We start from the raw sequence: 72,089 nt of genomic DNA on the forward strand, positions 1-72,089 counted from the left end.
AGTGCATAAATTTATAAAAATATAATGGCCTTATATGTCAAACGCATGCCACATCACCAGAAATAGTTCGACTTTCAAACAGATATAGCCTTGGTCTGTCGGTTAAGGCATCTGACTGGAAATCAGATTCTCTATCAGCATAGGTTCGAAACCTACCTATTGCAAACGATCATTGTTTTGCTTGAAATATAATTTTCGTAAATAGCAGCTTATCCCAGAAAATTTTGTCAATTACGGGGATTGAGTGCATAAATCTATAACAATGTAATGCCCTTATATTTCATATGGCACATCACCAGAAATAGTTCTACTTTCAAACAGATTTAGGCCTGGTCTGTCGGTTGAGGCGTCTGACTAGAAATCAGATTCTCCATGGTAGCGTAGTTTCGAAACCTACCTGCTGCAAACGACCATTGTTTTGCTTGAAATATAATTTTTGTATTTCGTAGCTCAGCCAAGAAAATTTTGTCAATTATGGGGATTGAGTGCATACATTTATAACAATATAATGGTCTTATATTTCAAATGGCACATCACCAGAAATAGTTCGACTTTCAAACAGATTTAGCCTTTGTCTGTCGGTTAAGGCGTCTGTCTAGAAATCAGATTCTCTATGGCAGCGTAGGTTCGAAACCTACCTACTGCAAACGACCATTGTTTTGCTTGAAATATAATGTTTGTACAAACAGACTTAGCCTTAATCTGTCGGTTAAGGCGTCTGCCTAGAAATCAGATTCTCTATGGCAGCGCAGGTTCGAAACCTACCTATTGCAAATGGCCATTGTTTTGCTTGAAATATATATTTTTTAATTAACAGCTCAGCCCAGAAACTTTTCTCAAATATGGGGATTGACTACATAAATTTTAAAAAATGTAATGGCCTTATATTTCAACGCATGGCACATCACAAGAAATAGTTCGACTTTCAAACAGATTTAGCCCTGGTCTGTAGGTTAAGGCGTCTGACTAGAAATCAGATTCTCTATCAGTATAGTTTCGCTTCTTTAAACGACCATTGTTTTGCTTGAAATATAATTTTCGTAAATAGCAGCTTATCCCAGAAAATTTTGCCAATTATGGGGATTGAGTTCATAAATTTAAAACAATATAATGCCCTTATTTTTCAAATGGCGCATCACCAGAAATAGTTCGACTTTCAAACAGATTTAGCCCTGGTCTCTCGGTTAAGGCGTCTGACTAGAAATTAGATTCTCTATGGCAGCGTAGGTTCGAAACCTACCTACTGCAAATGGCCATTGTTTTGCATGAAATATATATTTTTTAATTAACAGCTCAGCCCAGAAACTTTTCTCAAATATGGTGATTGACTACATAAATTTTAAAAAATATAATGGCCTTATATTCCAACGCATGGCACATCACCAGAAATAGTTCGACTTTCAAACAGATTTAGCCTTGGTCTGTCGGTTAAGGCGTCTGACTAGAAATTAGATTCTCTATGGCAGCGTAGGTTCGAAACCTACCTACTGCAAACGGCCATTGTTTTGCTTGAAATATATATTTTTTAATTAACAGCTCAGCTCAGAAATTCTTCTCAAATATGGGGATTGAGTGCATAAATTTATAAAAATATAATGGTCTTATATTTCAAACGCATGCCACATCGCCAGAAATTATGGGGATTGAGTGCACAAATTTATAACAATATAATGCCCTTATTTTTCAAATGGCGCATCACCAGAAATAGTTCGACTTTCAAACAGATTTAGCCCTGGTCTCTCGGTTAAGGCGTCTGACTAGAAATTAGATTCTCTATGGCAGCGTAGGTTCGAAACCTACCTACTGCAAACGGCCATTGTTTTGCTTGAAATATATATTTTTTAATTAACAGCTCAGCTCAGAAATTCTTCTCAAATATGGGGATTGAGTGCATAAATATATAAAAATATAATGGTCTTATATTTCAAACGCATGCCACATCGCCAGAAATTATGGGGATTGAGTGCACAAATTTATAACAATATAATGCCCTTATTTTTCAAATGGCGCATCACCAGAAATAGATCTACTTTCAAACAGATTTAGCCCTGGTCTGTCAGTTAAGGCGTCTGACTAGAAATCAGATTCTCTATGGCAGCGTAGGTTCGAAACCTACCTACTGCAAACGACCATTGTTTTGCTTGAAATATATATTTTTTAATTAACAGCTCAGCTCAGAAATTCTTCTCAAATATGGGGATTGAGTGCATAAATTTATAAAAATATAATGGCCTTATATGTCAAACGCATGCCACATCACCAGAAATAGTTCGACTTTCAAACAGATATAGCCTTGGTCTGTCGGTTAAGGCATCTGACTATAAATCAGATTCTCTATCAGCATAGGTTCGAAACCTACCTATTGCAAACGATCATTGTTGAAATATAATTTTCGTAAATAGCAGCTTATCCCAGAAAATCTTGTCAATTACGGGGATTGAGTGCATAAATCTATAACAATGTATTGCCCTTATATTTCATATGACACATCACCAGAAATAGTTCTACTTTCAAACAGATTTAGGCCTGGTCTGTCGGTTGAGGCGTCTGACTAGAAATCAGATTCTCCATGGCAGCGTAGTTTCGAAACCTACCTGCTACAAACGACCATTGTTTTGCTTGAAATATAATTTTTGTATTTCGCAGCTCAGCCAAGAAAATTTTGTCAATTATGGGGATTGAGTGCATACATTTATAACAATATAATGGTCTTATATTTCAAATGGCACATCACCAGAAATAGTTCGACTTTCAAACAGATTTAGCCTTTGTCTGTCGGTTAAGGCGTCTGTCTAGAAATCAGATTCTCTATGGCAGCGTAGGTTCGAAACCTACCTACTGCAAACGACCATTGTTTTGCTTGAAATATAATTTTTGTAATTAGCAGCTCAGCCCAAAAGATTTGGTCAATTATGGGGATTGAGTGCATAAATTTACAACAATATAATGCCCCTATTTTTCAAATGGCACATCAAAAGAAATAGTTCTACTTTCAAACAGATTTAGCCCTGGTCTGTCGGTTAAGGCGTCTGACTAAAAATCAGATTCTCTATGGCAGCGTAGGTTCGAAACCTACCTACTGCGGCCATTGTTTTGCTTGAAATATATATTTTTTAATTAACAGCTCAGCTCAGAAATTCTTCTCAAATATGGGGATTGAGTGCATAAATTTATAAAAATATAATGGCCTTATATGTCAAACGCATGCCACATCACCAGAAATAGTTCGACTTTCAAACAGATATAGCCTTGGTCTGTCGGTTAAGGCATCTGACTATAAATCAGATTCTCTATCAGCATAGGTTCGAAACCTACCTATTGCAAACGATCATTGTTGAAATATAATTTTCGTAAATAGCAGCTTATCCCAGAAAATCTTGTCAATTACGGGGATTGAGTGCATAAATCTATAACAATGTATTGCCCTTATATTTCATATGACACATCACCAGAAATAGTTCTACTTTCAAACAGATTTAGGCCTGGTCTGTCGGTTGAGGCGTCTGACTAGAAATCAGATTCTCCATGGCAGCGTAGTTTCGAAACCTACCTGCTACAAACGACCATTGTTTTGCTTGAAATATAATTTTTGTATTTCGCAGCTCAGCCAAGAAAATTTTGTCAATTATGGGGATTGAGTGCATACATTTATAACAATATAATGGTCTTATATTTCAAATGGCACATCACCAGAAATAGTTCGACTTTCAAACAGATTTAGCCTTTGTCTGTCGGTTAAGGCGTCTGTCTAGAAATCAGATTCTCTATGGCAGCGTAGGTTCGAAACCTACCTACTGCAAACGACCATTGTTTTGCTTGAAATATAATGTTTGTACAAACAGACTTAGCCTTAATCTGTCGGTTAAGGCGTCTGCCTAGAAATCAGATTCTCTATGGCAGCATAGGTTCGAAACTGCAAACGACCATTGTTTTGCTTGAAATATAATGTTTGTATAAACAGACTTAGCCTTGGTCTGTCGGTTAAGGCGTCTGACTAGAAATGAGATTCTCCATTGCAGCGTAGGTTCGAAACCTACCTACTGCAAACGACCATTGTTTTGATTGAAATTTAATTTTTGTAATTAGCAGGTCAGCCAAGAAAATTTTGTCAATTATGGGGATTGAGTGCATAAATTTATAACAATATAATGCCCTTATATTTCAAATGGCATATCACCAGAAATAGTTCTACTTGCAAACAGATTTAGTCCTGGTCTGTCGGTTGAGGCGTCTGACTAGAAATCAGATTCTCCATGGCAGCGTAGGTTCGAAACCTACCTACTGCAAACGGCCATTGTTTTGCTTGAAATATAATTTTTGTAATTAGCAGCTCAGCCCAAAAAAATTTGGTCAATTGTGGGGATTGAGTGCATAAATTCATAAAAATATAATGGCCTTATATTTCAAACGCATGGCTCATCACCAAAATAGTTCGACTTTCAAACAGATTTAGCCCTGGTCTGTCGGTTAAAGCGTCTGACTAGAAATTAGATTCTTTATGGCAGCGTAGGTTCGAAACCTACCTACTGCAAACGACCATTCTTTTGTTTGAAATATAATGTTTGTACAAACAGAATTAGCCTTGGTCTGTCGGCTAAGGCGTCTGACTAGAAATTAGATTCTCTATGGCAGCGTAGGTTCGAAACCTACCTATTGCAAACGACCATTGTTTTGTTTGAAATATAATGTTTGTACAAACAGACTTTGCCCTGGTCTGTCGGCTAAGGCGTCTGACTAGAAATCAGATTCTCTATGGCAGCGTAGGTTCGAAACCTACCTACTGCAAATGACCTTTGTTTTATTTGAAATATAATGTTTGTAATTAGCAGCTCAGCCCAAAAAATTTGGTCAACTATGGGGATTGAGTGCATAAATTTATAAAAATATAATGGCCTTATATTTCAAACGCATGCCACATCGCCAGAAATTATGGGGATTGAGTGCACAAATTTATAACAATATAATGCCCTTATTTTTCAAATGGCGCATCACCAGAAATAGATCTACTTTCAAACAGATTTAGCCCTGGTCTGTCAGTTAAGGCGTCTGACTAGAAATCAGATTCTCTATGGCAGCGTAGGTTCGAAACCTACCTACTGCAAACGACCATTGTTTTGCTTGAAATATATATTTTTTAATTAACAGCTCAGCTCAGAAATTCTTCTCAAATATGGGGATTGAGTGCATAAATTTATAAAAATATAATGGCCTTATATGTCAAACGCATGCCACATCACCAGAAATAGTTCGACTTTCAAACAGATATAGCCTTGGTCTGTCGGTTAAGGCATCTGACTATAAATCAGATTCTCTATCAGCATAGGTTCGAAACCTACCTATTGCAAACGATCATTGTTGAAATATAATTTTCGTAAATAGCAGCTTATCCCAGAAAATCTTGTCAATTACGGGGATTGAGTGCATAAATCTATAACAATGTATTGCCCTTATATTTCATATGACACATCACCAGAAATAGTTCTACTTTCAAACAGATTTAGGCCTGGTCTGTCGGTTGAGGCGTCTGACTAGAAATCAGATTCTCCATGGCAGCGTAGTTTCGAAACCTACCTGCTACAAACGACCATTGTTTTGCTTGAAATATAATTTTTGTATTTCGCAGCTCAGCCAAGAAAATTTTGTCAATTATGGGGATTGAGTGCATACATTTATAACAATATAATGGTCTTATATTTCAAATGGCACATCACCAGAAATAGTTCGACTTTCAAACAGATTTAGCCTTTGTCTGTCGGTTAAGGCGTCTGTCTAGAAATCAGATTCTCTATGGCAGCGTAGGTTCGAAACCTACCTACTGCAAACGACCATTGTTTTGCTTGAAATATAATTTTTGTAATTAGCAGCTCAGCCCAAAAGATTTGGTCAATTATGGGGATTGAGTGCATAAATTTACAACAATATAATGCCCCTATTTTTCAAATGGCACATCAAAAGAAATAGTTCTACTTTCAAACAGATTTAGCCCTGGTCTGTCGGTTAAGGCGTCTGACTAAAAATCAGATTCTCTATGGCAGCGTAGGTTCGAAACCTACCTACTGCGGCCATTGTTTTGCTTGAAATATATATTTTTTAATTAACAGCTCAGCTCAGAAATTCTTCTCAAATATGGGGATTGAGTGCATAAATTTATAAAAATATAATGGCCTTATATGTCAAACGCATGCCACATCACCAGAAATAGTTCGACTTTCAAACAGATATAGCCTTGGTCTGTCGGTTAAGGCATCTGACTATAAATCAGATTCTCTATCAGCATAGGTTCGAAACCTACCTATTGCAAACGATCATTGTTGAAATATAATTTTCGTAAATAGCAGCTTATCCCAGAAAATCTTGTCAATTACGGGGATTGAGTGCATAAATCTATAACAATGTATTGCCCTTATATTTCATATGACACATCACCAGAAATAGTTCTACTTTCAAACAGATTTAGGCCTGGTCTGTCGGTTGAGGCGTCTGACTAGAAATCAGATTCTCCATGGCAGCGTAGTTTCGAAACCTACCTGCTACAAACGACCATTGTTTTGCTTGAAATATAATTTTTGTATTTCGCAGCTCAGCCAAGAAAATTTTGTCAATTATGGGGATTGAGTGCATAAATTTATAACAATATAATGCCCTTATATTTCAAATGGCATATCACCAGAAATAGTTCTACTTGCAAACAGATTTAGTCCTGGTCTGTCGGTTGAGGCGTCTGACTAGAAATCAGATTCTCCATGGCAGCGTAGGTTCGAAACCTACCTACTGCAAACGGCCATTGTTTTGCTTGAAATATAATTTTTGTAATTAGCAGCTCAGCCCAAAAAAATTTGGTCAATTGTGGGGATTGAGTGCATAAATTCATAAAAATATAATGGCCTTATATTTCAAACGCATGGCTCATCACCAAAATAGTTCGACTTTCAAACAGATTTAGCCCTGGTCTGTCGGTTAAAGCGTCTGACTAGAAATTAGATTCTTTATGGCAGCGTAGGTTCGAAACCTACCTACTGCAAACGACCATTCTTTTGTTTGAAATATAATGTTTGTACAAACAGAATTAGCCTTGGTCTGTCGGCTAAGGCGTCTGACTAGAAATTAGATTCTCTATGGCAGCGTAGGTTCGAAACCTACCTATTGCAAACGACCATTGTTTTGTTTGAAATATAATGTTTGTACAAACAGACTTTGCCCTGGTCTGTCGGCTAAGGCGTCTGACTAGAAATCAGATTCTCTATGGCAGTAGATGTATAGTGCCGATATAAGCAACAGAAACCGTACATAACCTCAATTTCCTAACCCCCCCGCAGCGGGGGCCCCCCGCGCGTGGCGTCCTAGTGTCCCCCCTGTCTCCCAGAGTGCGCTCCGCCCCCCACCCAGCTTGTGTAGCGTCCTGTTTTGCCCCGGTTCCGCCCGTCGCTGCTAGATGTCGCGCGCTTGTGTAGCGTCCTGTTTTGCCCCGGTTCCGCCCGTCGCTGCTAGATGTCGCGCGCTCCGACCGTCGTAGGCCCCCCCGGTAGAGGGCGGTGACGGTGCGGCGCGGTGACGCGGTGGATCGGGAGGATAATTAAATAAACTTGAATTTTAATACATTTTATTTTATTTTATTTATAAAATTGGTCTGGCGAGGAGTTTCTTCTTCTTTTTATGTCGATTCAGTCGACCATCCCATTGTTCCTGTTCCTTGCGTTGTTCTTCTTCCCGTTCCCGGAGGAAATCTAAATACGAAGTGCACTCCTCGCCGTCCCACTCCGTCGACCACCCACCCGGGTACTCCTGCTGCTCCTTTGTTTCTTTTGATCCACCGGGTTGCTCCTGCTGCTGGTGATGTTCCCTTGTCGTTTCATGTCGTACCGGGAATTCTAACCCCCGGTACTCTTTGTGTGATTTGAATATGTGACGCCCTAAGCGATGCGCCAACATAATATGCGACTTGTCATACGGACAAACCGCGATTTTTTCTAGAACAAAACAAAGTATGATATGTAGCGTTTCCTATAAAACACACATTTTTTTTTTAAACAAAACTTCCAAAAAGGGGGGTTATCAAATAATTTTAAAAATTGTTTTTTAAGTTATACGCGCATACCAAAATTCACGTTTCAATTCACTGTCATTTAAATGTAAGTGTATTATTGTCAAAAGGGCAAACTGCAATTTTTTAGTACAAAAAATAAACAAAAATATGTATATATTTCGCGTTTTCCCCATAAAACGCACATTTTTGAAACAAAACTTTCAGTAATTTTAAAAATTGTTTATTTTTTAAAAGCCAAAATTCCCTATTCACTGTCATTTAAAAGATATTAAAAACGCTCAATTTAATTCGATTATTATTGTCAAAAAGGCAAACTGCAATTTTTTAGTACAAAAAATAAAACATTTTTGAAACAAATTTAAAAATTGTTTATTTTTTAAAAGCCAAAATTCCCTTTTCCATTCACTGTCATTTAAAAGCTATTAAAAACACTCAATTTAAATCGGTTATTATGCAACGTAAAAAAGATGAGTATCATATTTTAAAACAGGTAGAAACTAACCAAAAAAGTGATAACCCAAACTGAAACCCACAAGAAAAGACGCGCACTGTATAAAGGTAATTAAAATATAAAACTTACCAGTTGTAGGGTCGTAGGGAAATGGACATCGCACTTCTCTATTCATTGCACTGAATATAGTATATAATACACATGCAACGTATTTATACACATGCACTCCCTTCCATGGTTGAATTAAAAGTCGAAAGGTCTTCTACCCACAAGCACCAACGCCGATTTGAATAGACGCGATGTTGTCGCCAGACAACCGTGCAGGTAGGAGTCTCAGGGTCAACACGCTTTCACACGGGAACGCAACCGTTTCGGACGTTGGACGAACGTATGTTGCCGCAAAAGATCAAGGCCAACTTGCTTTCATTTTTTACAATCTCCGTATGGGATGTGGAATTTCAAAACGCGCCGAGTCTAAATGTCAAGTTGTTTTGCTTGTTGAGAATAATAATTAATTGCCCCCTTTATATTTGCTCCGTGGGATTAACGTAATGGGAAAAATTTGTTGCAACGCATGTGGAGGTGTCTTCGTTTGTTAACTTTTAGAAAGTATTCTCGCACCGTATAAATACATCTCATTTTTCTCTGTTTTGTCAGTAGTTGTTTTTGGTATTATTCGTGCAACGTGGAAGCTAACTTAGTGGTTTGGTGTTCGTACAAAAAAGCAGTAAGTACCTTTTTTATTGTCTTATTTTAATTCTTTAACATTTGTTATTATTTTATAAAGTTCCTAAAGATCATCTTAGTACTCTCAACCCGTAACCGCAAATAGAATAGCAGCAATCTTAAGCGTAAGTTTTTTTTATTTTTTTAATTTTGAGATAAAATAATTAATAATAATTTATAGATGGACTTAAGTCAACTGAATCAAACCTGTCTTGCAGAAGGTGATTTTGAGCAGCCGATTGTCAAACTGCATGAATTGCCGATAGGCGTTCCGTTTAAAATTACTAGAGCCAAAATTGTTAATACAAAATTTGGCAATTCCGTGTTGCTGCAATTAGAAAATTCCGTAGTATTTCTTCCTACTCGCGTGACAGAAGCTTTCCGTCCGAGACTAGAACACTTTGCGTCGGGGCAGTACAAACTGGTCTACGAGGGATCCAAAGATATTGGAAAGCCCAACTCTTTAAAGAAATTCAAAATAATTCAAAATTAATCAACATATTATACAGGGTAAGTCTTATTTACTGTTATATATTTAATAAACCACGATGCGCGTAAAGCAGATCATTCATAGAGCGCAAATCTTAATTTTAACCTTACAAAAATTAAAAAAGCATATTTCCGACAAGTTCACTCTTAGAGATAGTGATGTGTGGCTTAGGAGACTAAATAAAAATATTGAATCTTGCAACCAAATCGTTTCTAACGAAAAGGATTTCTCTATTGGGTTAAAAAGAAAATTACAAACTACAATTCAACATCTGAAAGCTATTAGAAAAATTATTCTTAATTATCAACATAAGCATTTTGGATTGGGATTACAAAGTAGTAGCCGCGAGACAAACACAAATGAAATGGTTGTATGGGAATCGGTAGCGTCGTGTTTCCAGGGAAGAGTTCAGACCGGTGTCATAATTAATTTACTTCATAAAGATTTAATTCAATTTTTAAACGATTCTCGTCCAATATTTCAACAAAAAATTAGTCAAATTTTAAAGAAATTTTTATTGCTGAAAGTAAATACCACATTTTGCGGTGAATTTATTAAGGCAAAAAATGATGTCCAAGGCGAAGTTGATGTTAAATATCTGAGTACCGGAAATGCTGTAGTTGATTTAGGAACAGAATTGAATGATTGGTTTGTTGAAAATGTGCAAGATAAAATTTTAAATCAAATGTCAGAGTTTCAGGAACGTGATTCCGGGTGGGCTTTAAATAATATTATTTATTTAGAGATTAACATTAATAAATTTGAAATGGGTAACGGGTCATCCTTCGTTGAGTTGCCTAAAGAAATTGCGAATAAAAGGGCTTGTATTAACATTAGAAATGACGATCAAGCGTGTTTTTATTGGTCAGTTGTATGCGGACTCTTTCCAGCACGTTTTCGTCAGTATTTACCCTCTTCATATCCATACTACAAAAGTGTTTTGAAAACTGAAAATTTACAAACACCTATGGAAATGAATAAAATAAGCAAATTTGAAAAAGACAATGATATTTCCATCAATGTTTATATCTTAGAGCTTAATAAAAATGAAAAAACTAGTTTTTATTCCGTGTTACCTGCACGATTAACAAAAGAAAAACGCGAAAAACATTCAAATTTGTTGTTAATACAAAATAAATATTATCCAAAAGTTAATGATTTTGATCCTGATCCGCAAGATAATGATTATGAAGAAATAAAATATCACTATTGTTACATTAAAAATTTGTCTCGATTAGTTTCCTCACAGCTCAGTAAATATAATCACAAGAAATACATTTGCGATAGGTGTTTGAATTATTTCAATAACGAAACTCGTCTACATGACCACGAAACAATATGTTCCAGTTTCAATGAGTATAAAGTGTCTTTTCCCAAATATGATTACGTTGAATTTCGAAACCATATATATAAACAAAGGACTCCGTTTGTAATTTACGCCGATTTTGAGAGTCAATTGAGAAAAGTAAATTTGAAAATTTCAGATAAAACCTCGAAATACCAAAAGCACGAAGCTTACAGTGCTGCATATTACTTTAAATGTTCTTATGATGATTCAATATCATTTTTCAAAAGTTATCGTGGTCTAGATTGTATTGATTGGTTCGTGGAGGAAATATCTAATTTATCAAAATTTGTTCGTTCAAAATTTAAGGATATTATACCAATGGATAGTGAAATTAGTCTAGATCAAAGGTCGAGTCATTGTCATATTTGTGAAAAACCTTTTTTAAAAGAAGATGTTATTGTTCGTGACCATGATCATTTTACTGGTAAATTTAGAGGTTTTGCCCATCAGGCTTGTAATTTAAATTTTAAAAAAATATTTGTAGTGCCCGTAGTATTCCAGAACCTTTCTGGATACGATAGCCACTTCCTGCTTCCGGTTTTAGCAAAAAAAAGCTATGTATCCATAGTTCCGGTTAATAAGGAAAAATACATCTCTTTTACATATTTCGAACCTGATTATAACATAAAATTTAGATTTATAGATTCGTTTAGATTTTTGGGAGCATCTCTGGATAATTTAGTTTCCAGTATGGATAAAAATGAACTATATATTTTAAGAAAAGAATTTTCCGATCTCGACGAATCAAAATTAAATTTACTGTCGCAAAAAGGTATTTTTTGTTACGATTACATCGACCATATAGACAAATTAAATGAAACAACTTTACCCCCGATTGAAGAATTCTATAATAAATTAAGTGAAAGCAATATTAGTGAAGAAAAATATTCCCACGCACAAAGTGTTTGGCAGTCGTTTGAAATAAAAAATTTAGGCGAGTATTCAGATTTGTATTTAAAAACCGACGTTATTCTTCTGGCAGATATATTCGAAAATTTTCGAAAAACTTGTATGGCAACACACGTTTTGGATCCGGCGTGGTATTTCAGTATGCCCGGGTATACATGGGATTGCATGCTTAGATTCACAAAATGTCGTTTAGAACTTTTGCGCGACATTGACCAAATTATGTTTATCGAGCGGGCTATACGAGGTGGAATTTCGGTGTGTGTTGGTAGATATGCGGAGGCCAACAATAAATATATGCCCAACTACGATTCATCCAGGGATGATTCCTATATCATGTACTTTGACGTCAATAACCTCTATGGCAAGGCCATGTGCGAGCCTCTTCCTTACGGAGGATTCGACTGGATGTCTCATCAAGAGATTGATTCATTTAATGTCATGAACATTCCAGATGAATCTTCCCAAGGATATATCCTAGAGGTAGACCTGGAATACCCGCAGAAATTACATGACACACATAGAGATTTTCCATTTTGTGCCGAACATCGAGTGCCCCCCAATTCAAAGTTACCAAAACTAATGACTACTTTGTATAATAAAGAAAAATACGTCATACACTATCGCAATTTAAAACAGGCTCTCAAAAACGGTCTCGTACTAAAGAAAATTCACAAAATATTAAAATTTAACCAATCTCGTTGGTTGAAATGTTATATCGATCATAATAATAAATTAAGAACCCAAGCAAAGACAAAATTTGGTATAAATTTATACAAATTGTTTAATAATGCCGCTTACGGTAAAACAATGGAAAACATTCGCAAGCATCGTATTGTTAAATTTGTTAAAGCGTGGGATGGTCGCTACGGTGCGAAAAATTTAATTTCTAGTCCTAGATTTCACAGTAGAACCATACTTGATAACAATTTGTTGCTTATAGAATTAAAAAAATCGGAACTTTGCTTTAATAAGCCACTTTATATTGGAATGTCCATATTGGATTTGTCGAAAACGACCATGTACGAGTTTCATTATAATTACATGCTTCCAAATTTGGGTCCCGAAAAATGTAAAATTCAATACATGGATACGGACAGTTTCATTTATAATATCAAATGTTATGACGCATATGAAAGCGTTATTAAGGCCGATTTAACAAAATTTGACACGTCTGATTATCCTAATGACAATCCCTATAATATACCGCAAATCAACAAAAAGGTTTTGGGGTTGATGAAGGATGAGACTAATGGCACCATCATTAGTCATTATGCTGGGTTAAGGTCGAAAATGTATACTTTCAAAATTTTAACGGGTTCGGTAGTTAAAAAGTCAAAGGGTATTCAGTACAATATTGTAAAAAATAAAATTTCATTTGATGACTACGTAGAATGCTTAACAAATTTTAGGGAAAAGTACGCCACTCAACGAACCATTCGTTCATACACTCACAATGTATTTAGCATCGAACAAACAAAAGTTGCCTTGAGTCCTTTAGACGATAAACGTTATCTTTTGCCGAATTCATATGAAACGCTTCCGTGGGGACATTATAAAGTGCCGTAATTATTTTTTAATATATTTTTGTTACAGATTATGGTCAAGCAACTTACATTAGAAAGCCTTTGTATTATAACAATTTGCGAAAATATTAGGTGTAGTGCTGATTTTTTGCTTGAGTCACCTTTGCCTTGGAAACTAACGATACTAATATTTAAATATTATTCGAAATATAGATGGAGGTACCTTAAACAACTAGCGCTCCAGTCTGATGGCAATTCTTTATTAAATTTAGAATTCATTCTGTTGAATAAGAGATTTGGATCGTCTTACAGAAATAGCATTTTGGCAACTCCAACCATTGATTTTGACGGAGAATCCGCTTACTGTTTATGGGTCAGTTATTACAGGATAAAATATTCGGAAATTTTAGTTTGTAAATCTTGTCACTTTATATTTCAAGTAGTTAAAAAATTTAAAAAGAAAAATTTTAGACTTTTATTGGATCACTATCATTTACAGCTGGATATAAATAATTTGAATGATGTATATCACGATAAACAATTTTGGTGTCAAAGCTGCTTTGAAGAAGTTTTGTTCACTGTAGAAACTGAAGATGAATGTAATTTAATGCTTCACGATGAGAGAAAATATGGAAAAAAGTTACGCTTTTCTGATAGCACATTGAACTATTAATACTGTGGTTTTATTATAACATATGTAACTGTAGATAAGGCTTTTATGTATTGATTGTATGCCATTGTATTGCAACAAGAATAAACATGTATATATTTAGACGCTATTTTCTTTTTTACCACCACCACAACACCGCATAATAATTACACAGAAGTTTGTAATTGTATAATTTATTTATTATATACATTATTACTATTTTACAATTTCGTTAAATGCTAAATTATTAAATTGTTCTAGTTTTCTTTTGCACTCTTGAGCTTGCATCCGCGCCACTTGCAAGTCTGTATTAAAAAGCGCAATTTGTGTTTCAATTTCGTTGATATTGCACTCTAATCCCGACAACTGAGACGCCAAGTTTCTTTTTAAATTGAATGCCTCACAAATGACACTTTTTTCTCTACCGTCCGTGAACACTTCGAGCCAATCAGCGGATGACGTTGGAGCTGCAAACGCTTCACTTGTGGTAGTTTTCTTCTTCTTCTTGCGGGATACGACCGACGCACTTTGTTTTCGTTTGGTCGCAGATTTTTTGGTTTGTTGCTCTACAGGAACGAAGCTGGACGGGAGCACTTCTGATGAAGGAAATTGCAACTCGAAATTTTCCAATAAATTATACAATTCGTTGGATGTCACAATTTTCTCTTGAGCCATCATATACACGTATTTATGTCAGAACTTCTAAATCGAGACTAAATTTATTTCAAAACGTCTACGTTGTCTACCCACGAATCGTGCGACTTATCCAATCCCAACCAGCGCACGAGAACCATATTGCCTCGTCTGCGCAACACCTTTTCGACGAGATATAAGTCCGGGTTAACTGTCTTCTGCAATTCTTCTTCATAAAATCCGCCCATTATGGGTTTACCCTGCATATCTTGAAGCAAATACGTTACGGGGTTAGTAACCCGTACTTTAACAATTTTAAACAATTCCGTGGTCCAATTCGGTGTATAACCTTTGTTGAAAACGTGCTTGACTTTGCTGATTCTAACGATGTCGCCGACTTTAAGTTTACGAGGACCGAATATTTTTATGCTACTATACGCGGTTTTCAAAATTCTCTTTTCGTTGCTCTTACTCACATCGATGGGTTTCGTACCCGTCGTTCTATGTTTTGTGTTATTGTATTCATCAACGATAGAGGCGAGCACATCGATCCATTTGTACGTCCCGCGTAAAGAAAAATGTCGAAACAATTTCTCTTTGAGGGTACGTATCACCCGTTCGACAATTGAGGCCTTTTTTATGCTATACGTACTATAGTGGTTAATTTTATGCTTATCCACAAGTTTCAGAAACGTGTCGTTGTAAAATTCTTTACCGAGATCCGTTTGCAAGTTTTGAGGGTGCCGTCCGTCCTTGAGAATTTTGGAAAACGCCTTGGCGACTTCGACCCCGGTTTTGGTTTTCAACGGGCGACACCATACATATTTTGAGAAACAGTCTATCACAACCAGCACGAATTTAAAATTTCTGTTTTGTTTGCTGTAGCGATCTAATTGGGCCAGATCCGCTTGCCACAGGTCATCCATCCCTCGTATTATAGTCCGGCGGCGAGCATAATTTCTGCGTGCCGGCTTGTGCAGTTCTCGAACCAGTTGTACCTTCTCTTTATTCATAATGTGTGTTCGGTTGCGATGGAGGATTTAAAACCCTTTGTTTCAATACCTTCATTATATTCTCATTTTCGTTCGTAAGTCGCTCCATTTTGGTTACAATATCATGAAATTGCTGTGACAAAACGGCGACTTTTGTCATGTGCTTTTCCAAATCTTTCTTTGCGCTCATTTCGCTTAGCTTTTGGTGGAAAACTTCGCGAAACTGCATAATTTCATTTTCGAGTGTAGTGCTACTCATTTTCAGTTGTTCTTCAAGACGCGAGAATTTAGTTTTGTCTTCAATTTGTAATCTTTTCGTGTACGCTTCGAGTTTCTGTCCAATAATCTTTCTCAATGCAATTTTTAATAAATTACTTGTCTCATCCACATATTTTTTGTTAGCCACGTCACCGTCATCGCTAGGCGTTTGGACATTGCAAATTTTTAAATTGTTCATATTGACGTTTCCGTCTGGCATATAGTCGAGGGCGCTTCTAATCACAGTATTAGTGAAGGGTCGTTTAGAGCGCAGCGCGCTAGAACGTCCAAACTTGTCCAGACTCATCGTTAAACTAACGTATAAAACCTGATTCTTTTAGCTCTTCAACGATTGAAACTATTTCGTTATCATGAGACGTGTTGCCTGCGTGTTTCGACGCGATTAGTAATTTCAGACGCTCTACGAGTTCATTGACGTCGTCCCAGTATACATATTCAGTAGGAGCGTCATTATAACGCATATTATAACCTTGACCGCTGTACGAGTACGAACGCGACTGAGATTTTATTAAGGGTCGGATGACCTTGGTATATTTTGGTACAGTCGATGCGCCTTTCAGACGTCCGATCGCGTCCCTGTGCACCTGGGTAGCCTCCATTATTTTTTTATATTGTGCCAAATCGTCTTTTGTGTATGCTATGGGATCTTTTAAAAACACCAAATTATACAAGCCGCGGGTACCGGAATATCTCTCGCCGTCTACAATAATATCGCCAGATCCTTGATGAAAATCCAGCGATTTATTGCCGAGAAACCATTTGGATGATATTTTGTCGTAAACGGGTCCGTAAACAATATCGGTGTCGGGCGATTTTACCCATAAATTTTGAATATATGAATGGGAAATTTCTGGATATTGTTCCAGGTATGATTGAAGGGATGCGTTGGCCACGCTCGATGTGTCAAACACATCATCTTCCTCCTCATCGATATTTTGCATCTCAACGCTCTTATTGGGATCCGGCGTTTCCTGAATTTCTTCCATAGGCAAAAATGATACGTTAACCTTATTTTTTGTTTCTTCGTTCGGTTCCTTTTTGTGTTCCCGCTTGACACCTCGACGTTCAGTTTTTATTTCTGCCGGTGACGGTGATAGCTTTATTTTTGCTATACGTTCTAGCGGCTCGCTGACGGGTTTGAAAAGCTTCCGAATTGACGCATCCTCTTCGCTCTTACCCAATTTTAATGTTAAATACTTCTTTCGAATAGATCTAGACAACTCGTTTACTTTTTTTTTTAGCGCCGCGTCGGCGATGTCGGCGGACGTCGCCTTCATGACTGTTTCTATCGACAATTAAATATCGACTTTTATATATTTGTCGAAACCCTTGCGGTAGCGTCCGTTTTTTACGTCGAAATCTTTGACAATTATCAAACAGCCGTACTTTTCTTTCCAGCACTCGGAACAAATTTGTTTAAACGTGTCGTATGAAACGTCGGGTGAGACATGTTCATCATAAACGTGACGTAAATTCATGTCATCCTGTTTAAACAACGCGACAATATTGCAATTGTCACGTATCAATTGCTTGGGTACCTTGGAGTATGTCTGACAGAGATAAATAGCGTCGATGGCCTTGTGTCGGCACATCGAAAAATACTCGCGAATTTTATCTTGCTTGTCGCACGCCACGTCGTCGAAAATAAACAGAGAATTCTCTTTCGCGTCGCTGGGGTCGATTATCGAGTCTCTTTCACTGTAGGGATAATATCCAACTCCTTTGACATTGCTCAATACGCGAGATAACAGTTGATATTTTGGTTGATACAACGACTTTGAGTAGACGTAAACATTTTCGAAACTTGCCCCGTTGGGGTTAAAGAGTAGCGCTAACATGGTGTTGGTTTTGCCGCAACCGCTAGGTCCGCAAAACACCGCCCTAAATGAATTGGGTAGCAGTTGACCGTGTTTGCTTTTGTTAAAGAAACCATCTCCGCAAACCAAATCTAAATTATCGATGGGGAGCTTGAGTTTCTGCTGCACCACCCGCATGACTACAATGTTTATTCGAGACACCTCGTATATATATACGACACAAGCAATTTCCTTTAATTAGTATGTTATGCTTCGCGTCCGGAAGTGGTCTCGTTAACACGCTTATTAACAAGTTACCTTTTGAAGTACACATTCCGGGTTACCAGTTTTGCGGTCCCGGTACAAAATTGGAAAAACGCTTGAACCGAGGCGATAGCGGGGTGAATCCTTTGGACGCTGCGTGTAAGGTACACGACATTGCCTATTCGCAAAATAAATCGTTAGACGAACGTCATAAAGCGGATAAAGAATTGGAAACGCGTGCGTGGCAGCGAGTAAAATCTAAAGACGCAAAGTTTGGTGAAAAAGCTGCCGCATTCTTTGTCACCGCGACTATGAAAACTAAACGTAAGCTCGGTATGGGTCAACAACGGCGTCCCTCTGTTTCGTTTCGACAGGGTGTCGTGAAAAAGGTTCGCAATGCATTAAAGAAGAAACAATTGTTTCATATCGATAACCCTAAAATGCTTAGAAGATCGGCACTGGAAGCGCTTCGAGCTGGCAGAGCCGCTGTAAGAAAAGCGGGAGGACGTAAAAAAATTAGGCTACCTAGAATTATACCGTTCGAATCAAAATCGGGCGGTATTTTACCACTTTTACCGTTATTAGGAGCGCTAGGGGCTTTAGGTTCGCTCTCGGGCGGAGCCGCTGCTATCGCTAAAACTGTCATCGATGCGAAAAACGCACGAAAGAAACTCGAAGAGGACAACCGCCATAACCGAGCTATGGAAGAGATTGGAAAAAAGGGATCGGGTCTATTCTTGAAAAAGAGTCCGCGCGGCGGATTCGGTCTTTATCTGAAGAAACAAAAAAACTCCCAATAAAGCTACCCAGAAGGGCTCTATACGACGTCGATTTAATATCTCTGGCGCGCAAATTAAAAATTCCTCACTTCAGGGGTGTTTTTATGCGAGATAGTTTACCCCGTCGAATCAGATCGCAAGAATGCGGAATCGTAAATTTGGATGTTCGTCGAAATAGAGGAACCCACTGGGTAGCATACAAAAAGAGGAAGGGAAACGATGTTGAGTATTTTGACAGTTTCGGTAACCTTAAACCACCCGCAGAACTTGTTAAATATTTCGGCAACAGCGCCAATATCTACTATAATCACGATAGATATCAAAAGTTTACGCAATACAATTGCGGTCATTTGTGTTTGCAATTTCTCTATAAAAAGGACTGAAATCGCGGACCTATAAGCAGTCAACATGTCGATCATATTTACGTTAAAAGGGAACACGTCGACATTATCCATCGACTTTGTCAATCCGCTGCAGTTGGATGAAGATGTAGAGTACGGTTTAGCGCTGATTGGATTCCACTCTTACAACAACATTCCCAACATAGATAAGGGTTCGAATAAATTTTACTACTTCGATGGTAACAATAAAGAAAACGTAATTGAAATTCCGACCGGGTCCTATGAAATTAGCGACATTGAAACCTACATTAACGAACATCTGCCAAAAAATAAGGAAGAGAAGAATACGATCCCAAAGTTAATAGAGGAGATATCAATCAAACCCAACAATAATACGATAAAGTGTGAAATCTACAGCCCCGTATACGGGGTAAACTTTAAACAACACTCGGACAGTATCGGAAAATTATTGGGGTTTTCACAGAAAATTTTGGAGCCCAATATTATGCATTCCTCAGATTTACCCGTGGATATAATAAAAGTGCGAACGATACATGTAGATAGTAACATAACGTCTGGAGCGTTCTACAACGACAGACCTTCGCACACAATTTACGAGTTTGCCTTGTCCGTCGATCCGGGGTACGCCATCGACGAAACTCCTAAATATCTAACGTACTTGCCAGTAAACAAACGACAAATCTACAACATTACCCTACAGGTTCTGGATCAAAACTTTGAGTTGGTTAATTTCCGAGGTGAAGAAATCATCATTAGATTGGAACTTAAAAAATTAACGTAATGTTGATTTTCAACTCAATCGGAGACGCTGGTGAATATAAAAAAGCGAACATCCAAACGGTAGGGTTAGTAACAAAACCGAGGCGTATCCGTAAAGGTCGTCTTACATTGAGCAACAAACAATTTCTCCGATCACTGGGCTACGATGTTATCGAATCAAATATTCGACATACACAGAAAGCCAAAATTTGATGAATCTATCCAGCGCGTGGAGACCCGCACCTATCATCCCTTTGTGAAATCTTTTTTGAACAACGACACCATTGAGATCACGATCAATCAAGGAGATGCCTGGCTGCTTATGTACGACGCTGCTATTTGCATTAAGGGATCGCTGAAACGTCTCACGGGAACCGACCAAGTGCAATTTGTAAACAATGCAGGAGCATTTTTTTTTGAAACTATATCGTACGAGCTGAATGGGAAAGAAGTGGATAGCGTGCGTGATCCGGGTATAGTTAGTACGATTAGAGGTTATCTATGTTACTCGAAAGATGACTCATCGCATCTAGATATTTCCGGCTGGAATTTCCCTGAAAATGCGATTCACGATACAGAAAATGGACATTTTAGCATGCGAATCCCGTTACGACACTTTTTAAACATATTTAATGATTATAATATGATAACTTGTGGAAAACAAACCATAAGATTGGTAAGAGCCAGACATGACAAAAATTGTATGATAATTAAACCAATGGGCGGTGTTGCGGCCAGTGCAATTAAAACAACGGCGGAATTAAAAATTGATAGTGTCGATCTTAGGGTCAAGCACATATTTCCAAACGACGAAATCAAATTGGCTCTGCTGAAATCGATTAGATTAGATCAACCCATATTGATACCCTATAGACGATGGGAACTTCATGAATATCCTGCCCTAACCGCGGGCTCTACCAAAGAAATTTGGTCTGTCAAGACGTGCGCGGCTATCGAAAGCCCCCGATACGTAATAGTCGCTTTTCAAACAAATCGCAAAGACAACGAAGCGAAAAATGCGACGCTTTTCGATCACGTCGACGTAACGGATATAAGATTAACACTAAACGGAGAATATTACCCTCACGAACGTTTACGATTAGATTTTGAAAAGAATGACTTCGTGGAAGCGCATCACAATTACACGGATTTCTACCCCAGTTATAAGGGATGTGAGGAAAAAACTGCGTTGCTTGACTATATGGCTTTCAAAAACTGCGCGATTTTCGTCATTGACTGTTCTCGAAGAAACGACAGTGTAAAATCCAACACTGTCGACGTAAAGTTAGACATCGAAGCAAAAAAGGGATTTCCCGCGAATACACGTGCCTATTGCATCATCATTCACGATTGTATCGTGGAACAACTACCGCTCAGCGAGATTGTTCGAAATCTAACATAAATACCGCCGGAGGAACCTAATCTTAACCAGTCATATTAAAAATGCGCATCGTTGCGGTAGATATTCAAGGCTTCCAGTTAGAAGATGGATTTGTCGTTAAAGAAATGGCTGTCTACAATGGATGTCAAATTAGTCATTACGTTTTGAAACCGCCGCGTGAATATTGCACGTTGACCGGTGCAGAAAAAAGAACGGTACGCTGGCTCGAACAATATCATCACGGTCTCAAATACAGTTCTGGTTTTGTTCAATATTCCGACATTGATACGTTGATCGGACTACTGATAGAAAATGCTGACTTGATATACGTGAGAGGAAGATCAAAAATGGAATTTTTAATGTCGAAAATGGATCAGGAGGATGTCGCATGCAGAGTCATTAACGTGGAGAAATTCGATGATGATAATTGGTTGAATCCGCCGAAATTTCAACCGGATCACGCCCATTGCATGTTTCACTCCGGAGGAAGACTGCGCATGTGCGCGTTGAGAAATTCTGCCCTTTTATATAATTGGTTGTATTCAAGGATCCCTGTATGAAATAAAACTTTCTTTATTTAAATAAGACTTTTTATTTCAATCCAAAAAAATTAATAATACATTTACACGTAAAAATAAAGCACGCTAATGCTATGATATGAATACAAACTGCGAAACTGTAATCTATTGAAGTATAATTCTTTTTTCGTTCCATTTCTCGAGTAATATTCTGCGTCATCTCACGCAAAATAGCGACTAAAAGCGTTTGGTTCATCACTTCTCTTTGTTATTTTACCTATAAAAGATTAGCTAGGAACCGAATACATTTTAGTATTTTACTGACCTTGAACGAGATGAGAGTCTTGTTGCTATGCTACGCTGTCTTTACTACCTGTTCGGACGTGTCGACGATAGTCGCCGCGCTGCCCGAGGAAGGTGTGATTGAATATTTACAAAAATTCGGATTCCTTTCACCTAACGACAACGAATCTTTAACGCAGATCAATGCGTCGAGTTTGCAACGTGCCCTAATGGATTTTCAGGATTTCTATAATTTACCGGTGGATGGTACTCTTAATAACGAAACCGTCGAACTAATAAATAAACCCCGATGTGGTGTAATAGAAAATGCCTTCACGACTGTTTCGCGATGGCAGAAAACGGATTTAAATTGGTATATTCAAGTACCGCCCAGTCACTATCAAGAGTTAAAAGTGCTGGCAACCGAGGTTTTTAAAATATGGAGTGATGAATCAAATTTAAATTTTTTCTTAAATTACTCAGAGCCGGATATAATGATTTTGATGTCTGACAAATATACTACCCACAGACAAAGCATAAGATGTAAAGGGAACGAATCCTGTCCTTTTGCTTTTGACGGAAGGGGTAACATATTAGGACATGCATTTTTTCCAAATCAACAACAAGAGTGCGTGGAAGTTCATTTGGATAAATCCGAAGATTGGTACTACGGTTTAGAAGTGCCTGCGCCCGGAGGAAAAACGAGCTTGTTTACTGTGTTGTTCCACGAAATTGGACATACGTTGGGTTTGGCGCACAGTAACGATCGCAATGCCATTATGTACCCTTGGTATAGCTTAAATTCTAAGACATTGTCATACGACGATGTTGCAGGTCTTCAACGTTTATATGGTAAAAAAACCACAACCACCGCCCGCGTAACAACTCCGACCACAACAACATCAACTACCACTACTACCACAACTACGAAACCTCCGATAGGGAAAAACGAAACAAAAGTACCAGATTTGTGTCACGTAAATCCATCCATATTTTTGGTTACGTCTAACCATCATATGTATCTATTTTACGACAAATGGGTTTGGATAATAAGATTAGGTGATAAAGTCTACATGGAACCTAAAATGATATCAGATTATGTCCCTATTTACGCTCCTATTTCGCATATCTACCAGAGACCCAACGGACAACTTTTGGTAGTCACCGGTGATTCGTTTTATTTACTTCACTTCCCGAGTTTCACGGTAGTGGGCGACCGACAAAGCGTCCAGCGACTGGGTGTGCCTGCGGGTAAAACAGTGAACGCTATTTTTAATACGTATGGCGGTCGAACGTATATATTTTACGGTAAACGCTACTATGCAGAAATAGACGAGTGTTCTTTGAGTGCGAGTGAACACGGTTTTACTACGGAACTGTTTCCGGGTCTGCCCGACGATTTGTCGGGCGCGTTTCGATACACCAACGGACATTTGTATTTTTTCAAAGAGAAAACGTATTACGAATACAACGAATTTTTGAATAAATTAACGAGAGTCGGTGAAATAGACTTGAGTCTTGTCGCAATTAATTGTCCCACAGAGAGTGTCTTTAAACAAATTAGGGATTTGTTAAGAAAGTTATCGATCTTTCACAACAATGAATAAGAAGTTAGTTTTCTTCGACGATTTTAGAAGCTTGGATACCGATCAACTTGAATTGATTCCTGTGCAACATTTCTTGGAGCATGTGAGACCGCACGATTTGTTAAATATGTGGCATAAGTTACCAGTACGACATCGCAACAATTTTGAATTGCAAACTCATTTGCCCTGCTTTGTTCACTATAACAGACCGGACAGCAAAATGCATATCGACGGCCCGGCACCTCCCCAGAATAAATGTCATTATTGTTTGAGTGTTATAAAAGCAGTTACCGAGATCTAGGATAGATTCATTCGGGCTAGAAACATGGTTTTGTTAAGTGCTCACTTTGTTTTGTTGTCGGCTGTGGTACAAAACGTTTTCTATATACATAAACCTAAGGATGTGATTGAAGCGTTCGTTTGTTTCAAAAATCATAATAATCGGTGCATTTGGCCCGATACGTGGACGCGTATGCAACTCGCTCAGGTCAACGGAATCGACAAGCTACAAACTTTTAGCGTGACATTGTCGAATAACACTACCGCAGATAAGCCGTATTTAAATTACAAGGTACGTTTCGTTTTCGCGAACCGGAGCTACGAAGACCACGGCGAATGGCAAACGATCGCTATCAAGAATTCCAATAACACCAGCGGCGGCGTTAACGACAATTGCGGTAACGAATACAACATCTCGGCAGATCGAAAAACTATTTTAATCCCGCTATATGTAACTACGTGCGCTTGTTTGCTTCTTTTGGCAAAATGCTTATTCAAATTGACTAAATGTAAATATCTCTCTTAATTACACCGATAGTGGGGGGTTGTTGATATATAAGTACATTTGAATTTGATACCGAAGTCAGTCTGTTTGTCACAATGTGTAACAAAGTGGTCACTATCGATGAAAACACGATTTTCGAAATAAAGAATTCAGGTGTCCGTTTCATCTTCAAGAACAAGCACATAGATTTTCAAGTCCAGGATTTTTGGGATTTTTTGTTCTTTCTGGAGGACGAGGTGGGAGAAATCATGTTCTGGAACGACATAACAGTCTACATCGGGAGCAGTATCGAGGTGACCTATTCGAACGAAGAAGAGAGCTGTGAGTTGATACTGAAACGGGATCATGGCGACGAAATTATCCTCGACCGCGATGAAGTAGAAAATCTCATGGACCAGAAACACCGCTTGTACGAAGCATTACGTTGTCTACATATGAGCTAATAAATATTTACTATTGTATCTATAGTTTTTCTTTTATTAAACCGTGATTATTGAGACACTCTGTATAAGTCACTCGACTTGTTTACCGACGACCCGATCACCCGCGTCACCGCGCGACACCGTCGCCGTGCCGCACCGTCACCGCCCTCTACCGGGGGGGCCTACGACGGTCGGAGCGCGCGACATCTAGCAGCGACGGGCGGAACCGGGGCAAAACAGGACGCTACACAAGCGCGCGACATCTAGCAGCGACGGGCGGAACCGGGGCAAAACAGGACGCTACACAAGCTGGGTGGGGGGCGGAGCGCACTCTGGTAGACAGGGGGGACACTAGGACGCCACGCGCGGGGGGCCCCCGCTGCGGGGGGGTTAGGAAATTGAGGTTATGTACGGTTTCTGTTGCTTATATCGGCACTATACATCTACTTATGGCAGCGTAGGTTCGAAACCTACCTACTGCAAATGACCTTTGTTTTATTTGAAATATAATGTTTGTAATTAGCAGCTCAGCCCAAAAAATTTGGTCAACTATGGGGATTGAGTGCATAAATTTATAAAAATATAATGGCCTTATATTTCAAACGCATGGCTCATCACCAAAATAGTTCGACTTTCAAACAGATTTAGCCCTGGTCGGTCGGTTAAGGCGTCTGACTAGAAATTAGATTCTCTATGGCAGCGTAGGTTCGAAACCTACCTACTGCAAACGACCATTGTTTTGTTTGAAATATAATGTTTGTACAAACAGAATTAGCCTTGGTCTGTCGGCTAAGGCGTCTGACTAGAAATTAGATTCTCTATGGCAGCGTAGGTTCGAAACCTGCGTACTGCAAACGACCATGGTTTTGCTTGAAATATAATTTTTGTAATTAGCAGCTCAGCCCAAAAAATTTGGTCAATTATGGGGATTGAGTGCATAAATTTATAAAAATATAATGGCCTTATATTTCAAAAGCATGGTTCATCACCAAAATAGTTCGACTTTCAAACAGATTTAGCCTTGTTCTGTCGGTTAAGGCGTCTCACTAGAAATCAGATTCTCTATCAGCATAGTTTCCCTACTGCAAACGACCATTGTTTTGCTTGAAATATAATTTTCGTAAATAGCAGTTTATCCCAGAAAATTTTGCAAATTATGGGGATTGAGTTCATAAATTTAAAACAATATATGCCCTTATATTTCAAATGGCACATCACCGGTAATAGTTCTACTTTCAAACATATTTAGCCCTGGTCTGTCGGTTAAGGCGTCTGACTAGAAATCAGATTCTCTATGGCAGGGTAGGTTCGAAACCTACGTGCTGCAAACGACCATTGTTTTGCTTGAAATATATATTTTTTAATTAATAGCTCAGCCCAGAAACTTTTCTCAAAAATGGGGATTGACTACATCAATTTTAAAAAATATAATATCCTTATATTTCAACGCATGGCACATTTAGCTTTGGTCTGTCGGTTAAGGTGTCTGACTAGAAATCAGATTCTCTATCAGCATAGTTTCGCTTCTGCAAACGACCATTTTTTTGCTTGAAATATAATTTTCGTAAATAGCAGTTTATCCCAGAAAATTTTGCCAATTATGGGGATTGAGTTCATAAATTTAAAACAATGTATGCCCTTATATTTCAAATGGCACATCACCGGAAATAGTTCTATATTCAAACATGTTTAGCCCTGGTCTGTCGGTTAAGGCGTCTGACTAGAAATCAGATTCTCTATGGCAGCGTAGGTTCGAAACCTACCTGCTGCAAACGACCATTGTTTTGCTTGAAATATAATTTTTGTAATTAGCAGCTCAGCCAAGAAAATTTCGTCAATTATGGGGATTGAGAGCTTAAATTTATAACAATGTAATGCCCTTATATTTCAAATGACACATCACCAGAAATGGTTCTACTTTCAAAGAGATAGTTCTACTTTCAAACAGATTTAGCCCTGGTCTGTCGGTTAAGGCGTCTGACTAGAAATCAGATTCTCCATGGCATCGTAGGTTCGAAACCTACCTACAGCAAACGGCCATTGTTTTGCTTGAAATATATATTTTTTAATTAACAGCTCTACCCAGAAATTTTTCTCAGATATGGGGATTGAGTAAATAAATTTATAAAAATATAATGGCCTTATATTTCAATGCATGGCACATCACCAGAAATAGTTCGACTTTCAAACAAATTTAGCCTTGGTCTGTCGATTAAGGCGTCTGACTAGAAATCAGATTCTCCATGGCAGCGTAGATTCGAAACCTAAATACTGCAAACGAAAATTTGTTTTATTTGAAATATAATTTTTGTAATTAGCAGCTCAGCCCAAAAAGTGTGGTCAATTATGGGGATTGAGTGCATTAATTTATATCAATATAATAAATAGTTCTACTTTCAAACAAATTTAGCATTGGTCTGTCGGTTAAGGCGTCTGACTAGAAATCAGATTCTCCATGGCATCGTAGGTTCGAAACCTACCTACAGCAAACGGCCATTGTTTTGCTTGAAATATATATTTTTTAATTAACAGCTCAGCCCAGAAATTTTTCTCAAATATGAGGATTGAGTAAATAAATTTATAAAAATATAATGGCCTTATATTTCAATGCATGGCACATCACCAGAAATAGTTCGACTTTCAAACAAATTTAGCCTTGGTCTGTCGATTAAGGCGTCTGACTGGAAATCAGATTCTCCATGGCAGCGTAGATTCGAAACCTAAATACTGCAAACGAAAATTTGTTTTGCTTGAAATATAATTTTTGTAATTAGCAGCTCAGCCCAAAAAATGTGGTCAATTATGGGGATTGAGTGCATTAATTTATAACAATATAATAAATAGTTCTACTTTCAAACAAATTTAGCCTTGGTCTGTCGATTAAGGCGTCTGACTAGAAATCAGATTCTCCACAGCAGCGTAGATTCGAAACTTAAATAATGCAAACGAAAATTTGTTTTGCTTGAAATATAATTTTTGTAATTAGCAGCTCAGCCCAAAAAATGTGGTCAATTATGGGGATTGAGTGCATTAATTTATAACAATATAATAAATAGTTCTACTTTCAAACAGATTTGGCCCTGGTCTGTCGGTTAAGGCGTCTGACTAGAAATTAGATTCTCTATGGCAGCGTAGGTTCGAAACCTACCTACTGCAAATGGCCATTGTTTTGCTTGAAATATATATTTTTTAATTAACAGCTCGGCCCAGAAACTTTTCTCAAATATGGGGATCGACTACATAAATTTTAAAAAATGTAATGGCCTTATATTTCAACGCATGGCACATCACAAGAAATAGTTCGACTGTCAAACAGATTTAGCCTTGGTCTGTCGGTTAAGGCGTCTGACTAGAAATCAGATTCTCTATCAGCATAGTTTCGCTACTGCAAACGACCATTGTTTTGCTTGAAATATAATTTTCGTAAATAGCAGCTTATCCCAGAAAATTTTGTCAACTATGGGGATTGAGTTCATAAATTTAAAACAATATAATGCCCTTATATTTCAAATGGCACATCACCGGTAATAGTTCTACTTTCAAACATATTTAGCCCTGGTCTGTCGGTTAAGGCCTCTGACTAGAAATCAGATCTCTATGGCACGGTAGGTTTGAAACCTACCTGCTGCACACGACCATTGTTTTGCTTGAAATATATATTTTTTAATTAATAACTCAGCCCAGAAACTTTTCTCAAATATGGGGATTGACTACATAAATTTTAAAAAATATAATGGCCTTATATTTCAACGCATGGCACATCACCAGAAATAGTTCGACTTTCAAACAGATTTAGCCCTGGTCTGTCGGTTAAGGCGTCTGACTAGAAATCAGATTCTCCATGGCATCGTAGGTTCGAAACCTACCTACAGCAAACGGCCATTGTTTTGCTTGAAATATATATTTTTTAATTAACAGCTCAACCCAGAAATTTTTCTCAAATATGGGGATTGAGTAAATAAATTTATAAAAATATAATGGCCTTATATTTCAATGCATGGCACATCACCAGAAATAGTTCGACTTTCAAACAAATTTAGCCTTGGTCTGTCGATTAAGGCGTCTGACTAGAAATTAGATTCTCCATGGCAGCGTAGATTCGAAACCTAAATACTGCAAACGAAAATTTGTTTTATTTGAAATATAATTTTTGTAATTAGCAGCTCAGCCCAAAAAATGTGGTCAATTATGGGGATTGAGTGCATTAATTTATAACAATATAATAAATAGTTCTACTTTCAAACAAATTTAGCCTTGGTCTGTCGGTTAAGGCGTCTGACTAGAAATCAGATTCTCCATGGCATCGTAGGTTCGAAACCTACCTACAGCAAACGGCCATTGTTTTGCTTGAAATATATATTTTTTAATTAACAGCTCAGCCCAGAAATTTTTCTCAAATATGAGGATTGAGTAAATAAATTTATAAAAATATAATGGCCTTATATTTCAATGCATGGCACATCACCAGAAATAGTTCGACTTTCAAACAAATTTAGCCTTGGTCTGTCGATTAAGGCGTCTGACTGGAAATCAGATTCTCCATGGCAGCGTAGATTCGAAACCTAAATACTGCAAACAAAAATTTGTTTTGCTTGAAATATAATTTTTGTAATTAGCAGCTCAGCCCAAAAAATGTGGTCAATTATGGGGATTGAGTGCATTAATTTATAACAATATAATAAATAGTTCTACTTTCAAACAAATTTAGCCTTGGTCTGTCGATTAAGGCGTCTGACTAGAAATCAGATTCTCCACAGCAGCGTAGATTCGAAACTTAAATACTGCAAACGAAAATTTGTTTTGCTTGAAATATAATTTTTGTAATTAGCAGCTCAGCCCAAAAAATGTGGTCAATTATGGGGATTGAGTGCATTAATTTATAACAATATAATAAATAGTTCTACTTTCAAACAGATTTGGCCCTGGTCTGTCGGTTAAGGCGTCTGACTAGAAATTAGATTCTCTATGGCAGCGTAGGTTCGAAACCTACCTACTGCAAATGGCCATTGTTTTGCTTGAAATATATATTTTTTAATTAACAGCTCGGCCCAGAAACTTTTCTCAAATATGGGGATCGACTACATAAATTTTAAAAAATATAATGGCCTTATATTTCAACGCATGGCACATCACCAGAAATAGTTCGACTTTCAAACAGATTTAGCCTTGGCCTGTCGGTTAAGGCGTCTGACTAGAAATTAGATTCTCTATGGCAGCGTAGGTTCGAAACCCACCTACTGCAAATGGCCATTGTTTTGCTTGAAATATATATATTTTATAATTAACAGCTCAGCCCAGAAACTTTTCTCAAATATGGTGATTGACTACATAAATTTTAAAAAATATAATGGCCTTATATTTCAACGCATGGCACATCACCAGAAATAGTTCGAAATTCAAACAAATTTAGCCTTGTTCTGTCGATTAAGGCGTCTGACTAGAAACCAGATTCTCCATGGCAGCATAGATTCGAAACCTACCTACCGCAAACGAAAATTGGTTTTGCTTGAAATATAATTTTTGTAATTAGCAGCTCAGCCCAAAAAATGTGGTCAACTATGTGGATTGAGTGCATTAATTTATAACAATATAATAAATAGTTCTACTTTCAAACAGATTTAGCCCTGGTCTGTCGGTTAAGGCGTCTGACTAGAAATCAGATTCTCCATCAGTATAGTTTCGCTTCTTTAAACGACCATTGTTTTGCTTGAAATATAATTTTCGTAAATAGCAGCTTATCCCAGAAAATTTTGCCAATTTTGGGGATTGAGTTCATAAATTTAAATCAATATAATGCCCTTATACTTCAAATGGCACGTCACCGGAAATAGTTCTACATTCAAACATGTTTAGCACTGGTCTGTCGGTTAAGGCGTCTGACTAGAAATCAGATTCTCTATGGCAGCGTAGTTTCGAAACCTACCTGCTACAAACGACCATTGTTTTGCTTGAAATATAATGTTTGTAACTAGCAGCTCAGTCAAGAAAATTTTGTCAATTATGGGGATTGAGAGCGGTAATAGTTCTACTTTCAAACATATTTAGCCCTGGTCTGTCGGTTAAGGCTTCTGACTAGAAATCAGATTCTCTATGGCAGGGTAGGTTCGAAACCTACCTGCTGCAAACGACCATTGTTTTGCTTGAAATATATATTTTTTAATTAATAGCTCAGCCCAGAAACTTTTCTCAAATATGGGGTTGACTATATAAATTTTAAAAAATGTAATGGCCTTATATTTCAACGCATGGCACATTTAAGATGTCTGACTAGAAATCAGATTCTCTATCAGCATAGTTTCGCTTCTGCAAACGACCATTGTTTTGCTTGAAATATAATTTTCGTGAATAGCAGCTTATCCCAGAAAATTTTGCCAATTATGGGGATTGAGTTCATAAATTTAAAACAATATAATGCCCTTATATTTCAAATGGCACATCACCGGAAATAGTTCTACATTCAAACATGTTTAGCCCTGGTCTGTCGGTTAAGGCGTCTGACTAGAAATCAGATTCTCTATGGCAGCGTAGGTTCGAAACCTACCTGCTGCAAACGACCATTGTTTTGCTTGAAATATAATTTTTGTAACTAGCAGCTCAGCCAAGAAAATTTTGTCAATTATTGGGATTGAGAGCATAAATTTATAACAATGTAATGCCCTTATATTTCAAATGACACATCACCAGAAATAGTTCTATTTTCAAAGAGATAGTTCGACTTTCAAACAGATTTAGCCTTGGTCTGTCAGTTAAGGTGTCTGACTAGAAATCTGATTCTCCATGGCAGCGTAAGTTTGAAACCTACCTACTGCAAGCGGCCATTGTTTTGCATGAAATATATATTGTTTAATTAACAGTTCAGCCCAGAAACTTTTCTCAAATATGGGGATTGACTACATAAATTTTAAAAAATATAATGGCCTTATATTTCAACGCATGGCACATTTGGCCTTGGTCTGTCGGTTAAGGTGTCTGACTAGAAATCAGATTCTCTATCAGCATAGTTTCGCTTCTGCAAACGACCATTGTTTTGCTTGAAATATAATTTTCGTAAATAGCAGCTTATCCCAGAAAATTTTGCCAATTATGGGGATTGAGTGCATACATATAAAACAATATAATGCCCTAATATTTCAAATGGCACATCACCAGAAGCAGTTCAACATTCAAAGGGATAGTTCGACTTTCAAACAGATTTAGCCTGGGTCTGTCGGTTAAGGCTTCGGACTAGAAATCAGATTCTCCATGGCAGCGTAGGTTCGAAACCTACCTACTGCAAACGACCATTGGTTTTTCTTGAAATACAATTTTTGTAATTGGCAGCTCAGTCAAGAAAATTTTGTCAATTATGGGGATTGAGAGCATAAATTGATAACAATGTAATGCCCTTATATTTCAAATGACACATCACGAGAAATAGTTCTACTTTCAAAGAGATAGTTCGACTTTAAAACAGATTTAGCTTTGGTCTGTCGGTTAAGGCGTCTGACTAGAAATCAGATTCTCCATGGCAGCGTAGCTTCGAAACCTACCTACTGCAAACGACCATTGTTTTGCTTCAAATATATATTGTTTAATTAACAGTTCAGCAAAAAAATTTTTCTCAAATATGGAGATTGAGTACATAAATTTATAAAAATATGATGGACTTATATTTCAACGCATGGCACATCACCAGAAATAGTTCGACTTTCAAACAAATTAAGCCTTGGTCTGTCGGTTAAGCCGTCTGACTATAAATCTGATTCTCCATGGCAGCGTAAGTTCGAAACCTACCTACTGCAAACGACCATTGTTTTGCTTGAAATATATATTGTTTAATTAACAGTTCAGCCCAGAAATTTTTCTCAAATATGGGGATTGAGTACATAAATTTATAAAAATGTTATGGCCTTATATTTCAACGCATGGCACATCACAAGAAATAGTTCGACTTTCAAAGAGATTTAGCCTTGGTCTGTCGGTTAAGGCGTCTGACTAGAAATCTGATTCTCCATGGCAGCGTAAGTTCGAAACCTACCTACTGCAAATGGCCATTGTTTTGCTTGAAATATATATTTTTTAATTAACAGCTCAGCGCAGAAACTTTTCTCAAATATGGTGATTGACTACATAAATTTTAAAAAATATAATGGCCTTATATTTCAACGCATGGCACATCACAAGAAATAGTTCGACTTTCAAACAAATTTAGCCTTGGTCTGTCGATTAAGGCGTTTGACTAGAAATCAGATTCTCCATAACAGCGTAGATTCGAAACCTACCTACTGCAAACGAAAATTTGTTTTGCTTGAAATATAATTTTTGTAATTAGCAGCTCAGCCCAAAAAGTGTGGTCAATTATGGAGATTGAGTGCATTAATTTATAACGATATAATAAATAGTTCTACTTTCAAACAGATTTAGCCCTGGTCCGTCGGTTAAGGCGTCTGACTAGAAATTAGATTCTCTATGGCAGCGTAGGTTCGAAACCTACCTACTGCAAATGGCCGTTGTTTTGCTTGAAATATATATTTTTTAATTAACAGCTCAGCCCAGAAACTTTTCTCAAATATGGTGATTAACTACATAAATTTTAAAAAATATAATGGCCTTATATTTCAACGCATGGCACATCACAAGAAATAGTTCGACTTTCAAACAGATTTAGCCTTGGTCTGTCGGTTAAGGCGTCTGACTAGAAATTTGATTCTCTATGGCAGCGTAAGTTCGAAACCTACCTACTGCAAATGGCCATTGTTTTGCTTGAAATATATATTTTTTAATTAACAGCTCAGCCCAGAAACTTTTCTCAAATATGGTGATTAACTACATAAATTTTAAAAAATATATTGGCCTTACGCATGGCACATCACCAGAAATAGTTCGACTTTCAAACAAATTTAGCCTTGGTCTGTCGGTTAAGGCGTCTGACTAGAAATCAGATTCTCCATGGCAGCCTAGATTCGAAACCTACCTACTGCAAACGAAAATTTGTTTTGCCTGAAATATAATTTTTGTAATTAGCAGCTTATCCCAGAAAATTTTGTCAACTATATGGATTGAGTTCATAAATTTAAAACAATATAATGCCCTTATATTTCAAATGGCACATCACCGGTAATAGTTCTATTTTCAAACATATTTAGCCCTGGTCTGTCGGTTAAGGCGTCTGACTAGAAATCAGATTCTCTATGGCAGCGTAACTTCGAAACCCACCTGCTGCAAACGACCATTGTTTTGCTTGAAATATATATTTTTTGATTAATAGCTCCGCCTAGAAACTTTTCTCAAATATGTTGATTGACTACATAAGTATTAAAAAATATATTTCAACGCATGGCACATTTAGCCTTGGTCTGTCGGTTAAGGTGTCTGACTAGAATTCAGATTCTCTATCAGCATAGTTTCGCTTCTGCAAACGACCATTGTTTTGCTTGAAATATAATTTTTGTAGCAAGCAGCTCAGTCAAGAAAATTTTGTCAATTATGGGGATTGAGTGCATACATTTAAAACAATATAACACCCTAATATTTCAAATGGCACATCACCAGAAATAGTTCTACTTTCAAAGAGATAGTTCGACGTTCAAACAGATTTAGAATTGGTCTGTCGGTTAAGGCGTCTGACTAGAAATTAGATTCTCTATGGCAGCGTAGGTTGGAAACCTACCTAATGCAAATATGGCCATTGTTTTGCTTGAAATATATATTTTTTAATTAACAGCTCAGCCCAGAAACTTTTCTCAAATATGGTGATTGACTACATAAATTTTAAAAAATATAATGGCCTTATATTTCAACGCATGGCACATCACCAGAAATAGTTCGACTTTCAAACAAATTTAGCCTTGGTCTGTCGATTAAGGCGTTTGACTAGAAATCAGATTCTCCATGGCAGCGTAGATTCGAAACCTACCTACTGCAAACGAAAATTTGTTTTGCTTGAAATATAATTTTTTAATTAGCAGCTCAGCCAAAAAAATGTGGTCAATTATGGGGATTGAGTGCATTAATTTATAACGATATAATAAACAGTTCTACTTTCAAACAGATTTAGCCCTGGTCTGTCGGTTAAGGCGTCTGAATAGAAATCAGATTCTCCATGGCAGTGTAGCTTCGAAACCTACCTACTGCAAACGACCATTGGTTTTTCTTGAAATATAATTTTTGTAATTGGCAGCTCAGTCCAGAAAATTTTGTCAATTATGGGGATTGAATGCATACATTTAAAACAATATAATGCCCTAATATTTCAAATGGCACATCTCCAGAAATAGTTCTACTTTCAAAGAGATAGTTCGACTTTCAAACAGATTTAGCCTTGGTCTGTCGGTTAAGGCGTCTGACTAGAAATCTGATTCTCCATGGCAGCGTAAGTTCGAAACCTTTCTACTGCAAACGGCCATGGTTTTGCTTGAAATATATATTGTTTAATTAACAGCTCAGCCCAGAAACTTTTTCAAATATGGTGATTGACTACATAAATTTTAAAAAATATAATGGCCTTATATTTCAACGCATCACAGAAATAGTTCGACTTTCAAACAAATTTAGCCTTGGTCTGTCGATTAAGGCGTTTGACTAGAAATCAGATTCTCCATGGCAGCGTAGATTCGAAACCTACCTACTGCAAACGAAAATTTGTTTTGCTTGAAATATAATTTTTGTAATTAGCAGCTCAGCCCAAAAAATGTGGTCAATTATGGGGATTGAGTGCATTAATTTATAACAATATAATAAATAGTTCTACTTTCAAACAGATTTAGCCCTGGTCTGTCGGTTAAGGCGTCTGACTAGAAATTAGATTCTTTATGGCAGCGTAGTTTCGAAACCTACCTACTGCAAATGGCCATTGTTTTTCTTGAAATATATATTTTTTAATTAACAGCTCAGCCCAGAAACTTTTCTCAAATATGGGGATTGACTACATAAATTTTAAAAAATGTAATGGCCTTATAATTCAACGCATGGCACATCACAAGAAATAGTTCGACTTTCAAACAGATTTAGCCTTGGTCTGTCGGTTAAGGCGTCTGACTAGAAATTAGATTCTCTATGGCAGCGTAAGTTCGAAACCTACCTACTGCAAATGGCCATTGTTTTGCTTGAAATATATATTTTTTAATTAACAGCTCAGCCCAGAAACTTTTCTCAAATATGGGGATTGACTACATAAATTTTAAAAAATGTAATGGCCTTATATTTCAACGCATGGCACATCACAAGAAATAGTTCGACTTTCAAACAGATTTAGCCTTGGTCTGTCGGTTAAGGCGTCTGACTAGAAATCTGATTCTCCATGGCAGCGTAGGTTCGAAACCTACCTACTGCAAATGGCGATTGTTTTGCTTGAAATATATATTTTTTAATTAACAGCTCAGCCCAGAAGCTTTTCTCAAATATGGTGATTGACTACATAAATTTTAAAAAATATATTGGCCTTATATTTCAACGCATGGCACATCACCAGAAATAGTTCGACTTTCAAACAAATTTAGCCTTGGTCTGTCCGTTAAGGCGTCTGACTAGAAATCAGATTCTCCATGGCAGCGTAGATTCGAAACCCACCTACTGCAAACGAAAATTTGTTTTGCTTGAAATATAATTTTTGTAGCAAGCAACTCAGTCAAGAAAATTTTGTCAATTATGGGGATTGAGTGCATACATTTAAAACAATATAATACCCTAATATTTCAAATGGCACATCACCAGAAATAGTTCTACTTTCAAAGAGATAGTTCGACGTTCAAACAGATTTAGAATTGGTCTGTCGGTTAAGGCGTCTGACTAGAAATTAGATTCTCTATGGCAGCGTAGGTTGGAAACCTACCTAATGCAAATGGCCATTGTTTGGCTTGAAATATATATTTTTTAATTAACAGCTCAGCCCAGAAACTTTTCTCAAATATGGTGATTGACTATATAAATTTTAAAAAATATAATGGCCTTATATTTCAACGCATGGCACATCACCAGAAATAGTTCGACTTTCAAACAAATTTAGCCTTGGTCTGTCGATTAAGGCGTCTGACTAGAAATTTGATTCTCTATGGCAGCGTAAGTTCGAAACCTACCTACTGCAAATGGCCATTGTTTTGCTTGAAATATATATTTTTTAATTAACAGCTCAGCCCAGAAACTTTTCTCAAATATGGTGATTAACTACATAAATTTTAAAAAATATATTGGCCTTACGCATGGCACATCACCAGAAATAGTTCGACTTTCAAACAAATTTAGCCTTGGTCTGTCGGTTAAGGCGTCTGACTAGAAATCAGATTCTCCATGGCAGCCTAGATTCCAAACCTACCTACTGCAAACGAAAATTTGTTTTGCCTGAAATATAATTTTTGTAATTAGCAGCTTATCCCAGAAAATTTTGTCAACTATATGGATTGAGTTCATAAATTTAAAACAATATAATGCCCTTATATTTCAAATGGCACATCACCGGTAATAGTTCTATTTTCAAACATATTTAGCCCTGGTCTGTCGGTTAAGGCGTCTGACTAGAAATCAGATTCTCTATGGCAGCGTAACTTCGAAACCCACCTGCTGCAAACGACCATTGTTTTGCTTGAAATATATATTTTTTGATTAATAGCTCCGCCTAGAAACTTTTCTCAAATATGTTGATTGACTACATAAGTATTAAAAAATATATTTCAACGCATGGCACATTTAGCCTTGGTCTGTCGGTTAAGGTGTCTGACTAGAATTCAGATTCTCTATCAGCATAGTTTCGCTTCTGCAAACGACCATTGTTTTGCTTGAAATATAATTTTTGTAGCAAGCAGCTCAGTCAAGAAAATTTTGTCAATTATGGGGATTGAGTGCATACATTTAAAACAATATAATGCCCTAATATTTCAAATGGCACATCACCAGAAATAGTTCTACTTTCAAAGAGATAGTTCGACTTTCAAACAGATTTAGCCTTGGTCTGTCGGTTAAGGCGTCTGACTAGAAATCTGATTCTCCATGGCAGCGTAAGTTCGAAACCTTCCTACTGCAAACGGCCATGGTTTTGCTTGAAATATATATTGTTTAATTAACAGCTCAGCCCAAAAACTTTTCTCAAATATGGTGATTGACTACATAAATTTTAAAAAATATAATGGCGTTATATTTCAACGCATGGCACATCACCAGAAATAGTTCGACTTTCAAACAAATTTAGCCTTGGTCTGTCGATTAAGGCGTTTGACTAGAAATCAGATTCTCCATGGCAGCGTAGATTCGAAACCTACCTACTGCAAACGAAAATTTGTTTTGCTTGAAATATAATTTTTGTAATTAGCAGCTCAGCCCAAAAAATGTGGTCAATTATGGGGATTGAGTGCATTAATTTATAACAATATAATAAATAGTTCTACTTTCAAACAGATTTAGCCCTGGTCTGTCGGTTAAGGCGTCTGACTAGAAATTAGATTCTTTATGGCAGCGTAGTTTCGAAACCTACCTACTGCAAATGGCCATTGTTTTTCTTGAAATTTATATTTTTTAATTAACAGCTCAGCCCAGAAACTTTTCTCAAATATGGGGATTGACTACATAAATTTTAAAAAATGTAATGGCCTTATAATTCAACGCATGGCACATCACAAGAAATAGTTCGACTTTCAAACAGATTTAGCCTTGGTCTGTCGGTTAGGGCGTCTGACTAGAAATTAGATTCTCTATGGCAGCGTAAGTTCGAAACCTACCTACTGCAAATGGCCATTGTTTTGCTTGAAATATATATTTTTTAATTAACAGCTCAGCCCAGAAACTTTTCTCAAATATGGGGATTGACTACATAAATTTTAAAAAATGTAATGGCCTTATATTTCAACGCATGGCACATCACAAGAAATAGTTCGACTTTCAAACAGATTTAGCCTTGGTCTGTCGGTTAAGGCGTCTGACTAGAAATCTGATTCTCCATGGCAGCGTAGGTTCGAAACCTACCTACTGCAAATGGCGATTGTTTTGCTTGAAATATATATTTTTTAATTAACAGCTCAGCCCAGAAGCTTTTCTCAAATATGGTGATTGACTACATAAATTTTAAAAAATATATTGGCCTTATATTTCAACGCATGGCACATCACCAGAAATAGTTCGACTTTCAAACAAATTTAGCCTTGGTCTGTCGATTAAGGCGTCTGACTAGAAATTTGATTCTCTATGGCAGCGTAAGTTCGAAACCTACCTACTGCAAATGGCCATTGTTTTGCTTGAAATATATATTTTTTAATTAACAGCTCAGCCCAGAAACTTTTCTCAAATATGGTGATTAACTACATAAATTTTAAAAAATATATTGGCCTTACGCATGGCACATCACCAGAAATAGTTCGACTTTCAAACAAATTTAGCCTTGGTCTGTCGGTTAAGGCGTCTGACTAGAAATCAGATTCTCCATGGCAGCCTAGATTCCAAACCTACCTACTGCAAACGAAAATTTGTTTTGCCTGAAATATAATTTTTGTAATTAGCAGCTTATCCCAGAAAATTTTGTCAACTATATGGATTGAGTTCATAAATTTAAAACAATATAATGCCCTTATATTTCAAATGGCACATCACCGGTAATAGTTCTATTTTCAAACATATTTAGCCCTGGTCTGTCGGTTAAGGCGTCTGACTAGAAATCAGATTCTCTATGGCAGCGTAACTTCGAAACCCACCTGCTGCAAACGACCATTGTTTTGCTTGAAATATATATTTTTTGATTAATAGCTCCGCCTAGAAACTTTTCTCAAATATGTTGATTGACTACATAAGTATTAAAAAATATATTTCAACGCATGGCACATTTAGCCTTGGTCTGTCGGTTAAGGTGTCTGACTAGAATTCAGATTCTTTATCAGCATAGTTTCGCTTCTGCAAACGACCATTGTTTTGCTTGAAATATAATTTTTGTAGCAAGCAGCTCAGTCAAGAAAATTTTGTCAATTATGGGGATTGAGTGCATACATTTAAAACAATATAATACCCTAATATTTCAAATGGCACATCACCAGAAATAGTTCGACTTTCAAACAAATTTAGCCTTGGTCTGTCGATTAAGGCGTTTGACTAGAAATCAGATTCTCCATGGCAGCGTAGATTCGAAACCTACCTACTGCAAACGAAAATTTGTTTTGCTTGAAATATAATTTTTGTGATTAGCAGCTCAGCCAAAAAAATGTGGTCAATTATGGCGATTGAGTGCATTAATTTATAACGATATAATAAACAGTTCTACTTTCAAACAGATTTAGCCCTGGTCTGTCGGTTAAAGCGTCTGAATAGAAATCAGATTCTCCATGGCAGTGTAGCTTCGAAACCTACCTACTGCAAACGACCATTGGTTTTTCTTGAAATATAATTTTTGTAATTGGCAGCTCAGTCCAGAAAATTTTGTCAATTATGGGGATTGAATGCATACATTTAAAACAATATAATGCCCTAATATTTCAAATGGCACATCACCAGAAATTGTTCTACTTTCAAAGAGATAGTTCGACTTTCAAACAGATTTAGCCTTGGTCTGTCGGTTAAGGCGTCTGACTAGAAATCTGATTCTCCATGGCAGCGTAAGTTCGAAACCTTCCTACTGCAAACGGCCATGGTTTTGCTTGAAATATATATTGTTTAATTAACAGCTCAGCCCAGAAACTTTTCTCAAATATGGTGATTGACTACATAAATTTTAAAAAATATAATGGCCTTATATTTCAACGCATGGCACATCACCAGAAATAGTTCGACTTTCAAACAAATTTAGCCTTGGTCTGTCGATTAAGGCGTTTGACTAGAAATCAGATTCTCCATGGCAGCGTAGATTCGAAACCTACCTACTGCAAACGAAAATTTGTTTTGCTTGAAATATAATTTTTGTAATTAGCAGCTCAGCCCAAAAAATGTGGTCAATTATGGGGATTGAGTGCATTAATTTATAACAATATAATAAATAGTTCTACTTTCAAACAGATTTAGCCCTGGTCTGTCGGTTAAGGCGTCTGACTAGAAATTAGATTCTTTATGGCAGCGTAGTTTCGAAACCTACCTACTGCAAATAGCCATTGTTTTTCTTGAAATATATATTTCTTAATTAACAGCTCAGCCCAGAAACTTTTCTCAAATATGGGGATTGACTACATAAATTTTAAAAAATGTAATGGCCTTATAATTCAACGCATGGCACATCACAAGAAATAGTTCGACTTTCAAACAGATTTAGCCTTGGTCTGTCGGTTAAGGCGTCTGACTAGAAATCTGATTCTCCATGGCAGCGTAGGTTCGAAACCTACCTACTGCAAATGGCGATTGTTTTGCTTGAAATATATATTTTTTAATTAACAGCTCAGCCCAGAAACTTTTCTCGAATATGGTGATTGACTACATAAATTTTAAAAAATATATTGGCCTTATATTTCAACGCATGGCACATCACCAGAAATAGTTCGACTTTCAAACAAATTTAGCCTTGGTCTGTCGGTTAAGGCGTCTGACTAGAAATCAGATTCTCCATGGCAGCGTAGATTCGAAACCTACCTACTGCAAACGAAAATTTGTTTTGCTTGAAATATAATTTTTGTAATCAGCAGCTTATCCCAGAAAATTTTGTCAACTATGGGGATTGAGTTCATAAATTTAAAACAATATAATGCCCTTATATTTCAAATGGCACATCACCGGTAATAGTTCTATTTTCAAACATATTTAGCCCTGATCTGTCGGTTAAGGTGTCTGACTAGAAATCAGATTCTCTATCAGCATAGTTTCGCTTCTGCAAACGACCATTGTTTTGCTTGAAATATAATTTTTGTAACAAGCAGCTCAGTCAAGAAAATTTGGTCAATTATGGGGATTGAGTGCATACTTTTAAAACAATATAATGCCCTAATATTTCAAATGGCACATCACCAGAAATAGTTCTACTTTCAACGAGATAGTTCGACTTTCAAACAGATTTGGCCTTGGTCTGTCGGTTAAGGCGTCTGACTAGAAATCAGATTCTCCATGGCAGCGTAGGTTCGAAACCTACCTAGTGCAAACGACCATTGGTTTTTCTTGAAATACAATTTTTATAATTGGCAGCTCGGTCCAGAAAATTTTGTCAATTATGGGGATTGAGAGCATAAATTTATAACAATATAATGCCCTTATATTTCAAATGACACATCACCAGAAATAGTTCTACTTTCAAAGAGATAGTTCGACTTTCAAACAGATTTAGCCTTGGTCTGTCGGTTAAGGCGTCTGACTAGAAATCAGATTCTCCATGGCAGCGTAGGTTCGAAACCTACCTACTGCAAACGACCATTGATTTTTCTTGAAATACAATTTTTGTTATTGGCAGCTCAGTCCAGAAAATTTTGTCAATTATGGGGATTGAGTGCATACATTTAAAACAATATAATGCCCTAATATTTCAAATGGCACATCACCAGAAATAGTACTACTTTCAAAGAGATAGTTTGACTTTCAAACAGATTTAGCCTGGGTCTGTCGGTTAAGGCGTCTGACTAGAAATCTGATTCTCCATGGCAGCGTAAGTTCGAAACCTACCTACTGCAAACGGCCATTGTTTTGCTTGAAATATATATTGTTTAATTAACAGCTCAGCCCAGAAATTTTTCTCAAATATGGGGATTGAGTACATAAAATTTGATCTGTCGCTTAAGGCGTCTGACTAGAAATCAGATTCTCCATGGCAGCGTAGATTCGAAACCTACCTACTGCAAACGAAAATTTGTTTTGCTTGAAATATAATTTTTGTAGCAAGCAACTCAGTCAAGAAAATTTTGTCAATTATGGGGATTGAGTGCATACATTTAAAACAATATAATACCCTAATATTTCAAATGGCACATCACCAGAAATAGTTCTACTTTCAAAGAGATAGTTCGACGTTCAAACAGATTTAGAATTGGTCTGTCGGTTAAGGCGTCTGACTAGAAATTAGATTCTCTATGGCAGCGTAGGTTGGAAACCTACCTAATGCAAATGGCCATTGTTTTGCTTGAAATATATATTTTTTAATTAACAGCTCAGCCCAGAAACTTTTCTCAAATATGGTGATTGACTACATAAATTTTAAAAAATATAATGGCCTTATATTTCAACGCATGGCACATCACCAGAAATAGTTCGACTTTCAAACAAATTTAGCCTTGGTCTGTCGATTAAGGCGTCTGACTAGAAATTTGATTCTCTATGGCAGCGTAAGTTCGAAACCTACCTACTGCAAATGGCCATTGTTTTGCTTGAAATATATATTTTTTAATTAACAGCTCAGCCCAGAAACTTTTCTCAAATATGGTGATTAACTACATAAATTTTAAAAAATATATTGGCCTTACGCATGGCACATCACCAGAAATAGTTCGACTTTCAAACAAATTTAGCCTTGGTCTGTCGGTTAAGGCGTCTGACTAGAAATCAGATTCTCCATGGCAGCCTAGATTCCAAACCTACCTACTGCAAACGAAAATTTGTTTTGCCTGAAATATAATTTTTGTAATTAGCAGCTTATCCCAGAAAATTTTGTCAACTATATGGATTGAGTTCATAAATTTAAAACAATATAATGCCCTTATATTTCAAATGGCACATCACCGGTAATAGTTCTATTTTCAAACGTATTTAGCCCTGGTCTGTCGGTTAAGGCGTCTGACTAGAAATCAGATTCTCTATGGCAGCGTAACTTCGAAACCCACCTGCTGCAAACGACCATTGTTTTGCTTGAAATATATATTTTTTGATTAATAGCTCCGCCTAGAAACTTTTCTCAAATATGTTGATTGACTACATAAGTATTAAAAAATATATTTCAACGCATGGCACATTTAGCCTTGGTCTGTCGGTTAAGGTGTCTGACTAGAATTCAGATTCTCTATCAGCATAGTTTCGCTTCTGCAAACGACCATTGTTTTGCTTGAAATATAATTTTTGTAGCAAGCAGCTCAGTCAAGAAAATTTTGTCAATTATGGGGATTGAGTGCATACATTTAAAACAATATAATACCCTAATATTTCAAATGGCACATCACCAGAAATAGTTCGACTTTCAAACAAATTTAGCCTTGGTCTGTCGATTAAGGCGTTTGACTAGAAATCAGATTCTCCATGGCAGCGTAGATTCGAAACCTACCTACTGCAAACGAAAATTTGTTTTGCTTGAAATATAATTTTTGTGATTAGCAGCTCAGCCAAAAAAATGTGGTCAATTATGGCGATTGAGTGCATTAATTTATAACGATATAATAAACAGTTCTACTTTCAAACAGATTTAGCCCTGGTCTGTCGGTTAAGGCGTCTGAATAGAAATCAGATTCTCCATGGCAGTGTAGCTTCGAAACCTACCTACTGCAAACGACCATTGGTTTTTCTTGAAATATAATTTTTGTAATTGGCAGCTCAGTCCAGAAAATTTTGTCAATTATGGGGATTGAATGCATACATTTAAAACAATATAATGCCCTAATATTTCAAATGGCACATCACCAGAAATAGTTCTACTTTCAAAGAGATAGTTCGACTTTCAAACAGATTTAGCCTTGGTCTGTCGGTTAAGGCGTCTGACTAGAAATCTGATTCTCCATGGCAGCGTAAGTTCGAAACCTTCCTACTGCAAACGGCCATGGTTTTGCTTGAAATATATATTGTTTAATTAACAGCTCAGCCCAGAAACTTTTCTCAAATATGGTGATTGACTACATAAATTTTAAAAAATATAATGGCCTTATATTTCAACGCATGGCACATCACCAGAAATAGTTCGACTTTCAAACAAATTTAGCCTTGGTCTGTCGATTAAGGCGTTTGACTAGAAATCAGATTCTCCATGGCAGCGTAGATTCGAAACCTACCTACTGCAAACGAAAATTTGTTTTGCTTGAAATATAATTTTTGTAATTAGCAGCGCAGCCCAAAAAATGTGGTCAATTATGGGGATTGAGTGCATTAATTTATAACAATATAATAAATAGTTCTACTTTCAAACAGATTTAGCCCTGGTCTGTCGGTTAAGGCGTCTGACTAGAAATTAGATTCTTTATGGCAGCGTAGTTTCGAAACCTACCTACTGCAAATAGCCATTGTTTTTCTTGAAATATATATTTCTTAATTAACAGCTCAGCCCAGAAACTTTTCTCAAATATGGGGATTGACTACATAAATTTTAAAAAATGTAATGGCCTTATAATTCAACGCATGGCACATCACAAGAAATAGTTCGACTTTCAAACAGATTTAGCCTTGGTCTGTCGGTTAAGGCGTCTGACTAGAAATTAGATTCTCTATGGCAGCGTAAGTTCGAAACCTACCTACTGCAAATGGCCATTGTTTTGCTTGAAATATATATTTTTTAATTAACAGCTCAGCCCAGAAACTTTTCTCAAATATGGGGATTGACTACATAAATTTTAAAAAATGTAATGGCCTTATATTTCAACGCATGGCACATCACAAGAAATAGTTCGACTTTCAAACAGATTTAGCCTTGGTCTGTCGGTTAAGGCGTCTGACTAGAAATCTGATTCTCCATGGCAGCGTAGGTTCGAAACCTACCTACTGCAAATGGCGATTGTTTTGCTTGAAATATATATTTTTTAATTAACAGCTCAGCCCAGAAACTTTTCTCGAATATGGTGATTGACTACATAAATTTTAAAAAATATATTGGCCTTATATTTCAACGCATGGCACATCACCAGAAATAGTTCGACTTTCAAACAAATTTAGCCTTGGTCTGTCGGTTAAGGCGTCTGACTAGAAATCAGATTCTCCATGGCAGCGTAGATTCGAAACCTACCTACTGCAAACGAAAATTTGTTTTGCTTGAAATATAATTTTTGTAATCAGCAGCTTATCCCAGAAAATTTTGTCAACTATGGGGATTGAGTTCATAAATTTAAAACAATATAATGCCCTTATATTTCAAATGGCACATCACCGGTAATAGTTCTATTTTCAAACATATTTAGCCCTGATCTGTCGGTTAAGGTGTCTGACTAGAAATCAGATTCTCTATCAGCATAGTTTCGCTTCTGCAAACGACCATTGTTTTGCTTGAAATATAATTTTTGTAACAAGCAGCTCAGTCAAGAAAATTTGGTCAATTATGGGGATTGAGTGCATACTTTTAAAACAATATAATGCCCTAATATTTCAAATGGCACATCACCAGAAATAGTTCTACTTTCAACGAGATAGTTCGACTTTCAAACAGATTTGGCCTTGGTCTGTCGGTTAAGGCGTCTGACTAGAAATCAGATTCTCCATGGCAGCGTAGGTTCGAAACCTACCTAGTGCAAACGACCATTGGTTTTTCTTGAAATACAATTTTTATAATTGGCAGCTCGGTCCAGAAAATTTTGTCAATTATGGGGATTGAGAGCATAAATTTATAACAATATAATGCCCTTATATTTCAAATGACACATCACCAGAAATAGTTCTACTTTCAAAGAGATAGTTCGACTTTCAAACAGATTTAGCCTTGGTCTGTCGGTTAAGGCGTCTGACTAGAAATCAGATTCTCCATGGCAGCGTAGGTTCGAAACCTACCTACTGCAAACGACCATTGATTTTTCTTGAAATACAATTTTTGTTATTGGCAGCTCAGTCCAGAAAATTTTGTCAATTATGGGGATTGAGTGCATACATTTAAAACAATATAATGCCCTAATATTTCAAATGGCACATCACCAGAAATAGTACTACTTTCAAAGAGATAGTTTGACTTTCAAACAGATTTAGCCTGGGTCTGTCGGTTAAGGCGTCTGACTAGAAATCTGATTCTCCATGGCAGCGTAAGTTCGAAACCTACCTACTGCAAACGGCCATTGTTTTGCTTGAAATATATATTGTTTAATTAACAGCTCAGCCCAGAAATTTTTCTCAAATATGGGGATTGAGTACATAAAATTTGATCTGTCGCTTAAGGCGTCTGACTAGAAATCAGATTCTCCATGGCAGCGTAGATTCGAAACCTACCTACTGCAAACGAAAATTTGTTTTGCCTGAAATGTAATTAACAGCTTATCCCAGAAAATTTTGTCAACTATGTGGATTGAGTTCATAAATTTAAAACAATATAATGCCCTTATATTTCAAATGGCACATCACCGGTAATAGTTCTATTTTCAAACATATTTAGCCCTGTTCTGTCGGTTAAGGCGTCTGACTAGAAATCAGATTCTGTATGGCAGCGTAAGTTCGAAACCTACCTGCTGCAAACGACCATTGTTTTGCTTGAAATATATATTTTTTAATTAATAGCTCAGCCTAGAAACTTTTCTCAAAAATGGGGATTGACTACATAAGTATTAAAAAATATATTTCAACGCATGGCACATTTAGCCTTGGTCTGTCGGTTAAGGTGTCTGACTAGAAATCAGATTCTCTATCAGTATAGTTTCGCTTCTGCAAACGACCATTGTTTTGCTTGAAATATAATTTTTGTAGCAAGCAGCTCAGTCAAGTAAATTTTGTCAATTATGGGGATTGAGTGCATACATTTAAAACAATATAATACCCTAATATTTCAAATGGCACATCACCAGAAATAGTTCTACTTTCAAAGAGATAGTTCGACGTTCAAACAGATTTAGAATTGGTCTGTCGGTTAAGGCGTCTGACTAGAAATTAGATTCTCTATGGCAGCGTAGGTTCGAAACCTACCTACTGCAAATGGCCATTGTTTTGCTGGAAATATATATTTTTTAATTAACAGCTTAGCCCAGAAACTTTTCTCAAATATGGTGATTGACTACATAAATTTTAAAAAATATATTGGTCTTATATTTCAACGCATGGCACATCACCAGAAATAGTTCGACTTTGAAACAAATTTAGCCTTGGTCTGTCGGTTAAGGCGTCTGACTAGAAATCAGATTCTCCATGGCAGCCTAGATTCGAAACCTACCTACTGCAAACGAAAATTTGTTTTGCCTGAAATATAATTTTTGTAATTAGCAGCTTATCCCAGAAAATTTTGTCAACTATGGGGATTGAGTTTATAAATTTAAAACAATATAATGCCCTTATATTTCAAATTGCACATCACCGGTAATAGTTCTATTTTCAAACATATTTAGCCCTGGTCTGTCGGTTAAGGCGTCTGACTAGAAATCAGATTCTCTATGGCAACGTAAGTTCGAAACCTACCTGCTGCAAACGACCATTGTTTTCCTTGAAATATATATTTTTTAATTAATAGCTCAGCCCAGAAACTTTTCTCAAATATGGGGATTGACTACATAAGTGTTAAAAAATATATTTCAACGCATGGCACATTTAGCCTTGGTCTGTCGGTTAAGGTGTCTGACTAGAAATCAGATTCTCAATCAGCATAGTTTCGCTTCTGCAAACGACCATTGTTTTGCATGAAATATAATTTTTGTAACAAGCAGCTCAGTCAAGAAAATTTTGTCAATTATGGGGATTGAGTGCATACATTTAAAACAATATAATACCCTAATATTTCAAATGGCACATCACCAGAAATAGTTCTACTTTGAAAGAGATAGTTCGACGTTCAAACAGATTTAGAATTGGTCTGTCGGTTAAGGCGTCTGACTAGAAATCAGATTCTCCATGGCAGCGTAGGTTCGAAACCTACCTACTGCAAACGACCATTGGTTTTTCTTGAAATACAATTTTTGTAATTGGCAGCTCGGTCCAGAAAAATTTGTCAATTATGGGGATTGAGTGCATACATTTAAAACAATATAATGCCCTAATTTTTCAAATGGCACATCACAAGAAATAGTTCTACTTTCAAAGAGATAGTTCGACTTTCAAACAGATTTAGCCTTGGTCTGTCGGTTATGGCGTCTGACTAGAAATCAGATTCCCTATGGCAGCGTAAGTTCGAAACCTACCTACTGCAAACGGCCATTGTTTTGCTTGAAATATATATTGTTTAATTAACAGTTCAGTCCAGAAATTTTTCTCAAATATGGGGATTGAGTACATAAATTTATAAAAATGTAATGGCCTTATATTTCAACGCATGGCACATCACAAGAAATAGTTCGACTTTCAAACAGATTTAGCCTTGGTCTGTCGGTTAAGGCGTCTGACTAGAAATCTGATTCTCCATGGCAGCGTAAGTTCGAAACCTACCTACTGCAAACGACCATTGTCTTGCTTGAAATATATATTGTTTAATTAACAGTTTAGCCCAGAAATTTTTCTCAAATATGGGGATTGACTACATAAATTTATAAAAATATAATGGCCTTGTATTTCAACGCTTGGCACATCACCAGAAATAGTTCGACTTTCAAACAGATTTAGCCTGGGTCTGTCGGCTAGAAATCTGATTCTCCATGGCAGCGTAGGTTCGAAACCTACCTACTGCAAATGGCGATTGTTTTGCTTGAAATATATATTTTTTAATTAACAGCTCAGCCCAGAAACTTTTCTCAAATATGGTGATTGACTACATACATTTTAAAAAATATATTGGCCTTATATTTCAACGCATGGCACATTTAGCTTTGGTCTGTCGGTTAAGGTGTCTGACTAGAAATCAGATTCTCTATCAGCATAGTTTCGCTTCTGCAAACGACCATTGTTTTGCTTGAAATATAATTTTTGTAACAAGCAGCTCAGTCAAGAAAATTTTGTCAATTATGGGGATTGAGTGCATACTTTTAAAACAATATAATGCCCTAATATTTCAAATGGCACATCACCAGAAATAGTTCTACTTTCAAAGAGATAGTTCGACTTTCAAACAGATTTAGCCTTGGTCTGTCGGTTAAGGCGTCTGACTAGAAATCAGATTCTCCATGGCAGCGTAGGTTCGAAACCTACCTAGTGCAAACGACCATTGCTTTTTCTTGAAATACAATTTTTATAATTGGCAGCTCGGTCCAGAAAATTTTGTCAATTATGGGGATTGAGAGCATAAATTTATAACAATATAATGCCCTTATATTTCAAATGACACATCACCAGAAATAGTTCTACTTTCAAAGAGATAGTTCGACTTTCAAACAGATTTAGCCTTGGTCTGTCGGTTAAGGCGTCTGACTAGAAATCAGATTCTCCATAGCAGCGTAGGTTCGAAACCTACCTACTGCAAACGACCATTGATTTTTCTTGAAATACAATTTTTGTAATTGGCAGCTCAGTCCAGAAAATTTTGTCAAATATGGGGATTGAGTGCATACATTTAAAACAATATAATGCCCTAATATTTCAAATGGCACATCACCAGAAATAGTACTACTTTCAAAGAGATAGTTTGACTTTCAAACAGATTTAGCCTGGGTCTGTCGGTTAAGGCGTCTGACTAGAAATCTGATTCTCCATGGCAGCGTAAGTTCGAAACCTACCTACTGCAAACGGCCATTGTTTTGCTTGAAATATATATTGTTTAATTAACAGCTCAGCCCAGAAATTTTTCTCAAATATGGGGATTGAGTACATAAATTTATAAAAATATAAGGGACTTATATTTCAACGCATGGCACATCACCAGAAATGGTTCGACTTTCAAACAAATTTAGCCTTGGTCTGTCGGTTAAGGCGTCTGACTAGAAATCAGATTTTCCATGGCAGCGTAGATTCGAAACCTACCTACTGCAAACGAAAATTTGTTTTGCTTGAAATATAATTTTTGTAATTAGCAGCTCAGCCCAAAAAATGTTTTCAATTATGGGGATTGAGTGCATTAATTTATAACAATATAATAAATAGTTCTACTTTCAAACAGATTTAGCCCTGGTCTGTCGGTTAAGGCGTCTGACTAGAAATTAGATTCTTTATGGCAGCGTAGTTTCGAAACCTACCTACTGCAAATAGCCATTGTTTTTCTTGAAATATATATTTTTTAATTAACAGCTCAGCCCAGAAACTTTTCTCAAATATGGGGATTGACTACATAAATTTTAAAAAATGTAATGGCCTTATAATTCAACGCATGGCACATCACAAGAAATAGTTCGACTTTCAAACAGATTTAGCCTTGGTCTGTCGGTTAAGGCGTCTGACTAGAAATTAGATTCTCTATGGCAGCGTAAGTTCGAAACCTACCTACTGCAAATGGCCATTGTTTTGCTTGAAATATATATTTTTTAATTAACAGCTCAGCCCAGAAACTTTTCTCAAATATGGGGATTGACTACATAAATTTTAAAAAATGTAATGGCCTTATATTTCAACGCATGGCACATCACAAGAAATAGTTCGACTTTCAAACAGATTTAGCCTTGGTCTGTCGGTTAAGGCGTCTGACTAGAAATCTGATTCTCCATGGCAGCGTAGGTTCGAAACCTACCTACTGCAAATGGCGATTGTTTTGCTTGAAATATATATTTTTTAATTAACAGCTCAGCCCAGAAACTTTTCTCGAATATGGTGATTGACTACATAAATTTTAAAAAATATATTGGCCTTATATTTCAACGCATGGCACATCACCAGAAATAGTTCGACTTTCAAACAAATTTAGCCTTGGTCTGTCGGTTAAGGCGTCTGACTAGAAATCAGATTCTCCATGGCAGCGTAGATTCGAAACCTACCTACTGCAAACGAAAATTTGTTTTGCTTGAAATATAATTTTTGTAATCAGCAGCTTATCCCAGAAAATTTTGTCAACTATGGGGATTGAGTTCATAAATTTAAAACAATATAATGCCCTTATATTTCAAATGGCACATCACCGGTAATAGTTCTATTTTCAAACATATTTAGCCCTGATCTGTCGGTTAAGGTGTCTGACTAGAAATCAGATTCTCTATCAGCAAACGACCATTGTTTTGCTTGAAATATAATTTTTGTAACAAGCAGCTCAGTCAAGAAAATTTGGTCAATTATGGGGATTGAGTGCATACTTTTAAAACAATATAATGCCCTAATATTTCAAATGGCACATCACCAGAAATAGTTCTACTTTCAACGAGATAGTTCGACTTTCAAACAGATTTAGCCTTGGTCTGTCGGTTAAGGCGTCTGACTAGAAATCAGATTCTCCATGGCAGCGTAGGTTCGAAACCTACCTAGTGCAAACGACCATTGGTTTTTCTTGAAATACAATTTTTATAATTGGCAGCTCGGTCCAGAAAATTTTGTCAATTATGGGGATTGAGAGCATAAATTTATAACAATATAATGCCCTTATATTTCAAATGACACATCACCAGAAATAGTTCTACTTTCAAAGAGATAGTTCGACTTTCAAACAGATTTAGCCTTGGTCTGTCGGTTAAGGCGTCTGACTAGAAATCAGATTCTCCATGGCAGCGTAGGTTCGAAACCTACCTACTGCAAACGACCATTGATTTTTCTTGAAATACAATTTTTGTTATTGGCAGCTCAGTCCAGAAAATTTTGTCAATTATGGGGATTGAGTGCATACATTTAAAACAATATAATGCCCTAATATTTCAAATGGCACATCACCAGAAATAGTACTACTTTCAAAGAGATAGTTTGACTTTCAAACAGATTTAGCCTGGGTCTGTCGGTTAAGGCGTCTGACTAGAAATCTGATTCTCCATGGCAGCGTAAGTTCGAAACCTACCTACTGCAAACGGCCATTGTTTTGCTTGAAATATATATTGTTTAATTAACAGCTCAGCCCAGAAATTTTTCTCAAATATGGGGATTGAGTACATAAAATTTGATCTGTCGCTTAAGGCGTCTGACTAGAAATCAGATTCTCCATGGCAGCGTAGATTCGAAACCTACCTACTGCAAACGAAAATTTGTTTTGCCTGAAATATATTTTTTGTAATTAGCAGCTTATCCCAGAAAATTTTGTCAACTATGGGGATTGAGTTCATAAATTTAAAACAATATAATGCCCTTATATTTCAAATGGCACATCACCGGTAATAGTTCTATTTTCAAACATATTTAGCCCTGTTCTGTCGGTTAAGGCGTCTGACTAGAAATCAGATTCTGTATGGCAGCGTAAGTTCGAAACCTACCTGCTGCAAACGACCATTGTTTTGCTTGAAATATATATTTTTTAATTAATAGCTCAGCCTAGAAACTTTTCTCAAAAATGGGGATTGACTACATAAGTATTAAAAAGTATATTTCAACGCATGGCACATTTAGACTTGGTCTGTCGGTTAAGGTGTCTGACTAGAAATCAGATTCTCTATCAGTATAGTTTCGCTTCTGCAAACGACCATTGTTTTGCTTGAAATATAATTTTTGTAGCAAGCAGCTCAGTCAAGAAAATTTTGTCAATTATGGGGATTGAGTGCATACATTTAAAACAATATAATACCCTAATATTTCAAATGGCACATCACCAGAAATAGTTCTACTTTCAAAGAGATAGTTCGACGTTCAAACAGATTTAGAATTGGTCTGTCGGTTAAGGCGTCTGACTAGAAATTAGATTCTCTATGGCAGCGTAGGTTCGAAACCTACCTACTGCAAATGGCCATTGTTTTGCTTGAAATATATATTGTTTAATTAACAGCTCAGCCCAGAAATTTTTCTCAAATATGGGGATTGAGTACATAAATTTATAAAAATATAAGGGACTTATATTTCAACGCATGGCACATCACCAGAAATAGTTCGACTTTCAAACAAATTTAGCCTTGGTCTGTCGGTTAAGGCGTCTGACTAGAAATCAGATTTTCCATGGCAGCGTAGATTCGAAACCTACCCACTGCAAACGAAAATTTGTTTTGCTTGAAATATAATTTTTGTAATTAGCAGCTCAGCCCAAAAAATGTGGTCAATTATTGGGATTGAGTGCATTAATTTATAACAATATAATAAATAGTTCTACTTTCAAACAGATTTAGCCCTGGTCTGTCGGTTAAGGCGTCTGACTAGAAATTAGATTCTCTATGGCAGCGTAGGTTCGAAACCTACCTACTGAAAATGGCCATTGTTTTGCTTGAAATATATATTTTTTAATTAATAGCTCATCCCAGAAACTTTTCTCAAATATGGTGATTGACTACATAAAATTTGATCTGTCGGTTAAGGCGTCTGACTGGAAATCAGATTCTCCATGGCAGCGTAGATTCGAAACCTACCTACTGCAAACGAAAATTTGTTTTGCTTGAAATATAATTTTTGTAATTAGCAGGTCAGCCCAAAAAATGTGGTCAATTATGGGGATTGAGTGCATTAATTTTTAACAATATAATGCCTTTATTTTTCAAATGGCACATCACCAGAAATAGTTCTACTTTCAAACAGATTTAGCCCTGGCCTGTCGGTTAAGGCGCCTGACTAAAAATTAGATTCCCTATGGCAGCGTAGGTTCGAAATCTACCTACTGCAAATGGTCATTGTTTTGCTTGAAATATACATTTTTTAATTAACAGCTCAGCCCAGAAACTTTTCTCAAATATGGTTATTGACTACATACATTTTAAAAAATATAATGGCCTTATATTTCAACGCATGGCACATCACCAGAATTAGTTCGACTTTCAAACAAATTTAGCCTTGGTCTGTCGATAAAATCGTCTGACTAGAAATCAGATTCTCCATGGCAGCGTAGATTCGAAACCTACCTACTGCAAACGAAAATTTGTTTTGCTTGAAATATATTTTTTGTAATTAGCAGCTCAGCCCAAAAAATGTGGTCAATTATGGGGATTGAGTGCATTAATTTATAACAATATAATAAATAGTTCTACTTTCAAACAGATTTAACCCTGGTCTGTCGCTACCTACGCCTATGCTACCAAGAGAATCTGATTTCCAGTCAGACGCCCTAACCGACAGACCAGGGCTAAATCTCTTTGAAAGTAGGACTATTTATGGAGATGTGCCATTTGAAATATAAGGGCATTATATTGTTTTAAATGTATTCACTCAATCCCCATAATTGACAAAATTTTCTGGACTGAGCTGCTAATTGCAAAAATTATATTTCAAGCAAAACAAATGGTCGTTTGCAGTAGGTAGGTTTCGAACGTACGCTGCCATGGAGAATCTGATTTCTAGTCAGACGCCTTAACCGACAGATAAAGGCTAAATCTGTTTGAAAGTCGAACTATTTCTGGTGATGTGCCATGCGTTGAAATATAAGTCCATTATATTTTTATAAATTTATGTACTCAATCTCCATATTTGAGAAAAATTGGTGGACTGAGCTGTTAATAAAAAATATATATTTCAAGCATAACAATGGCCGTTTGCAGTAGGTAGATTTCGAACCCATGCTGCCATGGAGAATCTGATTTCTAGTCAGACGCCCTAACCGACAGATAAAGGCTAAATCTGTTTGAAAGTCGAACTATTTCTGGTGATTTGCCATGCGTTGAAATATAAGTCCATTATATATTTATAAATTTATGTACTCAATTCTCATATTTGAGAGAAATTTCTGGGCTGAGCTGTTAATAAAAAATATATATTACAAGCAAAACAATGGCCGTTTGCAGTAGGTAGGTTTCGGACGTACGCTGCCATAGAGAATCTGATTTCTAGTCAGACGCCTTAACCGACAGACCAAGGCTAAATCTGTTTGAAAGTCGAACTATTTCTGGTGATGTGCCATGCGTTGAAATATAAGGCCAATATATTTTTATAAATTTATGTACTCAATCCCCATATTTGAGAAAAATTTCTGGTCTGAGCTGTTAATTACAAAAATTATATTTCAAGCAAAACAAATGGTCGTTTGCAGTAGCTAGGTTTCGAACCTACGCTGCCATGGAGAATCTGATTTCTAGTCAGACGCCTTAACCGACAGATAAAGGCTAAATCTGTTTGAAAGTCGAATTATTTCTGGTGATTTGATATGCGTTGAAATATAAGGCTATTATATTTTTAAAAATTTATGTAATCAATCCCCATATTTGAGAAAAATTTCTTTGCTGAGCTGTTAATTAAAAAATATATATTTCAAGCAAAACAATGGCCGGTTGCAGTAGGTAGGTTTCGGACGTACGCTGCCATAGAGAATCTGATTTCTAGTCAGACGCCTTAACCGACAGACCAAGGCTAAATCTGTTTGAAAGTCGAACTATTTCTGGTGATGTGCCATGCGTTGAAATATAAGGCCAATATATTTTTATAAATTTATGTACTCAATCCCCATATTTGAGAAAAATTTCTGGTCTGAGCTGTTAATTACAAAAATTATATTTCAAGCAAAACAAATGGTCGTTTGCAGTAGCTAGGTTTCGAATCTACGCTGCCATGGAGAATCTGATTTCTAGTCAGACGCCTTAACCGACAGATAAAGGCTAAATCTGTTTGAAAGTCGAATTATTTCTGGTGATTTGCCATGCGTTGAAATATAAGTCCATTATATATTTATAAATTTATGTACTCAATCCCCATATTTGAGAGAAATTTCTGGGCTGGGCTGTTAATAAAAAATATATATTTCAAGCAAAAGAATTTCCGTTTGCAGTAGGTAGGTTTCGAACCTACGCTGCCATAGGGAATCTGATTTCTAGTCAGAAAGCTTAAACGACAGGGCAGTGCTAAATCTGTTTGAAAGTAGAATTATTTCTGGTGATGTGCCATTTCAAATTTAAGGGCATTATATTGTTTTAAATGTAGGCACTCAATCCCCATAATTGACAAAATTTTCTGGACTGAGCTGCTAATTACAAAAATTATATTTCAAGCAAAACAAATGGTCGTCTGCAGTAGGTAGGTATCAAACCTGCGCTGCCATGGAGAATCTGACTTCTAGTCAGACGCCTTAACCGACAGACCAAGGCTAAATCTGTTTGAAAGTCGAACTATTTCTGGTGATGTGCCTTGCGTTGAAATATAAGGCCATTATATTTTTATAAATTTATATACTCAATCCCCATATTTGAGGAAAATTTCTGGGCTGAGCTGTTAATTAACAAGTATATAATTCAAGCTAACAATGGCATTTTGCAGTAGGTAGGTTTCGAACCTACGCTGCCATAGAGAATCTGATTTATAGTCAGACGCCTTGAACGACAGACCAGGGCTAAATCTGTTTGAAAGTAGAACTATTTCTGGTGATGTGCCATTTGAAATATAAGGGCATTATATTGTTTTAAATGAATGCACTCAATCCCCATAATTGACAACATTTTCTGGACTGAGCTGCTAATTACAAAAATTATATTTCAAGCAAAACAAATGGTCGTTTGCAGTAGGTAGGTACCGAACCTACGCTGCTATGGAGAATCTGATTTCTAGTCAGACGCCCTAAACGACAGACCAAGGCTAAATTTATTTGAAAGTCGAAGTATTTTTGGTGATGTGGCTTGCGTTGAAATATAAGTCCATTATATTTTTATAAATTTATGTACTCAATCCCCATATTTGAGAAAAATTTCTGGTCTGAGCTGTTAATTACAAAAATTATATTTCAAGCAAAACAAATGGTCGTTTGCAGTAGCTAGGTTTCGAATCTACGCTGCCATGGAGAATCTGATTTCTAGTCAGACGCCTTAACCGACAGATAAAGGCTAAATCTGTTTGAAAGTCGAATTATTTCTGGTGATTTGCCATGCGTTGAAATATAAGTCCATTATATATTTATAAATTTATGTACTCAATCCCCATATTTGAGAGAAATTTCTGGGCTGGGCTGTTAATAAAAAATATATATTTCAAGCAAAAGAATTTCCGTTTGCAGTAGGTAGGTTTCGAACCTACGCTGCCATAGGGAATCTGATTTCTAGTCAGAAACCTTAAACGACAGGGCAGTGCTAAATCTGTTTGAAAGTAGAATTATTTCTGGTGATGTGCCATTTCAAATTTAAGGGCATTATATTGTTTTAAATGTAGGCACTCAATCCCCATAATTGACAAAATTTTCTGGACTGAGCTGCTAATTACAAAAATTATATTTCAAGCAAAACAAATGGTCGTCTGCAGTAGGTAGGTATCGAACCTGCGCTGCCATGGAGAATCTGACTTCTAGTCAGACGCCTTAACCGACAGACCAAGGCTAAATCTGTTTGAAAGTCGAACTATTTCTGGTGATGTGCCTTGCGTTGAAATATAAGGCCATTATATTTTTATAAATTTATATACTCAATCCCCATATTTGAGGAAAATTTCTGGGCTGAGCTGTTAATTAACAAGTATATAATTCAAGCTAACAATGGCATTTTGCAGTAGGTAGGTTTCGAACCTACGCTGCCATAGAGAATCTGATTTATAGTCAGACGCCTTGAACGACAGACCAGGGCTAAATCTGTTTGAAAGTAGAACTATTTCTGGTGATGTGCCATTTGAAATATAAGGGCATTATATTGTTTTAAATGAATGCACTCAATCCCCATAATTGACAACATTTTCTGGACTGAGCTGCTAATTACAAAAATTATATTTCAAGCAAAACAAATGTCGTTTGCAGTAGGTAGGTACCGAACCTACGCTGCTATGGAGAATCTGATTTCTAGTCAGACGCCCTAAACGACAGACCAAGGCTAAATTTATTTGAAAGTCGAAGTATTTCTGGTGATGTGGCTTGCGTTGAAATATAAGTCCATTATATTTTTATAAATTTATGTACTCAATCCCCATATTTGAAAAAAATTTCTGGGCTGAGCTGTTAAATAAAAAATATATATTTCAAGCAAAACAATTTCCGTTTGCAGTAGGTAGGTTTCGAACCTACGCTGCCATAGAGAATCTGATTTATAGTCAGACGCCTTGAACGACAGACCAGGGCTAAATCTGTTTGAAAGTAGAACTATTTCTGGTGATGTGCCATTTGAAATATAAGGGCATTATATTGTTTTAAATGAATGCACTCAATCCCCATAATTGACAAAATTTTCTGGACTGAGCTGCTAATTACAAAATTTATATTTCAAGCAAAACAAATGGTCGTTTGCAGTAGGTAGGTATCGAACCTACGCTGCCATGGAGATTCTGATTTCAAGTCAGACGAATTAACCGACAGGCCAAAACTAAATCTGTTTGAAAGTCGAACTATTTCTGGTGATGTGCCATGCGTTCAAATGTAAGGCCATTATATGTTTATAAATTTATGTACTCAATCCCCATATTTAAGAAAAATTTCTGGGCTGAACTGTTAATTAAAAAATATATATTTCAAGCAAAACAATGGCCGTTTGCAGTAGGTAGGTATCGAACCTACGCTGCCATAGAGATTCTGATTTCAAGTCAGACGCCTTAACCGACAGGCCAAAGCTAAATCTGTTTGAAAGTCGAACTATTTCTGGTGATGTGCCATGCGTTGAAATGTAAGGCCATTATATGTTTATAAATTTATGTACTCAATCCTCATATTTGAGAAAAATTTCTGGGCTGAGCTGTTAATTAAAAAATATATATTTCAAGCAAATCAATGGCCGTTTGCAGTAGGTGGTAGGTTTCGAACCTACGCTGTCATAGAGAATCTGATTTCTAGTCAGACGCCTGCCAAGGCTAAATCTGTTTGAAAGTCGAACTATTTCTGGTGATGTGCCATGCGTTGAAATATAAAGCCATTTTTTTTATAAATTTATGTACTCAATCCACATATTTGAGAAAAATTTCTGGTATGAGCTGTTAATTACAAAAATTATATTTCAAGCAAAACAATGGCCGTTTGCAGTAGGTAGGTTTCGAACTTACGCTGCCATAGAGAATCTGATTTCCAGTCAAGTAGTTATTCTAACGCGGGACTGTGACGATTCAAGGTCACCGATGGCATTTTCCATCAGCAGTGTACCAAAGCCAGTTCTTCGTAAGGGGGGTCATGTAAAAGAAGTAAAGGTCACGCCGAAGAAGTGGAAACTGTCACCATTAGGGTGTACACAGGTGTACGGGGACCCCTGGGGGTGGGTAAGGTAATTACACCTGTGTCGAGGTGTGACGTCATAGTGCCTTTTTGGCGCCTCCCCTTGGGGAAAAAGTGGTGTCACTGATTAAAAAACATTTTATGACGTCATAGTCGCTAGTGCCTTTTTGGCAATTGTACCCCGGTAAAAAAAGGGGTTCGTAGAAAAAATAAATTTCGTAGTGCTTTTTCGGCACTACGGGGGGTGTGGGGGTGCGGGGGTGAGAAATTTTTGAGAGCCGAAAAAAGCGACCGCCGCCGATGTCTCGCGCGGGCGGGATTCGAACCTCGAACCTTCGGAGATAAACGCCGCCGCCGACGCGCGCGCTGTTCCCCTAGCGTAACTGGGCCGGCACGTTATCGCGTCGTCGTCGTGTATGCGCGCTGGTCGATATAATTAAATAAGTGTGCACCGATAAAATTGATGATTTATTTAAAGCATTTACATTGATAAGTTTGAATAGAAAACAAATTAATATCTAAAAAGGTTGTCGAGGTGAATGCAATTAAATAAATGTGCACCCATAAAATTGATGATTTATTTAAAACATTTACGTTGATAAGTTTGAATAGAAAACAAAATAATATCTAAAAAGGTTGTCGAGGTGAATACAATTAAATAAATGTGCACCGATAAAATTGATGATTTATTGAAAACATTTACAAAGTATTGACATCCGATATAAATTTGCTAAACACCACAACGTATTTCTTCTTCTTCTTCTTCTATAGGGTATGTTCTAAATCCTTGTTTTTTTGGCCGCTGGTGGTGACGACGACGACGACGACGACGACGACGACGACGACGATGATGGAATAACTTCGTCGCAATATAAACTTATATTGTTCGAACGACTTGTTGATTGCGAACAATATTTTATATTACATATTGGATGATTTTTAATGGATTCTTCACAAAAGCAAAAAGATTTGTTACAGCTATTACAGTACTTGGTACCGTTATAGTAGTAGACTTTGGAGTTTTCCGAAACATCTTGTTTCACTTTTTTTTCGGTTGTTGTTGTTACGTAACGATCACTATTCATGGCTGCTGCTGCTTCGTACTTGACTAAACACTTTAATGCAAATTTTACATTTTATTAGATAAACAACACAAAAATATCTCATTTAAATGGTCAAAGGTTATCAAATATTATTTATTATCATTATATTTTGTACATACAAAGTAAATATGTTAAAATTACAATTTGCTAAATTTTTCACTATTTGATTGCGTAGATTTAGAATAAGTTGATGGTGTAGCACTTTTCACTTATTTTTTTCAGAGATTGGGTGATGCGCAGATAAAAACATATTCATCGATAAATATATTTATTTAAATTCTCAATAGTATATAAATAATTTTACGCATAAATAAAACATTGATAATCTAGACTAGATAGTTCTACAAATTTTTTTTTAAAATCATCTAATGTAAATTCATAATTTTCAACAATTATAGATTTATTTCCAATTAGATTTTCCAAGCCGTATCTTCCACAATTCATGATCGTATTTTCTCTCGGAAATATCGGATAATAATTCAAATGTTGACCAATTACTGTACCTATAGTTTTATTAAACGAATTTCGAATTTGCGTTCCTACGGGAAAAGCACCGTCAAAATAGAATGCCGGACACTGCTTCAAAGTTATGTTTTCTTTGGATTTTTCGTATAGGTAGAATGTTCCTCGTTCAATTGGAAAAGTGTAATTTTCAACGTAGACTTTCTCCAAAATTGAGTTTGCTTTGATTGGAGTATGCACGACGACAAAATCGATGAAATTCAAAGTCACAATCAGACTAGAAATTATTTTTGTTTGAAACATGTTTTTGTTTAAACTTGACAGATTAACAATAAATTACACAATGAATAATATTTGCAACGTTTGATACATTTTATACAGTTTTAATAAGAGCATGCGCAAATAAAAGATCACCATCATGTTAAACTATTTTAATTTGCAAATAACTATACAAAAAATTAGTACAAAATTAAATAATTCTGACAGTGCTAGAGAGGGGATTGTATTTTATTAAACGATCATGTATGATAAGACAATAGGCGGTTGTGTTTGCGGGAATATTCTGAGAAGTTTCAAATTCCAGCCGAATATCTACCGAACCAGATTTTAAACTTTCATTTTGTCTACTACAATCTATTACAATGAAAGGCGCCAACTGTAAAAACGTCTTAAATGTTAAACAGGGTTCGCTTATTTGCTTATAATAGTAAAATTGTTGAAATTGTGCGAACATTTCATATAAAATGGCGATATAATTTTTAGTAAAATTCAAATTAACGTTATCATATGGATATGTTTCTGAATTCAAATACAATTTTATATTACTTAAATTACAATGGTCAAAGTTGGACATATTTTTAGAAACATTATTTTTTCGAAGAGTTTGAAAAGCAACTAAAACAAATCGAGGTTTTTCAAGTTGATTTGTGGCTTTAACGTTCCACGTGTGTTTAGTCGTTTCCTGTAACAATGGATATTCGTGCAATTCCCAACTTCTAAAAGCCAATTCTAATTCTCGTCCTTTCTCTATATACTTGAGAAGTCGTAGCTTTTCCACATCTGCTACTTGTATGTGCGGTATTCTCCATATCGCTTTATATAATTCTATTTTGGGTTTTTCGTTTTCTTTCGTAGATATGACGGCGTTATTATCGTTGGAGCTTCGAATTAAAACCAATTCTTGTCTCATATTGATTAGAATTTTTTTGAAATCTTCAAAAAATCCCATTAAATTTTTAAGAGGAACGTTTACATTGAAATATCCATCTTTGTTTGTTATTTCGGGATTTTGCAAGTGATTCCAACCGGCATGTTCGTATCGATCACATTCATTTTTTGTGAAAGATGCCAATCCTTTGAGAGTAGTTTTAATTTCAGGATTTCTAACCCTGTCTATAACGATCCCTCCAATTTCATAACGAATTTCATCGAAAAGAAACGCTATAAAATTATTGATCGGTTTAAGAGTCGTGCTTACTTTTTTTTCGCTGTCGACAATTCGTCCTTCGAAATACATGTAACTATTGGTCGGTAAAGTGTAAACGTCTTGAGCCTGTATAGGAATCCGTATTTCATCCGAATTATTTAATGTCGTATTTGCGTATGGAGTGTAGCTATGTAACTCGTAATTAATAATAGAATTGTCCATAAATGCTTGTTCACCTACGTTCAGAATGTTAAAACTCATCTTCTTTGTTCTTCTTCTTCTTCTTCTGGTTGTAGTAACTTCCAAAACACTTGCAAAAGACAATAAGTCTTCGTATACCCGAACGGATTGTTAATGTTATATTTAGGAGGAATTTACACGCCGTTTTTCTTTTTGTTTTTTCCCTTCAATGTTAATCCCAGATAGCGAAGAAATTCGGAATTTTCGACTGTTAACGGTTTCAACGATCGACTATGATTAACTCTATGTAGATCCGTATTTTCTTTTATATTCGACGACGTGAAAACGCCATTTGGAATGTTGAGGTTATAGAGGAGCACCATTTTTTATGACACCACTTCCTTTAAATGTATTCTTACTGTTATCGTTTCTCTTTGAAAATTAATCAAATTACCGTCTTGATCCACTATTTTAAGGATAATTTCGTCAATGTAATTAGAATTTATAGGTAAATATATAACATTTGACACTTTTTCGATTATACGAAATCCGCTCGGCACACTAGGATAAAACGTGTGTAGTATATGTACTGAGTTATTATTATTATAAGAATTCTTTATCAAATTACATTCTACACAAACAGAATTTACTTTCGAAATATTTATCGGAAATTCGGATATGTGTAATTGATTGGCAGACAGTTTTCTATTTTTGAATCCCAACAATTTTGCAATCGAATCGCCTTTTTCAAAATGTATCGTCTCGTTGGATTTGATTTCGTATTTTAGTGTATTAAGATTGGCCCTCATAAAAAAACGATTTCGTCATTCATCGACAATTCCTTTTCAATCACATTTGTTTTTTGTTGTTTCTTTTGTTTTTCTTTTTTCAATGTTTCGTTTTTCTCCGTAATCTTCTCCATTATAAACTTTTCAATGTCGTTAATTTCATAACTACCTTCGGGTACGGCAATAACTTGACTTCCGATATAAAATTTATTGTTGGAATTGTCTACATTGGGAATTGTGTTGAAAGTAACAAAGTCGATCAATCCGATCACATAACTTTTTGAATCGTCCAAAACTATGGGAGGATATATTTTAGTCGAAAGTATCGAGTCTTTACCAGATAATGTAAACGTATACATACCGACCGATCTGTACAAAGGTTATCGGATTAATGAATAACAGTTTGCTAATAATAAATAATTTATTCGGAAAGAAAATGTAAACATAGCTGACCACAATTCACGGTATTAAATTTTTGATAAACATCGTAATTGTATCGTATATTGCACGGTCCATTCGAATTGAAATATGTCAATGCTTCCAGTGGCGGAGGTAGATTTCCATAACTGTCAAAATACATGATATTAGGTCCCTGTTTTTTGTAACATGTCCAGTGGGTTCCGGTTCCGCTTCTACTGTCCAAGTTGATTATACCTCGTTCATTTTTTCTTATTTTTCTGGGCAGATTATCTCTCATAAAAACACCCCTAAACCAAGGTATTTTCAACAACTTTTTAGCATACTTTTCCAACTGAATATTCGTTAACGGATAATCGTTAGGTATTTGCTTCTTATTCATTTTATTAATTTGTACTGCAATTGCGACGCCGGTACTAAGTTTACTATTTATTTGTTAACGGTTATATGGCTTAAGAAAAAGTCCCATTCCTGTTTTATTCGGTTTTAAGTATATGCCTTTACCCATTGCGATCGCTTCCATGGTTTTGTTGTGGCGTTGCGATTCTTGCAATTGTTTCGTTGCCGATTTCGCATCGTTTACAGCTTTCGCGATACCCGCAGCTCCACCGGAAAGAGCACCGAGCGCCGAAAGTCCAGCAAATATCGGAATGAGCGGTAAAACACCACCCGTTTTTGGTATCGGTACGATACGATTAGGTTTGATTTTATTTTTTAAACTCTGAGCCGCCTTTAATGCGACACGAATTGCATCACCATAAGTACTAGGTTTTTGTTTAATAACGTGTTTTTTAATTCGTTTAGTAGCATTTGTAAAGCCAATTTTTTTCTCTCGTCGCCGTCGTCGTTGTATCGCACTTGTTTTACGTTTTCTTGGATTAGTGTTTTTTCTTCTGACCATTGTACCGATTACAACTTCTAATTAGTACTGAAAGTGTTTTCCATCTTTATTCACTATTTATAATTTGAAGTTTTTAGGTGGTGTGTATACTTACTTTTAATTTTCATTTTCTATTATCAATATTCGATATTTTTGATAGAATCATCCATTTCTATGTTTTTCTCATTATCTTCTACGTTTAATCTTTTTGTCGTTTTTATTTCATTTCTATCAATCGTGGCAGCTTTTCTTTTCCGATTATGAACTAATACGATACGAGGTTTCTTTTTTGAAATTTCATTATCTTCATCATCATTTAGAATGCTTTTAGGTCGAACTCTATCTAATGGATAATCGTCTGCGATATCAAAATCTTTCTTATCTTCATATGTCTGTGGTTTCGATTTGTTGTTTTCTTTTCACTGCTGTGTCTTCTTTTTCTTCTTTTGGCTGCAAATATTCTTTTTCTCTTTCTGATTTATCATCTTGGCTAAAGAATCCTCAATTTCGTATAAACTTTTTTTAGTTTTTTGTAGTTTTTTTAAACAAGTTTGAATTAATCTCCTGGAACGGTAATAGTAACCACCACCGCCGCGGTCTGTATTTGGAATGCCCATTCCGAGTTTTAATTTTGTTTTCATTGCCGCCGTTACTCCTAAAGCGGCAATTTTCTCCTTCCACCCGGAATTTTTAGCTTTAAATCTCGCTAAAGCCTTGGAAGCTAATACTTTATCTGCCTCGTGACGTTTGTTTAAATCACTTTCCGTTGAATAGGCGATATCGTGTTGTTTGCATGCATTGTCCAAACCGTTTATGCCGGAATCGTTTTTGGCGAGACGTTTTTCAACTTTTGTACCGGGGCCGCACCAATTATACCCCGGAATATGCATTTCAAAAGGCAATTTGTTGATTACCGTATTTAATAAACCGTTACCTGATGCGTAACATTTCATGCTGACGATCGTGTGTGTTCGTTTTGTTAGTACAAACTAATATAAAAAGTTTGTAAGTCATCTATTTTATATCATTATGAATAGTACGGTGTTTTAGAAAACAATCACATTATGAAACTTATTAAACAAAGTACTACATTAGATATTGAAAATAATACGTTTCACGAAAAATCTTACAAGAGGCATGGTAAATTGTTTCCCGCAACAATAAGATGTATTATCGTGGGTCCTTCGAATTGCGGTAAAACTAACGTGATGATTAATTTAATCGAACAGGAGAACGGTGTAAAATTTGAAAACGTATACATTTATTCGCGATCTTTGAACCAACCAAAATATATTTACCTGGATCAACTGCTGAAATCAATAAAAGGTATTCGATATTTTACATTTAACGCCGGTGAAAGCATTATGCATCCGTCGGCGGCTAAACCGAACAGTATTTTCATTTTCGACGATGTAGCGTGCGACAACCAATATGTCATACGCGAATACTTTAGTGTGGGACGACATAATAAAATTGATTCGTTTTATTTATGTCAAACGTATGCTAAAATACCTAAACATCTTATAAGACACAATGCTAATTGTCTCGTAATTTTCAAACAAGACGATTTAAATTTGAAACACATATACAACGATCATATCGGTACCGATATGACTTTTGAACGTTTTAAAGAAATGTGTGCTTTATGCTGGAACGAAGCGTTTAGTTTCCTAACTGTATTTAAAGACTGCGATATTAACCAAGGAGGTCGATATAGGAAAACATTTGATTGCTTCATACATTTCTAATCGTCCTATCGCGGCGGCGGCGGCGGCGGAAGCTGTTTCGACCTGTTCAGGAGCTGTTCAGACCTGTTCAGAAGCTGTTTAGACCTGATCAAGAGCTGTTTTAGACCTGTTCAGGAGCTGTTTAGGTCCCCGATCAAAAGTTGTTTACGCCTGATCAGAGAGAGCTGTTCCTATAAAGGTTATTCACTAGTGGTTCTACATTCAGAACGTAACTTGCTATAGACGGTGATATCGAGCGCTATGATCAGTCAACAAAATGATAAAGTTTTGAAAAAACGATTAATTTCTAAACGTAAGGATATAAGAAAAAAACTTGAAGAATTAAAACGTGGTGAAATGATGCAAGAGACAATGTTTAAGCCTATTACAAAACGATTGAAAAATATCGAGTCTTCTTTGCAAAATTCAACAAGAACAACAACGCCAGCAACCACGACGACGAAGACGACTCTAGTAAGTGATGTAACACAAACTACTCCAAAGTATCATCCTCCCGTAAAAGTGGAGGAGCCCGCCGCCGCCGCCGCCGCAGCAGCAGCAGCCGCCGCCACAGCAGAAGAACAAACTTTACCACTATCAGTAATTCAAAAGAAACGAAAAATATTGCCTAGACAGTTATCATTTAATTCGACTCCTATTAGTAATTACGATTCACCGAGTGAAATGAAACAATCAATTATAGATGAAATTGATTCAGATTATGAAGACAACGTAGTAAACGTAGACAAGGAATCTACTAGTCGATTTGAAGATATCGGACCAGTGTCTTTTATTGAATATTTGGATCAATACGATCCATTACCACGGAAATATATTCGAGAAATGTACGAAGATACCGAAAATAGAGAGTTTGATCACAAGTATGGCGTTAGAATGGATAAAAGTACTGAAAAATTTTTTATTGGTAACTCACAAGTAGATATTCAAGGATCAGATATTTATGTTCATGGTAAACGGTACAGAGGTACTCAAGGTTTATACGAATTGTTATTTAAAAAGTATCCTAACAATAGTTTATTTAACGAACAAGACAGGGAAAATTATAAACAAATTGTATACAAAACGAACGCTCACAAAAGACATTATAAACCCAATGCTCAAATTGACGGAAGTAAGCTCAAAAAATATAAAAATATTATTGCACCAACAACAACAACTGGGGGAAAGGGTTTAATGACAACAATGGAAGTGACACCCAATAAAAAAGATTACATTTATTGGGACGATCCAAATGAATTAGTCGATCGATTGCGTCTACTCGTATCGTCACAGTCTGCAGGTCATACGGGTCACTTAAATGAGATAAATTCGCTAATTGAAGAATTGCGCGAAGCCGATATTATAGAATGAAGCCGTCGAAATTTATTACGGATGCCAAGCGACAAGTTGTCGAGGAACTTCATAAACCTGCTCGTATAAACTTTAAACGTAGAAAAACTATAATTAAATCTTTATATGATCTGTTTCAAGCTGACCTTATCGAAATGATTCCGTACGCAAAACAGAATCGTGGATACAAATACATACTAATTGTAATAAATTGTTTTTCTAAATTTGTTTGGGCGCTACCTGTAAAAAATAAGTCGGGAGCGGAAGTGACGAGAGCTATGGAAACAAATTTAAAGTCCACCAAAAAACCAAAAAATTTACAAACTGACGCTGGAGCTGAATTTTTTAACAAAGACTTTCAAAATTTAATGAAAAAATATCATATCAATCATTATAATGTATTTAGCGAGAAAAAGGCCGCTATAGTGGAAAGAGTGAACCGTACCATAAAAAATATAATGTGGAAAGAGTTTAGTCTACGAGGAAACTATAAATGGATCGACATATTATCGGAAATTGTTAGAAACTACAATAATACACATCACAGCGTAATTAAAATGAAACCGGCCGATGTTATAAAAAAGCACGAAAAAAAGCTAATGGAAACGGTGTTTAATCGAATAAAAATGACAAATCTTAATACCAAATTTAAGATTGGCGATCGCGTACGAATATCGAAGAGGCGAGGTGTTTTCGATAAAAAATACCAACCAAATTGGTCAACGGAAATTTTTACGGTAGATAAAGTTCAACTAACCAATCCCACTACGTATTTATTAAAAGATGAAAATAATCAAAATATTCTCGGTGGATTTTACAACGAACAATTGCAAAAAGTGAAGTTTCCAGACGTTTATCTAGTTGAAAAAATTCTCAAAAGGAAACGCGATAAAGTGTTTGTAAAGTGGTTGGGGTTTGATAACAAACACAATAGTTGGACAGATATAAATAATGTTGCGTAGGTGTGAGGAAGATTCAGTTGCAAATTAGTAGTGCTCGTAGAACATTTAAAAAATTTTTATCCTCGACGTTCAAGGATTTCAGTATAAACAGAGCGATTATATCGTTAGAGAAATCGCAATTATAAACTTGTCCAGTGGAGAAGTATTTCATAGAATGGTAAAAACACCTTGTCCGTATAACTGGTTCACAGGTGAAATTAGAAACCATCTTTTGAAGACCACGAATCGTGTCCACGGACTATCCTGGGATGAAAAAGAAGATGAGACCTGTCTACCTCAAGAAAGTATAGTTAGTTTTATTAGAAACATTGTACAAAATAACTATATCTATGTTAAAGGCAGTTGTAAGGTAAACTATTTAAAATCACTGCTTTATTACAATGATATTGATATTGTCGATTTACATGACATTGGATGTCCAAATTTTAAAAGTTTAAAAGAAAATAACCAGTATAATTTTCATTGTAATAATCACTTTTCTAATTTCTCTAATTGTGCCAAAGAAAATGTACTATTGCTGAGAAATTGGTATATTAATAAAAATTATCTTAAAAAATGAACTTGTTGTTTTATTAACTTTAACCATAAGAACAATTAAAATGATTTTTATCATGTGATGGAAAAATTAAACAAGTTATAACTCGAATATTTTTTTATTATTTTTATTTACTAAGTAACTAAAAACGATTAATTTCTAAACGTAAGGATATAAGAAAAAAACTTGAAGAATTAAAACGTGGTGAAATGATGCAAGAGACAATGTTTAAGCCTATTACAAAACGATTGAAAAATATCGAGTCTTCTTTGCAAAATTCAACAAGAACAACAACGCCAGCAACCACGACGACGAAGACGACTCTAGTAAGTGATGTAACACAAACTACTCCAAAGTATCATCCTCCCGTAAAAGTGGAGGAGCCCGCCGCCGCCACAGCAGAAGAACAAACTTTACCGCTATCAGTAATTCAAAAGAAACGAAAAATATGGCCTAGACAGTTATCATTTAATTCGACTCCTATTAGTAATTACGATTCACCGAGTGAAATGAAACAATCAATTATAGATGAAATTGATTCAGATTATGAAGACAACGTAGTAAACTTGTTGTTTTATTAACTTTAACCATAAGAACAATTAATATTATTTTTATCATGTGATGGAAAAATTAAACAAGTTATAACTCGAATATTTTTTAATATTTTTATTTACTAACTACACTAAATTTTTGACTTTCAAACTCTTCCGCGTCGTCGTCTAAAACGAAGCAAAAATCTTCAACTTTGCTGGTACTGGGAGTGGTGGTAGTCGTCGTCATCGTCGTAGTGGTGGCTGATTTTAAAATTCTGTTTTCCAGAATTTTTATTTTCTCTTCTTCCGAAGCCGGCTTGAATTTTTTAGCCGGTACGGGTTCGTCCTCCTCTATGGCAGCCGCATAAAAATTGACGTCCGAGAATTCACGCATCCCCTTCAATAACAATTGTAATTCTTCCTCGTCATCGGCCGCCACTCTCAGGTATCGGACGGGAAGATTTTTTAATTTTCCCTGAACCGTTTCATTCTTCGGTGAATATTTCAAATACAAGTGAACTCTCTTGTTCACAATCTTCACTTCTTTCCTCCCATACCTATGATAATTTGATAGATTTTTAGTAAATTATGGAAAACAAAACAATGAAGGTGACAGACTTACCTGAATAAATTTTTTAAAAATACCGCCAGCATCTTGTTGGAAAGTCTGGCGGGATCCGTTGACTCAAAAATTAATGTTGACGGAGTGTCCATAGTCGTTGTGTACAATGATTCCTTGTCGTAGAGTTCGATATATTTATATGCATTTATTTTTTTAAATTGTTATCTATCCTAAAATTCCCACTTCGTCAGCACGATAATAACACAGTGCATTCATAATATTAAAAGCGATTACGTTATATTTATCAATTGCGCAAAACATAATAGTTTTGACCCTAACCCCGCTATCCGATAAAAGCGGTAAAATTCTACAAAGTGATATTATTTATCACATACGCGTCTATTAGAATAGACAAAAAAGTCTGCTGCGTATAAGTAAAAATGTCTGAAATCAGTGAGTTGAGTGAAAAAACGCTGATGAAAATTAAAGAAGTTGGTGGGTTAATTAAAACAAAACATGAATATTGCAAGTGGATAAAATTTCTGAACAGAAACAATTTAATTTTGAAAAAATATTTAAAAAGTGTATCGTCATCGTCGACAGACAGAAAAGCGGTGGCAAAAATAGAATCAAATTTAAGTCTTTTAAAAAATTTCAAAGAACAATTCAAACATCATAAAACAGTTAAAAAAAAATAATGCAAAATTAATTTGGGTTGATAACGAGTCTTGCTTTAAAAATCGTATTAAAACGGGAGCAATAGTTAATTTAGATATTAAAGATCCTATAATATTTTTTAGCAAGGCGTTTAGATCATTCTCTTGTCAAATAAAAAAAGCCCTTCGGGAGTCCCTAATTAAAGTTAACGTAATATTTCTTGCAGATTTTGTAAAACCACAAACGGGCGAAACCGATGTAAAACATTTTTCCACCAAAAATCGCGTCATCGATCATAATACCGATTTGAAAGAATTTTATAGTAATTATATTAAAAATAATATATTAACAAAATTAGAGGATTTTCAAGAGAGGGATTCTGGTTGGGCTCTTCACCGGATTCTACAATTAAAAGTTAACATTAATAATTATACACCGATAAATATCGGTCTTTCAACTTATGTATCGATGCCAAAATTTATTATTAATAAAAAAGCTGTTCTTAATATTCAAAATAACGATGAATATTGTTTTCTTTGGTCTATCGTTGCCGCGCTACATCCTTGTCGTACAAATCAAAATCCGCGTATTACCTATTCATATCCTCATTTCAGTGAAGTTTTAAAATACGATGGCATTGAATTTCCAATCAAATTAAAAGACATAAAAAAGTTTGAAGAAATGAATAATATTTCCATAAACGTTTTCTCATTAGAAAAGCGGGAAATTGTACCGGCGTGTTTAAGTCAATTCTCTTATTTAAGAACGGTTAATTTATTGATGCTTCCCACCGATATAACCAATGATTACGACGACGACGACGACGACGACGACGACAACAATAATCTCTCTAATCACATTAACAATTTTGAGACA

At 36.2% G+C, this 72,089-nt stretch overlaps 1 protein-coding gene across 4 annotated transcripts; it reads left to right on the top strand.

Moving 5' to 3' along the window:
• The first annotated feature begins 8,813 nt into the window (after positions 1-8,813).
• LOC132695564 (uncharacterized) lies at positions 8,814-15,056 on the top strand. 4 transcript variants are annotated; one of them, XR_009617854.1, is made up of 4 exons: positions 8,814-9,222; positions 9,283-9,346; positions 9,403-13,904; positions 13,963-15,056. XR_009617854.1 is itself a non-coding variant. In XM_060659875.1 (3 exons), exon 3 carries the CDS (start codon positions 9,770-9,772, stop codon positions 13,532-13,534), a length of 3,765 nt encoding a protein of 1,254 aa, XP_060515858.1. In that variant the 5' UTR covers positions 8,814-9,222; positions 9,283-9,346; positions 9,403-9,769; the 3' UTR covers positions 13,535-15,056. The 4 variants fall into 4 exon arrangements, 2 of the variants coding, with proteins under 2 accessions (XP_060515858.1, XP_060515859.1); XR_009617855.1 differs by having other exon boundaries at positions 8,817-9,222; positions 9,403-9,731; positions 13,562-15,056; XM_060659875.1 differs by having other exon boundaries at positions 9,403-15,056.
• The last annotated feature ends 57,033 nt before the right edge of the window (positions 15,057-72,089 follow it).

Source organism: Cylas formicarius, unplaced genomic scaffold, assembly GCF_029955315.1.
Source record: "Cylas formicarius isolate icCylForm1 unplaced genomic scaffold, icCylForm1.1 PGA_scaffold_12__32_contigs__length_19106922, whole genome shotgun sequence".
In the NCBI taxonomy this organism is placed as follows: domain Eukaryota; kingdom Metazoa; phylum Arthropoda; class Insecta; order Coleoptera; family Brentidae; genus Cylas; species Cylas formicarius.

Excerpts from the sequence above, each read along its gene's own strand:
- LOC132695564 (XM_060659875.1), top strand. The coding sequence starts at position 9,770 with ATGCGCGTAAAGCAGATCATTCATAGAGCGCAAATCTTAATTTTAACC.